Raw genomic sequence first — 72,089 nt, 5'->3', positions numbered from 1 at the left:
CTTGTCCACCGCCCTCATTAGTATCCCAGCACGGCCCTGAGTAGTAGTAATGGAGAAAGAAAGATATGAAAGAAAATTAGATTATATATATATATGACGAAACTTATGAAATCATAGGAGATAAGAAGATACAAGATGAGATACAAAAGGAAATGATGAAAGAAGGAAATAGACAAGGATTTAAGAAGTGGATGAAACAAGAAGGCAGGATTCCAAAGATAAAAGGTTTCTCGAAGATACATAAAGAAAACATTGAATTAAGGCTAGTATTGGATTGCAGGGGAAACTATCTAGAACTATTAGAAGAAGAATTAAGTAAAAAAGCGGAAGAGATAAGAATGGGCCAAAAGAGACCAGTGAGAACAACGCTATATACAAACATGTAAAAGATTATATAGATTGGGAAGGATTCCAAGGTCTAGAAAAAGATAATAAAACAACAGTAAGAAAATGGAACGAAGCGCGAAGGATTAAGAGAGAAAGAAGTGAAATATTAATGAACTAGACAAATGAACTTCAAATACATGAATTATGAAATAGATTGATAGAAGAAATGGAAGGATAATAATCACGGATATAAATAATTATTAAGAGAAGCAATAAAAATAAAATTATATAAAAGAACATTGAATTGAGAGGAAACTTCAAAATTAACTGATATTTGGAATAATTTGATAAAACAATAATAATAATAATAATAATAATAATAATAATAATAATAATAATAATAATAATAATAATAATAATAATAATAATAATAATAATAATAATAAAAGAAAAAAGTGGAAATAATAATGATTAAAACGAAACAATTAAAATTGAAGACTTTGGGGCAAAAACCCGTTCAAAAAAAATTCTCTCGGTTCGATTTTCTTCAAACTCAGCACATATATACTAGAAAGAAAATGAATGACACTTATTTTTTTGTTTCTTTCGGAAAATAGGTTAAGGGGGCAAAGGGCCCTTTTCAAAAAAGGGTCCCATTGACTAAAAGGGTCACATTAAAGAAACGAAACTCTCCCGATACAAAGATGACTTCAAAGTAGGAAATACGGGTTTTGTCGTTTTTGCGAGAAAAGAGTTTCAGGGGGCAATGGCTCCCTTCGAAATTACAAAGAACCCCGCACAATCCTTACGGGAATTAGATTTCGGTGGAATTGCTTGAAATCGTGATATGTTGTAGATATTGTGTTCCTGAGAAAAAGTCTCAATGGACACAACCAAAAATCACTGACCGTTTGGCCACTACAGGGCCACTTTTTTGAAAACAACCGAAGATTACGAAATCCTGGATTTCAGTAAAAATGACTGAAACCGTGATATGTTATAGATATTTTGATCCTGAAAAAATTCTTAACGTACATAATCACTAATCACTGACCGTTTGGCCACTACAGGGCCACTTTTTTGAAAGCAGCCGAAGATAGTGATATTCTAGATTTCAATTAAAATTACTGAAACTGTGACATGTTGTAGATATTGTGATCCTAAGAATAGCCACAGCCACCAATCACTGACCGTTTGGCCATTACAGGGCCACATTTTTTAAAACAGAGAAGTTAACGGTATTCTGGATTTTGGTAAAAATGAATGAAACCGTGATGTGTTGTAGATATTGTAATCTGAAAAAGTCTCAATTTGAACAACCATCCATCACTGACCATTTGGCCACTGCAGAGCTTTTTATTTTAAGAAAAGAAGAAGAAGAAGAAGAAGAAGAAGAGCAGAAGGTAACGGTATTCTGAATTTCGGTGGAATTGCTTGAAGCTGCGATATGTTGAAGATATTGTGATCCTGAGAAAACGTCTTAATGAACAAAACCACCAATTACTGACCGTTTGGTCAGTACGAGGCCACTTTTTTGAAAGCAGCCGAGCCGAAGATAGTGATATGCTGGATTTCGGTCAAAATGACGGAAATCGTTATATGTTGTAGATATTGACACCCTGAGAAAAAGTCTTAATGGACACAACCACAAGTCACTAATCGTTTGGTCATCACAGGGTTACTTTCTTGAAAACAGCCAAGTACAACGAGGTACCGGATTTCTGTAAGAATGAGTAATTTGTGATATGTTGTAGATCTTCTCATCGTGAGAGAAAGTCTTAATGGACACAACCACCAATTGTTGACCGTATGGCCACTACAGGTCTGGCAGCGAAAGGGTAGGAGGAGAAATTGGATGTACAAGTTTCCCCTCCCCGTCAGCATTTGGGGGAGGGACACTCTCCCTCCAAAGGTGCTAGAAGCATAAAGGTGGTATCAATAAAAATAAATAAACATCCTAACTAATGATACCATGTGTATGGCAATTTTTGCGCACGACAAAACAGTGTTGCCAACTTCAGGAAAATGTATTTTTATTACAATTTTTTCTAAATTTCTTTTTCAACTTCTTTCACGGGTTGGGCACGAGGGGCACAAAAGTTACCTCGTTGAAATCTGTGTCTCACAAGCTTTCAAATGAGGTATGGCTTATATCTCTGTGCCAATTAGGGACGTCAGGGTAGACCAAAATATTTCGAAAAATATGAACAGGGTGATTCTCGTAGGAAACATTCAGAATTTTTTCTCACTTGGTATTGAACTTTCGCCCTTTACTTTTTTATATGATTGTACGTAATGTCTTGCGTACACGTGAAAATATTTTTCCTGCGTACGACAAGTAACAGTGTTGCAGCTTTAGACAAATTTCTCAAAACAAAAAATCTCATTTTCTTCAATATTTTCGTCTTCTTCTTCATCTACAAGTTTGGCACGAAAGGCACAAAAGTTAGCTCGTTGAAATCTGCGTACCATAACCTTTAAAACGAGGTATAGTTCATGTCCCTGTGATAATTAGAAGGGGTACTAGGCCGTCAAAGTAAAGGTCTACGATTTTCTTGAAATTCATACCTGTCCTGTAAACAAGTGGCCCTATAGTGGCCAAATGGTCAGTGATGGATGGTTGTACAAATTGAGACGTTTTCTCAGGATCATAATATCTACAACATATCACAGTTTCAGTCATTTTAATCAAAATCCAGGATATCACTATCTTCGGCTGCTTTCAAAAAAGTGGCCCTGTAGTGGCCAAACGGTCAGTGATTATGGTTATGTGAAAATTCATGAAAATGGGATAAGAAAATGAAAAAGACAAATCAAGTGAACTCGCTGTTCTTATTGAAGATATTAAGTTCCTTATAGTATTTCAGAATTTTGTTTGACCTTTCATTAGAGATGAGGAAATAGTCAATTAAAAAGAGAGAGAGAGTGAGTAAGGAGGATAGAGAGAAGTTAAAGAGGATAAAACTTGTTTTAGTGATTCACTACGAAGTAATATGAGAGTAGTAGGGGCCCCGTTATGCGCGAATGACTCATCCTCACTCTCTTTTATGACCGGGATGAAAGGTCAATGACCTGGCCTAGGGTCAATGACCTAGGGGTACCTAGGACCACCCCCTCTAAATTTTGACAGGGGTACCTTGGTCCACCCCCTAAATTTTGGCAGGGGTACATAGGACCACCCCCCTTAAATTTTGGAAATTGCCAAATCTAAAAATTTGGTATGGTAGCCTAGGACCATAGTATGTACCCCTATCAGTATTGGGTGTCTATGTCGTTCCCTTTTATGGGTAAAAAATTGCCAAAAATTCAAATTTCGGAGGTTTTTGACCTAATTTATCCCCTTTGATGAGGTGTTATTACCTTATATGGTTATATGAGCGTATACAGGGGTCCATTCCCTTTCATAACATATGGGTATATTAATGCACCCCTTGAAAAATTTGGGAGGGGTACCTTGGCCCACCACCTAAATTTTTGGAATTGACCAATTTAAACATTGGGTATTATAGTACAGGACCCTAATATGTATTATGATAAATTTGGGTGGTCCACCTCGTTCCCTTCTAGGGGTACACAATTGCCAAAATATAAACGTAAGTAATACGTTGTACCACGTGTTTGGTTTCGACCTAAGTTATCCCCTTTGATGAGGTGTTATTACCCTATATGGTTATATGAGCGTATACAGGGGTCCATTACCTTTCATAAGACATGGGTATATTAATGCACCCCTTTAAAAATTTGGGAGGGGTACCTTGGCCCACCCCTTCATTTTTAGAAATTGCCCAATTTAAACATTTGGTATAATAGTATAGAACCCTAGTATGTATCACTATAAATTTGGGTGGTCCACCTTGTTCCCTTTCATGGGTACAAAATTACCAAATTTTAGTACAACCACGTGTTTGGTCTTTTCACCTAATTTATCGCGTTTGATGAGGTGTTATTATCCTATATGTTTATATGGGCGTATACAGGGGTTCATTACCTTTCATAAGACATGTGTATATTGGTGCACCCCTTGAAAAATTTGGGAGGGGTACCTTGGCCCACCCCTTAAATTTTGGAAATTGCCCAATTTAAACATTTGGTATAATAGTATAGAACCCTATTATGTATCACTATAAATTTGGGTGGTCCACCTCGTTCCCTTTCATGGGTACACAATTGCCAAATTTAGTACAACCACGTGTTTGGTCTTTTGACCTAATTTATCACCTTTGATGAGGCGTTATTACCCTATATGGTTATATGGGCGTATACAGGGGTTCATTACCTTTCATAAGACATGGATATATTAATGCACCCCGGGAGGGGCACCTTGGCCCACCCCTTAAATTTTGGAAATTGCCCAATTTAAACATTTGGTATAATAGTATAGAACCCTATTATGTATCACTATAAATTTGGGTGGTCCACCTCGTTCCCTTTCATGGGTACACAATTGCCAAATTTAGTACAACCACGTGTTTGGTCTTTTGACCTAATTTATCACCTTTGATGAGGCGTTATTACCCTATATGGTTATATGGGCGTATACAGGGGTTCATTACCTTTCATAAGACATGGATATATTAATGCACCCCGGGAGGGGCACCTTGGCCCACCCCTTAAATTTTGGAAATTGACCAATTTAAACATTTGGTATTATAGTACTGCACCCTAACATGTATTATGATAAATTTGGGTGGTCCACCTTGTTCCCTTCTAGGGGTACAAATTTGCCAAAATTTTAGTACAACCACGTGTTTGGTATTTTGGCCCAATTTATTTCCTTGGATGAAGTCCTATTACCTTATATGGTTATGTATAGGGGTCTATTCCCTATCATAAGACATAGGTACATTTGTGCACTCCCGGGAGGGGTACCTTGGCCCACCCCTTAAAATTTGGAAATTGATCATTTTATATATTTGGTATTATAGTACTGGACCCTAACATGTATTATGATAAATTTGGGTGGTCCACCTCGTTTCCTTCTAGGGGTACAAAATTGCCAAAATATAAACGTAAGCAATACGTTATACCGTGTGTTTGGTTTTTGGTCGATTTTATCCCCTTTGATGAGGTGTTATTATCCTATTTAGTTATATGGTCATGTATAGGGGTCCATTACCTTTCATAAGATATGGGTATATTTGTGCACCCCGGGAGGGGTACATTGGCCCACCCCTTAAATTTTGGAAATTGCCCAATTTAAACATTTGGTATTATAGTACAAGACCCTAATATTATTATGATAAATTTGGGTGGTCCACCTCGTTCCCTTTTAGGGGTACAAAATTGACAAAATATAAACGTAAGCATTACGTTGTACCACGTGTTTGGTTTTTGACCTAATTTATTCCTTTGGATGAGGTCCTATTACCTTATATGGTAATGTATAGGTCTTCATTCCCTATCATAAGACATAGGTACATTGATGCACCCCGGGAGGGGATTCGGTATCATAGTACATGACTCAACATGTATCATGATAAATTTGGGTGGTCCACATCGTTCTCTTTTAGGGGTACAAAATTGCTAAAATATAAACATAAGCAATATGTTGTACCATGTGTTTGGTTTTTGGCCCAATTTCTCCCCTTTGATGAGGTTTTATTACCTTATATGGTTATATGGTCATGTATATAGGTTCATTTCCTATCATAAGATATGGGTACATTGATGCATCCTTTAAAAATTTGGGAGGGGTATTTTGGCTTATCCACTCGGTTTTAAAAATTGTTTAATATAAGCATTTGGTATCATAGTACAGGTCTCCAATATGTACCACTATAAATTTGGATGGTCCACATCGTTCCCTTTTCATAGGTAAAGAACTACCAAAAATCAAATTTCGGAGGTTATTGACCCCTATTTAGCACGTTATATGGGTATGTACAGAGGTTTATTATATATTTATATATTTATATATTTATGTTCCCTTTTAAATTTGGGAATTATCAAATAACAAAATTCGGTAAACGTTTTCTAGGACCCATTGGTATTCCTCTTATGACCAAATATTCAAAATTTAAATGTTATTGACCGGCTTTATTATTGAATAAGTCCAGGATTCATTACTTTTTCATAAGACACAGGTGTATTTGTGTACCAATCTTAAATTTTGGGAGGGGTACATTTCTTATTGTCATATCAATAATTGGTAATTGTTCTTAAAATTGGATAGTATCTCATTCATTGGGTAAATCATTATGATCACGTGATCAGTTATTGACCTATGATGGGATTAGGAGTCCAGAACATTGGTACATTGAAACTTTGTAGGATAATTTGAGAATTGTCATTGGTTTTGATTATTCCCTCCAAATATAAACGTAAGCAAGACGTTGTACCACGTGATTGTCCTTGATGAGGTAGTGTACAGGGATTCATTTCCTTTGTTGTGGTACTTCTTAAGTTTGAGTACACACACTTTTAGAAAACAGTTGGTTCTACTCAGGTAAACAATTGACGGACATTATTGACCTTATTGAACATATAATGATATGATTAACTCTAAGACTTAGGTATATCAAGAGAAGTATTCTTTAAATTTGGGAATGGTGATAAACAGAATTTTAACATAAGGCGCGAAATTTGAAACAATACATTGAACTTTAGTCACAGCTCATAGTCTAAGATCATTGGTGGTGATTGATTTGAAATCTGATAGCTAACCTTATTGAATCTTATGACTCATAGACGAAAGGCAATACATGCTACAACAGTTTAAAATTTAATCATAAGGTGATGTAATCTGACACTAGCAAAGTTATTGTTAATGCAATTTGATTGGATGATCACTATCTTTCCTGCAATCTGATTGGTTGATCACTATCTTTCGTGCAATCTGATTGGTTGATGATTTTCAAATCTTTGCTGTATTCAGTTTTAAGTTTTGTTTAACATTTAAAAATCTTGGTTTCGTTCAACATTTTGCACTCACTGATAAATATGATCAAAACCGTTTATTTGTTAATCGAATAGTTAAAAACCGGATAAAGTTTGACGGTTAACCGTGAAACGTAAAATTTTTTGAAACTTTTTGTTTGAAAATTCTTGCTTTCAAATTTTTGTTTGAATTTTTTGTTTCAGAATTTTATTTGAAATTTTTTCTGATAACTTTTGTTTCAAAATTTTTTGTTTAAAAATTTTTCGTTTGAAATTTTTTAAAATTTTTTCGTTTCAAAATTTTGTTTAAAATTTTTGTTTGAAATTTTTCGTTTCCAAATTTTTTGTTTGAAATTTTTTGTTTCAAAATTTTGTTTAAAATTTTTTTCGCTTCAAAATTTTGTTTGAATTTTTTTCGTTTGAAATTTTTTCGTTTCAAAATTTTGTTTCAAAGTTTGGTTTGACATTTTTAAAAGTTTGTGCACTCATTAGTAAAGAACCGGAACTGTTTGGAGCAAAAACCTCTGGCAACATTGTGGTGCAATAGTACACGTCAGAACATGATAATGCAACGTCATCAGTTTTTCATCATCGTTCGAGTTAGTATTCATGATAACATCATCATGGCTACTTGTCTGCAGTTTCTAAACACACGTGATGTGATGAAATCATTTACCAAGATTACTGATTTACAACAGAATGTACCTTATAGAATCTTAGCTAGCCAAATGATCCCTACAAAGTTTGGATTAAGAATCGTAGTGAAGCTTGAAAATGATAAGAATATAATTTTACCAGCAAGATATTTACCCATGGAAGCATCAAAACAAGAAGAACTGCTGCGTTTCTTAAATACTGGATCTGTATCTTTATGTTACAAAGGATTCTTGGGTCGAAGTCATCAATTTGAATTTAGTACACAGCCAGATTCGTCAGCAATTGTGATGAAATCATGAATTCAAACGTCAGCCGTAGTTGTATGAATTTGGTTGGTCAGCATGACGTCAGCAACTGTGATGAAACAATGAATTCAAACGTCAGCACATTCCTTACCAATGACGTCAGCAATAACTATAACCCAGCAAATACAGTGTCATCCCACGAAATCATTTGAGCAAGTGCTTTTCAGGAGGAAAGATGTGTACTTCTAACGATAAAGAGTTCATCTTCGCAAGCTATTATCCAATAAATATATTTCAAACAAAACATGTGATGATTGGTATCAGTGCTAGTACATTTGAACCAGTGATTCGATTGGGCAAAGCAGAACAATTTGGTGTACAACTGACCTGTGAAGAATGGCACGAATCGACCAAATGAACGATTATTTTCATGATGAGCTAAATGTGACCATAGTCAAATCATTAGGCTCAAATCATGAAGTGGTGATGCGTACAGTTCTCGAAGAGAAGATGGTGCTGTTACGTAAAAAGAGTACATTGCATGTCCCTCGCAACATGGTGTATCTAACGGAAACAGAATGGAACAAATTTATCAGCGTATTTCAGTGTGTGAAACATGCAGTGGAAGTGTGCAACAAAACAAGTATATTCCTGAAAAAGTACTATTTTGAAAAATGTGTCTTGCATATTGTACAACATGTATCTAGATGCTGTGATGGTTGTCAACATCGTTCGTGGGTGCATACCTGTATTGGTAAACAGTTTATTTGTGATCAAATGGACATTGAGTTTCCACCAATTGATATTGCAATAGACCTTAAAAGACTTCAATTGGAATTAAAATTATATGCTAAAGACAAACTAGTGCAAGAAGTTCAAAATACATTGTATCGACAATATCCAGAACCACTATTTGGTATGGATGTATGTGGAGTGTAATAAAATGATCCATTTCAGTGATTTGTGTTTTTCCATTTCAAGTACAGCCCCATATTCTGACGTGTACTATTGCACCACAATGTTGTCAAAGATTTTTGTTCTAAACAGTTCCGGTTCTTTACTAATGAGTGCACAAACTTAAAAAATGTCAAACCAAAATTTGAAACAAAAATTTCAAACAAAAATTTCGAACAAAAATCTTTGAAACAAAAGTTTGAAAAAAAATTTTGAAACGAAAAAACTTGGAAACGAAAAAAATTCAAACAAAAAAATTTCAAACGAAAAAATTCAAACAAAATTTTGAAACGAAAAAAATTTCAAACAAAAAATTTGGAAACGAAAAAATTTCAAACAAAAAATTTTAAACAAAATTTTGAAAACGAAAATTTTTTTTAAAAATTTCAAACGAAAAATTTTTAAAACAAAAAATTTTGAAACAAAAGTTGTCAGAAAAAATTTCAAATAAAATTCTGAAACAAAAAATTCAAACAAAAATTTGAAGGCAAGAATTTTCAAACAAAAAGTTTCAAAAAATTTTACGTTTCACGGTTAACCGTCAAACTTTATCCGGTTTTTAACTATTCGATTAACAAATAAACGGTTTTGATCATATTTATCAGTGAGTGCAAAATGTTGAACGAAACCAAGATTTTTAAATGTTAAACAAAACTTAAAACTGAATACAGCAAAGATTTGAAAATCATCAACCAATCAGATTGCAGGAAAGATAGTGATCAACCAATCAGATTGCAGGAAAGATAGTGATCAGCCAATCAAATTGCATTAACAATAACTTTGCCAGTGTTGTAGCATGTATTGCCTTTCGTCTATGAGTCATAAGATTCAATAAGGTTAGCTATCAGATTTCAAATCAATCACCACCAATGATCTTAGACTATGAGCTGTGACTAAAGTTCAATGTATTGTTTCAAATTTCGCGCCTTATGTTAAAATTCTGTTTATCACCATTCCCAAATTTAAAGAATACTTCTCTTGATATACCTAAGTCTTAGAGTTAATCATATCATTATATGTTCAATAAGGTCAATAATGTCCGTCAATTGTTTACCTGAGTAGAACCAACTGTTTTCTAAAAGTGTGTGTACTCAAACTTAAGAAGTACCACAACAAAGGAAATGAATCCCTGTACACTACCTCATCAAGGACAATCACGTGGTACAACGTCTTGCTTACGTTTATATTTGGAGGGAATAATCAAAACCAATGACAATTCTCAAATTATCCTACAAAGTTTCAATGTACCAATGTTCTGGACTCCTAATCCCATCATAGGTCAATAACTGATCACGTGATCATAATGATTTACCCAATGAATGAGATACTATCCAATTTTAAGAACAATTACCAATTATTGATATGACAATAAGAAATGTACCCCTCCCAAAATTTAAGATTGGTACACAAATACACCTGTGTCTTATGAAAAAGTAATGAATCCTGGACTTATTCAATAATAAAGCCGGTCAATAACATTTAAATTTTGAATATTTGGTCATAAGAGGAATACCAATGGGTCCTAGAAAACGTTTACCGAATTTTGTTATTTGATAATTCCCAAATTTAAAAGGGAACATAAATATATAAATATATAAATATATAATAAACCTCTGTACATACCCATATAACGTGCTAAATAGGGGTCAATAACCTCCGAAATTTGATTTTTGGTAGTTCTTTACCTATGAAAAGGGAACGATGTGGACCATCCAAATTTATAGTGGTACATATTGGAGACCTGTACTATGATACCAAATGCTTATATTAAACAATTTTTAAAACCGAGTGGATGAGCCAAAATACCCCTCCCAAATTTTTAAAGGATGCATCAATGTACCCATATCTTATGATAGGAAATGAACCTATATACATGACCATATAACCATATAAGGTAATAAAACCTCATCAAAGGGGAGAAATTGGGCCAAAAACCAAACACATGGTACAACATATTGCTTATGTTTATATTTTAGCAATTTTGTACCCCTAAAAGAGAACGATGTGGACCACCCAAATTTATCATGATACATGTTGAGTCATGTACTATGATACCGAATCCCCTCCCGGGGTGCATCAATGTACCTATGTCTTATGATAGGGAATGAAGACCTATACATTACCATATAAGGTAATAGGACCTCATCCAAAGGAATAAATTAGGTCAAAAACCAAACACGTGGTACAACGTAATGCTTACGTTTATATTTTGTCAATTTTGTACCCCTAAAAGGGAACGAGGTGGACCACCCAAATTTATCATAATAATATTAGGGTCTTGTACTATAATACCAAATGTTTAAATTGGGCAATTTCCAAAATTTAAGGGGTGGGCCAATGTACCCCTCCCGGGGTGCACAAATATACCCATATCTTATGAAAGGTAATGGACCCCTATACATGACCATATAACTAAATAGGATAATAACACCTCATCAAAGGGGATAAAATCGACCAAAAACCAAACACACGGTATAACGTATTGCTTACGTTTATATTTTGGCAATTTTGTACCCCTAGAAGGAAACGAGGTGGACCACCCAAATTTATCATAATACATGTTAGGGTCCAGTACTATAATACCAAATATATAAAATGATCAATTTCCAAATTTTAAGGGGTGGGCCAAGGTACCCCTCCCGGGAGTGCACAAATGTACCTATGTCTTATGATAGGGAATAGACCCCTATACATAACCATATAAGGTAATAGGACTTCATCCAAGGAAATAAATTGGGCCAAAATACCAAACACGTGGTTGTACTAAAATTTTGGCAAATTTGTACCCCTAGAAGGGAACAAGGTGGACCACCCAAATTTATCATAATACATGTTAGGGTGCAGTACTATAATACCAAATGTTTAAATTGGTCAATTTCCAAAATTTAAGGGGTGGGCCAAGGTGCCCCTCCCGGGGTGCATTAATATATCCATGTCTTATGAAAGGTAATGAACCCCTGTATACGCCCATATAACCATATAGGGTAATAACGCCTCATCAAAGGTGATAAATTAGGTCAAAAGACCAAACACGTGGTTGTACTAAATTTGGCAATTGTGTACCCATGAAAGGGAACGAGGTGGACCACCCAAATTTATAGTGATACATAATAGGGTTCTATACTATTATACCAAATGTTTAAATTGGGCAATTTCCAAAATTTAAGGGGTGGGCCAAGGTGCCCCTCCCGGGGTGCATTAATATATCCATGTCTTATGAAAGGTAATGAACCCCTGTATACGCCCATATAACCATATAGGGTAATAACGCCTCATCAAAGGTGATAAATTAGGTCAAAAGACCAAACACGTGGTTGTACTAAATTTGGCAATTGTGTACCCATGAAAGGGAACGAGGTGGACCACCCAAATTTATAGTGATACATAATAGGGTTCTATACTATTATACCAAATGTTTAAATTGGGCAATTTCCAAAATTTAAGGGGTGGGCCAAGGTACCCCTCCCAAATTTTTCAAGGGGTGCACCAATATACACATGTCTTATGAAAGGTAATGAACCCCTGTATACGCCCATATAAACATATAGGATAATAACACCTCATCAAACGCGATAAATTAGGTGAAAAGACCAAACACGTGGTTGTACTAAAATTTGGTAATTTTGTACCCATGAAAGGGAACAAGGTGGACCACCCAAATTTATAGTGATACATACTAGGGTTCTATACTATTATACCAAATGTTTAAATTGGGCAATTTCTAAAAATGAAGGGGTGGGCCAAGGTACCCCTCCCAAATTTTTAAAGGGGTGCATTAATATACCCATGTCTTATGAAAGGTAATGGACCCCTGTATACGCTCATATAACCATATAGGGTAATAACACCTCATCAAAGGGGATAACTTAGGTCGAAACCAAACACGTGGTACAACGTATTACTTACGTTTATATTTTGGCAATTGTGTACCCCTAGAAGGGAACGAGGTGGACCACCCAAATTTATCATAATACATATTAGGGTCCTGTACTATAATACCCAATGTTTAAATTGGTCAATTCCAAAAATTTAGGTGGTGGGCCAAGGTACCCCTCCCAAATTTTTCAAGGGGTGCATTAATATACCCATATGTTATGAAAGGGAATGGACCCCTGTATACGCTCATATAACCATATAAGGTAATAACACCTCATCAAAGGGGATAAATTAGGTCAAAAACCTCCGAAATTTGAATTTTTGGCAATTTTTTACCCATAAAAGGGAACGACATAGACACCCAATACTGATAGGGGTACATACTATGGTCCTAGGCTACCATACCAAATTTTTAGATTTGGCAATTTCCAAAATTTAAGGGGGGTGGTCCTATGTACCCCTGCCAAAATTTAGGAGGTGGACCAAGGTACCCCTGTCAAAATTTAGAGGGGGTGGTCCTAGGTACCCCTAGGTCATTGACCCTAGGCCAGGTCATTGACCTTTCACCCCGGTCATAAAAGAGAGTGAGGATGAGTCATTCGCGCATAACGGGGACCCTACTACTATGAGGCTAATTTTTTTCAGTTATAATTTGTATATCTCCTTTTTAAAATGCGATCAGAATAAATGACCATTTAAAAGATGCAAAAATCGAATATTCGGTGCCAGAAATGAAATAATGTACAAAGGAATCTTCAACATTTAAGAATTTTTATAATATTGGATAGGAATGTTCATAACTTTTGAATCTTATTTTTTTTTTTTTTTTCTGGCTGCAGTGAAATTAAGAGGAGGTACTATGTGCATGTTAAATAATGTGTCTTTATTCCTATGAGGAATCTAAAAAGTTTCTTGGAATTTGTTGAATAAGATGTCGATAGAGTCTTCATACTCTCATGACTGATATTAGTTTATGGCAGAACTTTTCTGTTATATATCAAATAAAGGATAAGTCACGAGCAAGGGCGACCATATTGTGGTTTCCAAGGGGAGGCAAGTATAAACAACGTTTCAAATATAGTTTCAAATTTTGCTGTAACTAATGTAAAAATTCTATTAGGTTTTCGATATTCTCAAGTACAATTTCCTCTTGGGGGGGGGGGGGGCGAGCGCCCCACCTTGCCCCTCCTGATAGGCGCCCTTGGTCACGAGGATTCAAAATATATTTTATAGGTATTTTATTACAGATAACAAAGAAAATAAAATAATAAATTCTCTATTCAATAAATAAGTAAACTCAGTAGTTTTCAAGTTCTTGCAGAATGAACAATTGCTTGTTCCAAACACTCGCTCGCCTATAATGGAAACGTACAAGGAGCTCAATTTTGAAAGGATATGAAATGCAATTTTTCGAGTTTTACGTCCCACGATTATGCAGGCTAGGCTAAAGGAGACGGTGATGATGAAAATATGAATGAAATGTTGGAATGAAGAAAGTGGGAGGAACCTGAAGGACCCAGAGGAAACCCACGCACACGGTGTTTGTCTACCACAAGGTTCACTTGGCGCGAACTGGGATCGAACCAGGAACCCCATGTGCCAGAGGTGAACGCTCTACCACTGAGCCACCATGGGCCCCCAAGAGCTCAATTTTGAATAGAAGTCGTGAATACAACTGCACATATTTCTAGATCTGATAATTAACTCATTTGTGCTATATGATCAGCGTATTCGTCATCGGGCGGGAGATCCGCGTTCGATTTCCGGAGGAAATTCATGTAGTTCGGATCACTCGTTCGGCTGTAGGTCCAAATCTTATAGAACCTTGTTGTTGAAGGGGACTATAAACTTTAATCAATCCATCGAACCATAGATTTGCTAGTAGGAACACTAAGTCATCATCTAATAGTGGCTCTGAATCCTAACATTTTAGGTAGATTCTCAGTTAGAGGAAACGTTAGGAGTGGGGATAGTAAGTTTTAGTTGTAATTTACACTGGTAGAAGAAATTCAACGTTGTGCCCTTCTTCCTCCTGATGCGTGTATGCGTTTATATAGTAGTTCAAAGATTCAGGAGACCAGTGCGTACGCCACTGCAAAGGAGAGAAAATGGTTCCTGATTCTCTTATCACAAGCCCATGCCATTTTATTTTTAATCTCATTGTTTTTCCCCCTTCAGTTTGTTTATTCATTTCTTAGTACAAAATTGCATGTAACATTTTTTGTTTAATTAGTTGGCAACGTTTGTGCACTGCAATCTGCATTGTTTACAAGGGGTGCAAAGCTTCGTGAAAATCAGAGTAAGCATATACTCTAGTCAGAAAAGTATTAAGTTAATTGTTCCAGAGTGAAGATGGATGACGAAAACATTCCATTTTTTTTTTTTTTTCCAGTTTTTGAAGCCTTCCATTCCGATGTAATTATTTGTATATTTCAATTGTCAATATTTTTTCTTTCTTTGCTGCTCAACTCTTGTAAATTTGTAGTATTTGTATTTTCGTTTTCTCCAAATTACCGTTGCAACTGATGTACAATTCGTGTCCAGCTTACCGCTACAAAATCAGTATGTGATATTGTATCGAGTATTGCAATGCGTTGAAGCAAACCGATGCGAATGAGTCTTATTAAGGCCATAATTCAATTTAGTCTTATCAAAAATGGTCACGTAACCCTTGACAACATTTACTATTATAGTAGCTGACAAGTCTGTTGTAGAACATACTTCACGCTGTTGAACTAATTCCAGAGACCAATTCGTAATAGGTCTCGCCATAATCATCGATTAATTTACCTTTCTAAGAAACTAGTAGAAAATGAAATGAAATATTCGAGTTTTACATCCCACGCTTATGCTGGATAGGCTAAAGGAGACGGTGATGATAAGAAATGAGTGAAATGGTGGAATGAAGAAAGTAGGAGGAAACAGAAGAACCCCGAGAAAACCCACGAGCACGGTGTTTGTCCATCACAAAGTCCACACGGCGCGAGCTGGGATCGAACCAGGGATCCCAAGCACCTTAAGTGCGCTCTACCACTGAGCCACAATAAACTAATAGAGGGAAGGACTTTTAGTATTATGTAGTATAGTAGAATATGATTATTTTTAGTTTAACGTCCAACGGTTATACATTATTTAATAGAAGGTTACTTATGGTGTATATATAGGGTATTAACGAACTATACTCACAAAGTGTGAGATGATTTCTTACATCACAATGAGAAAAAACTTTGTGTAGACCTGGGATAGCACCCAAAATCTTACTCTATTTCAGTATATTCAGTTCAGACAGAACTCTTCTCCTATTAGTTTCCACTCTACACTTCTGTATTTCCCTCCATTACAGCAGTATATAAATCTTGGTTAATTAATAAGACAGTGGTTTTGAAACACTGTCATATTATCCTCTTCTTCATGTTTACCTAACATTGCATTAATCTGCGAACTCATATAGTCCAGAATTTAACTTCGTTTTTCTCCCTAATTAATCACTCTACACTGACGACCGTTACTGTCACTTTTGTTACTCTCATGCTGCCATTTCGTCTGATTCTCTTCATTTTCGGTAAATTTTGTATTTTGGTTCCGCAATCTGCGGCAGTTAACCTAGTTTTTGTATAAAATCAGACGTGATTCTTAAGTAGTTCGTAATAGAGGGTGAACCAGCCTTATCTTAAATCAATGTTTATTTTACGGACTATAAGACGCATTTTTTTTTTTTTTTTCGAAAAATTGCCTCCAAAATTCAGGCATGTCTTGTACTAGAAATTAATATAAAACCGTCCTGTGTTTGACTTAAAATTCCCGCCAGTCTTAAAAATGGCAATATATTCGTTGCTGCGGGAAACCTATCTCTATCTTGCAACATTGGATTCAACTGGCAGCAGCTGTGCACCGATGCGACGAACATGAGTTGCGGGAGTTCACAAGCTTGCTAACACTATCACCCTCCCGCCCCGCCATCACAATCCCAGAACCACAGACTAGAGTATACAAAGACCGTAAACTCTGCAAAAAACTGGAAACAAGGCAAACCGTAGCGCCTCAAAATGCGACGAAGGAAATAACCAGTCGATGTTAGTCGACAACCCATGATATTACACGAAAACCGATGCCAGCGCCAACCCATTTACGACGAAACATCGTTTCCCCCGAAAAGTGCAATCTAATAATAAAAATGGTAAAAATGTTACGGTATTTTTTTTTAATTGCTTAAAATTAAGGTGCATCTTAGAGTCCGTGAAATACGGTAAGGGGTGGATCAGAAAAGAACTTTCTCCATAACTGCGAAATCCCCTTTGGGGGTATATTTCCGATCATGCTCAAGAGGGAACGGTAACTCAGTGGTAGAGCCCTTACCTTTGGGATCAGTGGGATCCCTGGCCAAGTGAGTTTGTGACGGACAACATCGTGTCAATGTGTTTTCTCGGGTACTCTCGTTCCCTCCCACATTTACATTCTACAGTCCGCGGCAAAAAACCTGCAACATGAGCATGTAAGTTTACTGTGAAGCGACGAAGTCTTTAGTTCCAAAATAAATGTTCAGGGGAGGACGCCGAGGTTTCTCCTGGCGTGATTCGTGCCAGTTAAGACTTTATGTTGATTCCCTGCGCTGTTGGGCGTAGTTTCACAATAAACTTACATGCTCATGTTGCAGGTTTTTTTTTTTTTCTGCAGACTGTGCCATCATTCAGTTGCTTTATTCATCCGTTTCCCTTAGACTAAAAGGTATGCGTGGGACGTTAAACAAATATTACATTTTATTTTGGTGTTTCGGTTGCAGCTACAATCTCTGCTTGTAGTAGACGTGGCAACCATACCACGAATGGTCATCTGCATAAATTACTACTATGTCCGATTTCCAACGTCAGTCTTTTTGCATCCTCCAAAGTAAGCACGACTATACAGCGTTCTAGAATATCTTTTCGCTCGCTGGCAAACAATGTATTTCTCAATAGTACCTGCTAAGTATCGAAAATACTTTTTTCATTCTGACAGTATCTAATGTGGTTGGATTTTCCAGTGACCGTGAGAGAAAACCAACGCTATATGCTATTATCAGGTCTTGTATCTACCATACATCAGAGCATCTACTGCTTGACGGTAATGGAAGTAAGACCACTTTCCCACACTTTGAACTGACTTTAATATTTCAGGTGTATTGAGCATTGCTGTTGACACTGGCTTACAGTCTTCAAAGTTAAATCACTAGTATTTTTCTTGCATATGCTATTAACTTACTTTGATAGTATTTCTGGGATAAATTTTTAGTTTCAAAGAGTATGTCACAGCTTTGACAGTAATTTTGAACTCAGATTTCAAGTTTTATACATCTTTCGGACTCCAACTTCTTTATTGCTATTACCAATCCGTCATCAATATACAGGGTGTTTCAAAACAACACCGACAACGTTTGGGAGGTGATTCCTGACACCAAGACAAGACAAAAAGTATAGACCATCCTGGGTGCACAAATGCTTCCTTTCGGAGTTATAGCCTGCCGAAAACATGAAAAAATGAACTTTAAAGGTCCATAAGTCCAAAACAATGGGACCTACCATAGTCGGGTCAAGACTTCACTTAAGAACTAAGTGTGTCCTATCCAAAAATACATGTTTCAGAATCCTGAGGTACTCACGCAACAATTTTTATAGAGGGAGTTTGATTAAGGGCATATACTTTGAAGTACTCACCAACTCCCAATAGGAGGACTAATCCGTTCGTAAATCAAAAACTAGCCAATGAGGGTGAAATAGCATGGCTGTTTCAGTTCTACATGGAACTAATGAGCTTAGTCTTAATAGCAGTTGTAAGATCCGTATTTCAGCACTTGCTAACACTCAATTACTCAATCCCCTCTTCATATTTGATGTGTTTTAAGACAAAATTATTTTATTTTCTGTGCAAAGATTAACGTTACAAGAACAATGAAACACTAAAAATATACTAATTCAACAAGGCCATATCCAACAAACAAACAAACAAAAAAAAAAAAAAAACTTTTATACTAGAGATCACCTTGTTGCCACAAAAATATGGCATTTTCTGCTTCCAACATCCTTTTTCCCTAAAACAACACTCAGCCAAATGAACTGTTACTAACAATATATGTTGATGCCTACATCAAAACGTGAATAATACCTCATATAACCTCACTAACAAACCCAATCAAATTCCAAATATTACACTTCTAGCAATTTCAAAACTCCAAAGCTGTGTGTGTTAGATCTTCCTTCTTTTACACCCCCTTTAATTCGATCTCTTTCAACTCGATCGGTACGTTCTTCACCTGAAAGAGAAGTTCTGTTGTCCCTTGCTCTTAACTCTTCACGTACAAAAGCATATACTTGTATACTCTCCGACATCTTTTATTCTAGAAAATGTTTTCTTTCTCTGATATCCAACGTATTAAATACTAGTCTCTAACCCTTCAAGTGAATTTTGTGGGTTTTACTTCCTTCCCATAAGGGTATTTCCCTTCACTTCTACAAGAATCAGCTCCAGATTCTTTTTCATTATAAGCATCTGATTCCAATGTGGATACCATACACCATTTGTGATTACTATCCTTCCCAGATCCATGGCATTTCATTAATAAGAAGTCCGACTTATGTGCAGAACTAGTCGTGCCTTCTGAAAATCCTGCTATTTTTGTCATTTATACCTGATTCGGTTGTTGCGTTCTCAGTAAGCTAGCTTTACTCGACGATTCGTGTGAAGTCTATGCTATCGACTTACACTTGTTGGTTAGTACTTATGGCTGACGGTAAGTTGAACATATTTAAGGTGACATTGAGAACATCAATATTTCTGCGCCACACTTGATTGTAGTTACTAAATCTAGCACATTTTCTACGACAATTATTGTAGTAGATAATTGCTCCGTTTGCCTTATCAATAGCAACTCGCTGAAAATCTTCCACAAGATTATCCTTATAGAGTTCAAGACAAGCTTCCGCAAAACTGTCATTTCCTAAACATCTAAAATTGCTTATTTTTTTGCGGCAACTTCGTTCGGACTTAACTAGCTTTTTGTGGGAATCACTGGATTTTGAAGAAAAAAAATCCTGGGAGGATATAGTTTTTCAGACTTCCAAACTATGCTATGAGTTAAATGTCAAAAGTTTTATTGAACTGCTTGGTCCATCCCTCGTCAGGTACTAGAGCGAAAACTAAGATATATCGAAATGAGTTTTTTTTTTTTTTTTTTTTCCCAAATTGTTTCAGTATCCCAAGGATAGGTTCCATTTCATCCATTAATACACTTTTGAAACTCGAGCTGGTTCAAATTAATTATTCCCAGTTTCAACATTTATCGCCATAGAAAGAAAACTAGCAGATAGCGACAAGAGTTTTTTGCAAACTATTTAGCATCTGAAGGCAGCGTACTATGACTATCCTGAAAACACTACCGAAATCGGAACGGGTTAACGAAATTGGAACTGGTTCAAATTTAATATTACTTCCGATTTCAATACTGATTTCCACAGAGCAAAATAGATATCGAGATTTGGTTTTCTGCAATCGATCCATTGTCCCAAGAATAGGTTCCATTTTCTTTGTAACCTTCCATTTAAATAAGTGCTGGTTCAAATTACCCATTTCCAGGTTTCAACACTTATTGCCATAGGACAAAAATGGTAGTAGATAGCGGAAAGCTGTTTCCTGCAATCAATTCAGTGTCTCAAGAGAGCATATTGTCACAGCCCGCAACTCAACCAAAACCAGAATAGTCCAAATTTAATATAACTTCCGGCTTCAATATTGATTTCCAGAGCAAAAACTGTAAAAGGATAGATTTTTTTTTCAATTGATTCAGTACCAGGAATAGGTTCTGGTACTGAATCTACTCCTTTAACCCTCTATTCAAACTGGAAGTGATTCAAGTTAACGATTTCCGATTTTAACATTTATCGCCATAGAACATAAATCGTAATATATAGTGACAAGCGGTTATCTGTACCCGATTCAAGAGAACATATCTTGTTTGTTGATTCTGTCCAACTTTCAGATTTAACCTTTGATCGATATTTAATGCACCGAACTTTTGTGATCTTAGAGCTCTGAAATTGCTTGTTGTACTATCCTACCACACCTGAGATTCTCAGGTGTTGATTGTTTTGTTCTGTTGCGATTATACCGTAAACTAATCCAGTTCATGTTAGGATATGGTTGCACTGCTTACTAGTCTCCTCATTCCAATCTGTTGCAACAGCTCGATACTATTCATTACCTAGACAGTGTTCAGTGTGTTCTGGTGCTTTCTGTACTAATATTATTGCTAGCCTTTGTGTAGAAACAAATGAACCAGTATTAGTCTATCGTCGAGAGAAATTATACATTCCATGTGTGTTGTATTTCTAGATCAGAAGACTGCACAAATATTGTCGAATGTATGGTTGAGATCTATCAATTTTCATTAAAATTGCAAAATATGCGGCAACAGGAAATGGAGGACTGAAATCAGTTTTGAGGGAACTAAGCAAAACCATTTTTTATGTTCATGAAGTGGTACTGCTAGTAGTTGTGCAACAACTGCACACAAAGCTTTGAAAACTAAAACCAATTCAACATGCGTACAAAGATAAAACGCTCCAAAGTACACCAAGGAACATCAACAGTAGGTTCAAAAATAGTGCCATTCATTAAATTGACGTTTTCACGGCAAAACTGTCGTCCTGGATGACTAAGCTTATCTTACTGAAAACAAGTGCAATCGTAAACATTTATATACATCAAATACGACTCCTTTCGAGGTAAAATACGTTTCTGTTTCAGTTCTGAAAGGACTTCCATATCAATATATCTGATACAATAACATAGTTAATGCTGATGTCAACTTTAATGAATTCTTTCAAAACAGAAGAGCAGATGTTCTTGCAAGTGAGACACGGATGACAACTAAATATTTTGACAAAGAAAGTTCCCACTACAACAAAAAACCTCCTTGCAAACTCACCGTACATCGAATCTGATTATGCCCAAATAGATGAAAAACCAGCCAACAAAAGATTTCTAGGTAAATTTAACCCAAAACGTCAACAAAAGTTTTGTGGCTGCTTAAGGAATATGGACAAAGAGCTGCTAAGCGCAGTTTCAAAAGCACGAAAAACTGGGAGAAAAGCAGATCAAGTGATAAGACTTCAAGCTATTGTCCAAAAATCCCGTTGCTTGGGTAAGAGTACGTGTATGATAATGTAAGTACAGTCTGTAATAAATATTTTTGCATCTTTCGTAAGTTGATTCATTTCAGCAACCGTTCTGCCGTGAAACTATGAGTAGTTACTAATTAATTATTCTGAATCACGGGAGGAAAACTAGCCATTCTATTCTTGCTCTACAGTAGCCAATTATGTTAGGCAAAGAGGTTAGAACTTACCTTCGGGCAGAATACTCAGAAAATGGTTCTTTAAAGCTATGTCCTATATTTTCATCCCACAAGGAAGGAAAAAAAAAAAATAATTTCACTAGTTAGGCGCGAGTGATGGTTATTAGCCTTAACTGTTGTAAAAATAAACAATATTCTTTAACTATACAGATGTACTGTGCTGGTTGTTTTCTAGAATTCTAAGTAAGTTAAAATTTCAGCGTGTAGGTTATAATAAGTAAATAAAGTTGCTTGAAATAATTTTATTGATAAAAATAGAGCTGGTGCTCGCTCTTCACATAATTTATATACCATATCACTTTTCTTACCAGAAGACTTGAAAAAAGTGACATGTGAAAAACATTCAGGACAAAGGTAAGTAGTCTCAATTGATAGTCACGAACATCTGACTAGGAAATATGCTTTTACAGTCTGATTGAAAATAACTTTGCAAATATTACAAATGCGAACAAACACTTGAATATATAATATCCAGTTTTTCTTTCCTGACAGAAAAGATTCATAGCTTCTCTTGTTTCGTAGTTTCCTTCATATGAATGAACATATGAATTCAATGTATTTGTCAAAATTCTGATTCGTATGTTTAATTTCCGTCAATCCAATTGCGGCTACCGATCATATTCAGTAAGCCATGTCAATATATCCGGTGGGGGAGATGAATTCTTTCCTTTGTGTTGGTCCTTCATTACATTCAGTAGCGATAGTGGTCGGGTTTATAAGGTCCATCCTGAGGAACACCAATGTAAGTGGCTTGATCCTGTGTCAATTTAGTTAACTTCACTCCCAAATGCTCCAAGTGAAGTGCAGCAACCTCTTCGTCCAACTGTAAGGAAAGGCATTTTATTTTTATTTATGAAACGTTTCAATATTAGGTAATGAACGCATAAACAATTTACAACTTTATACCTGTTTGCTTATGAATTTTCGTAACTACGTTTCTTCACTCAATCTTCGTATTAAACGAGATTCTTCAGTGTGTTTTGGGAATTAAGTTAGGTTAAAAAAATAAGTGTTGGAAGGAAGAACATCTTCACAGGTGGTACAAAGATACTATGCTCAAAACATTAGAGGTGATAATACTACCAGAGCATCGCTATTTAGTTACCAGATTACTAGTTTTTTTTTTTTTTTTTTTAACTCTACTATTGTACGTCGAAATTAATATTGTTCTTTTTACTTTCAAGCGACGAAAGAAGAGAAGAAAGTATGGTGATAGTGAAAAAAAAAATCGATTTCGAGATTTCAACGTATTTACAAGTTTCATGGCCCAAAGCTACCGAAAAAGTTATCTTCGATATTTGCTCATCCTTACACTTGCCTAGTGGCCATACCATTCAAGCTACTAAGACTAGATTTTAAACTTAAGGTTTTTATTTGATTCTTTAAAGAGGTTTTTCGACTTTTCTTTCTACAATTAAAAATAAGAACAGTTTACTGAAGGGTGAAAATAAAGAATTGCAATTCTCGAAAACGGTTCTAACAATTTTTGTTTGTGCTTCTGAAATCAATTTTTCAATAACAACTCCACACTACGATAGGCCTATGTCATTTCACTGGGCAAAATCGAGTAGTAGCACATTCTTGGAGGTGTTTTTCCGGACGATTTTCTCAAAAGCGATTCTATTTATATTTCATTAAGTACCTGACAATATAGCATATCAATTTGTCTTGAAAGAAATGTACAACGGGTAGTTTATTCTTGGATATTTTTTGGACGATTTTCTCAAAAACTATTCATGCAATTTTCTTCAAATTTTATAAATAAATATTTCATTATTAACCTGTCAATATGGCATAACTGATTTGTCCTCAAAGAATGTATGAGGAGCAGTTTATTCTTAAGGATGAGTTTTCTAGACTACTTTCTCAAAAGCCAAGTGAACTTTGTGGTGGACAAACACCGTGTGCGTGGGTTTTCTCGGGGTTCTCCCGTTTCCTCCCACTTTCTTCATTCCACCATTTCATTCATTACTCATCATCACCGTCTCCTTTAGCCTAACCGGCATAACCGTGGAACGTAAAACTCAAAGATTTCATGTCATTTTTTACTTTCTCAAAAAAAGACACAGGCGATTTCTGTTCCTATTTCTTAAATATTTCATTATTATTCGTATAATGATGCATAAATCACTTTTATGGGAATATTCATAAGGGTTAGTTCACTCTTGAGGGTCAGTTTTTTCAGTTTTGTGAAATACGAATTTCACACACACATATATATATTGTGCTATTTTATACGAAAATAGTTCAATAATAACCCTGGCGTATGACAAAGTAATTTCTTACGGAAAAATCTAAAAAGGGATAATTTAGTTTGAAGGTGATTTTCTTTGGGCGAAGTTTCTCGAAAACGTTTCGGAATTTGGATCGTAATTTTAAAGAAAATGATTGATTATTAACTACAGGATAACATGATTTAGTTGAAGGACTTGGAGTGAAAAGATCTAATGTGGTGGTCTATAGGATGTTATTTTTTATTAAAACTGCAACCGAAGCCATTCCTAAAACACACCAACAAAGAAGCTCGCTTATTCCAAATAATGAAGCTTCATATTTCATTCATATATATATATATATATATATATATATATATATATATATATATATAATACGAAAAATAGTTCGAAACTAAATACACAAAGAAATATTTTGTCTGCTAGAAGGGAAAAAAAATAACATTTAGCATTTAGATCTCTGAGCTTTCGACATCTATGGTCATTTAGCCCGTCACGTATGAGGGATGACGTTCCTCGACGAGCACACAATCCGGGGAAAGGGAAGGAAGGAAGGATTGGGAAGGAAAGGAAGCAGCCTCGGACTTATACGTTAGGTACCATCCCGGCATTTGCCTGGTGTGAATGAGGAAAACCCAGGAAAACTTCATTCAGGATGGCTAGCCTGAAAAAGTTTTTTTTACACTTTTTCGACTGAGTGCCCCGCCGAGAATCGAACCCGGGACCACTCACACCGAAGGCGAGAGCATGTCTAAAAATATTCATATATTTTTTTTCTGGTAGTTTTATACTAAATGCAACGTGTTAAAATATTAATCGCAACAATACAAGATTTTTTTTAAAGTACTCTATGAGAAAAATAGTTACAATCATCATATTTTTTAATTGTCTACTACAGTCTGTAAGTGACCTAATAACAGAAATTATTCTTCCAAATCTTCTAATCTTGTAACTTATTTGATTCAGGTTATTTTATTTAGACTCAAACGGCAGTTTTGAACGTGATTGAACCAGTAATAATATCTCAAGGTTTAGTAAGTACACATAACTGTGTTACGATTCAAGGTTTAATAGGTAATCATTAACACCTGAATTATCATTCACTTATATTTAGTTACTACAAATGTTGATTACTCTCAACAAATTTAGATCATTTTCTATTTTAAAAGCTAACTTTCACAACACCAATTTAAACTGACAATTTATTCGGACTATAGCTTTCCCAAGCGGAACTATATAAAACACACATATGTTCTTAAAATATTTATTGATTTTTGGCCTTATATTTAGAAGTGAATAATCATTTGTTGATATTTCTTACATTTGTAGTGCAGACTACAAAACTATTAATACCTTTGTATGTAAATCTATTTAATCGTTCTCAAACTCACACCGGAAAACAGGAAAAACGGACAAAAATGTACCCTATCATCAGCCGTATAGTTTCACGTGCGATCTTCAATCAATTTCCATCATAGATTAAATGTGGAAATGTGAAAGCCAAATCTTCATACCTAGGTAGAATGACCGGTGTCGTGAATAATTATGGCTTCAGTGATAAAGGAAATAAAAAAATAAATGTTTTTTAAAATATTCGGTGACTTACCTTCTTGGGAAGCATGTGAACACCTACTTCGTACTGGCCTGGTTTTGTCCACAATTCAATCTGAGCCAATACCTGATTGGTAAATGAATTACTCATCACAAATGATGGATGTCCCATGGCACAGCCTAAATTTACAAGTCGACCTTCGGCAAGAAGAATTATATGGTTGCCATTGGAAAGCTTGTATCTATCTACCTAAAAATAAGAAGTTAATGTGTAAGACGAACTAAATAAATGTACACTTCAAAATCGGTCATCGTAAGTTAATATTAAATGGAAATACAGTAAATATCAGAGCTAATTGATTCATTGTCAACAAAAAGTAACTTTCCGACTTAACTGAGAAATAAGGCCTAATTCCTAACATTCGATACAGTATTTAGTATTGTACGTACCATGGAAAGTTTATTGTATTATGAAAAAATTCACATTAAGTCAAAAATATGAAATAATCAATTTGAAGAGATTCTGCAATGTTTTTAAAATCCTATCACTACTTTAAAGCAAAACAACTTGCAAGAATTCATGTGTGAAAAAAAATTATCGTTAGACTGCCAGAACATAACTTTAGTCTGTTACTTCCAGATCGGATATTCTAGCACTGAATTATCACTGAGAGTAGGGTGGTTTAGCCTTACGTTATTTTGGATTAATAATTTATTTGTTGATTTCCTAAAACTTCCTACTTGTGCACACAGTCAACAAAAACTTTTCTTTAAGAAAAAAACTAGCTACCAAAGAAACCTAATAACAGATTTCTTTTATTTTATTAGGTTTTACAATCTAAAAAATCAAAAATAAAAAAAAATCTAAATCTAAAGAAATTACTGTTATGTTTGCATGTTTTACAACTTGATTTATGGATCAAGTCACGATATAGCTACTGCTTTTACGAAAGAAAGTCGGAAAATATTTTCCCCTCCTTTTTATCTTTCCTCCGAGAAGTGTAAAGCAATGAGACAAACAAGGCATCAGTTTAATGCAAATCATCCATACATCACACGTTATTTGCTGTCGCAGATAAAGACTAGTGCTAGCAGGAAGTCTAATGAGTGGCCCATTCTGTGCCCGTAAGTATGGAGGTTGGAACAATCAGTGGCCAACGGTGTTTTCAGGCAGTGAGAAGACTAAAGCGTGCTAATCACAAGAAACGGCTTGCCCTTTCGACATCTAGAGTTCTCTTTTTAAATAACAATGCCAGATCACACTCAGCGGCGGCAACGCAAAACTATCTTGCTTCCTTCGGTTGGAATGCGCTGTCCATCCACCGTACAGTCCCGATCTCGCACCCAACAACCTTTTTCCGGTATTATAGAAAGCTGTCAGCGAAAGGAACTTTGGAACCAATGATGAAGTGAATACAGTCATGAAGTTCTTTCCAATACATGACAAGCATTTTTTCAAAGCCTTGTAAAGCGATGTGACAAATGCATGAACGTCCTTGATTTTTATAAAGAAGTAACCTTTGTTCTTAACATTCGCAGCATATCATTGGTCTTGCATAAAACACCTCTGTCCATAGCCATCACGGGGAAAAACTTTTCGACTTACCTTCGTACGCTGAAACATTAACTTAGAACTTGAAGAATGCTTTGCAATAATAAATGACAATTTACATCTCCAGAATCGATAAGCAACTTGAAAGCAAACTAATTACCTGAGGTTTGATATTAACTTTCTCCACAGCATTCTTCTCCAACCATGAAACTTGGATTTCACAATCAAAATGCCCTATGTTGCATACAATGGAATCGTTTCTCATATTCATGAAATGTTCTCCCCGAATTATATCCTTACATCCTGTTGTTGTTACGTAGATTTGACCTTCCTTCGATGCTTCCTCCATTGTAGTTACCTGGAACAGTTTTCTTTTCTTAGCAAGAAATCTTTAAACACAATCAATGCAGTGCTAAATATTGAATAGTTTGCTAATAACAAATCTGATTAATTTGACCAGTTCTTACATTTCTTCTTTCTAATTACCTTTATCGGAAATTAATAAAACCGTATTTAATGTCCAAGGTTATGCTTTATAGGCTAGAAGAGGCGAAATGCATAAAAGAATAATTTTGTACGCAAAAACTCGAAATTTTTCATAGTGTGCGATATTTAATATAAATTTATATATTGCCCAAATATGAAAAAAATATATACATAAAGCTTGAAATTATTCCTATCAGTATTCGAATATTATAAACTACTCCAAATTTACATGTATGTCACCAACGTTCCACTCGGAAGTAAACCATAAAATTCCTAATTTGCACCATCTTAAATACACACTTCAATCAGGAAATTTGGACCTACCTCATAGCCTTCCATTGATGCTTGAAGAGCGTTGATGGGATCTATTTCTGTGATGATTACCCTCGCACCGAAAGCTCGAAGTGACTGAGCACAGCCCTTTCCAACATCTCCATAGCCGGCGACAACACACACTTTTCCCGCCAACATAATATCAGTAGCACGTTTGATTCCATCAATCAATGATTCACGGCAACCATACAAATTATCAAATTTGCTCTGAAATGAAGCAACATATACTATTTTACATAATCTTGGATAAAATATACCATTTCACACACATAAATATTATATTATATTATATATATATATATATATATATATATATATATATATATATATATATATTCAGAATTAAGCTTCTGAAACTTGTCACTATACCAAAGAGAGAATACTCCATACTACCACTTGGTGTTAACAGAGTCAATCTAACCATCACTATCAGATATTGAATACAAGTACTAAAAAACTAGACGAAACTGCTTTACCTTTAAAACTATCATACTAGAAGATAAGACTGGACGATAAATTAATCAAATTTCAGACTGCTGTAACGCATGGTATTAGGTCAAGATGTTATGTATATGTAAAGATACATAGGTTCGCTAGTGGCCTACTATTGCCACGCTTAATTGCATGCATGGGGAGCATGCCCGCGACCGTTCGGTCTATTTGATGGACGGGTACCGCTCAAATGTATCGCACCTCGCTCGTAGTTCCTCTATACGCTATTGTATACTCGTGCACGTGGTGCACCGTCAGAATGCTAATTCTGACTCGCCTAAGCGATGTAACCTCCATTCCCTGAGGGAGTGGGATACGCCCACTGCGTGGCCGGACCAAGTCCTGAGTGCCTACCAGTTAACCTACTGGTTGAGGCAGACTGCTAGCGAGTCAGTCCTACCATGCTCTGCAGGCTTGGCGCCCGAGCGTTATATAAGGCAAGCTCACCTCCCGCTCGTGTTCACCGTTACCCAGATTCCTGGGATTGGCTCCCACAAGCTACCGAATCCCACGGTATGACCACAGCCCGGCAGAGTCCAAGCCAAATCCGGGGCCCCAGGCGATGCCTGAGGGGGCTTGTTCAATCCCGGCCCTGCCTACCTCTATCGTTCAACTGGCAACCACCTTGTCGTGTAGAGGTACCACGCACACGTCGAGATACTCCCGCAACTTATCCCGGACCCAATTGGTACGTGTTAAGTCACCATTTGAGTTTGGTGCCGGCCCATATCCTACAGAATTTCCTCCCTTTAGCGTGTAAAGATACAGTTGGTTAGTGATATTTAAAAGAAAAATACTATTAAAAATTATCATGATGATTGACTACAAGACTTGAGCTAACCATTCACTTACGCCGACCTGGCTCTAAAGAGATACAAGTTCATTTGATGTGTTCTTTATTATAAGAATAACTGAAATCTGTTAAGTAGGCCATCTGCTTAACTTGCCATAGAACCGTGCAGTTATATTCCTGTACTGTTCAGTCGTACGCAAAATTATTTGTATAAACTGAATACTTTCTACGGGGCCAGGAATCCACCTTAGGCAATTTTTACATAAGTGGTCGTTTGACAATGTTATCTATGAAAAATTAAACATGAAAGTAAACTAAAGTGTCCAATTTTAAATACAAATGCGATACAAAAGGTGATAACAGTTTCAAAAAGACACGTTTCACAAAGCTGAAAGAACTTTGTATACACCTGACTCCATATCGTACAACGGTATATTTGTAACAAATAAGTAGTATGCAGATTCATGCTTTTCAAAGAATAATTTTTCAGAAGTTCTTAGTATACATCTAAAGAAAGGTCATATCAAATAGCAGTCTACTCTTCGTATGTGCTCAAAACCTTTCCAAGTTCAATATAAAAAGTAGTATTCTCGTACTAAAACAAAATACGATTTTGCTCTCAGAAGGATATATGAAATAAACATTAACAACAATAATTATTAATTTTACTATATAAACATATTTTACTAGAGCATTTTAAAATAAGTGCAACCTTCTTTTTAATAAAAACTGAACGATCTGTGATATTTAAAATTAAGTATGCACGTAATACAGAAATGGATGTTCATTCATAATTTTCTATCAAATAAATAATTTTTTATTTATTTATTTATTTACTTCATTTTTTTTTTTTTTTTTTTTTTTTTTTTTTACAAATCTACTCAAATAAATACAATCTTAATAAAATCTATGTAAAGTTTTCTTGCAATGATTATTATTTTTAACTTCTGAAGTCTTTAAATTTAATCCATTTAATTACGTGATGCAGGATTACAAACAAAACTAATTTTGAAATGGTTATTTCAAAGCATAAATAATTTGAGAAACGTATCTATAACAGGATTCATCGAGAAATCGCTGGAGAAATAACATGCATTCTCATAATATATCACTCACAGGATGTCACCGATTTTAATTTACATAGCTTTTTTATAACTCTGAGTTTAATGTACTTTTCAGCAGCGAGACTATATGAAACGTGGACCTACAACTTAACGTAGGATTCAAATCACCCTACAGAACCTCTTAATTTACATCGTGTTGCCAGTTTTAACGTCCCCTTCTCGTCAAATACCTTACATTTTCTTAGCTTACTTTTACATCTACATATTCCATTAGGTGACTTCTCGGCTATTCTGTACATAATTTTAGAATTATTGAAATTATGAACTCACCTTAGTTACAGAATCGTTAACATTGAACGCTGGAACCTTGAGTAATCCGTTCTTCATCATTTTATATAAATTGTGAACGCCAGTCGTTGTTTCTTCTGAAATACCTCGGATTCCTTCCAAATATTGAGGATATTTAGTGTGAACTAAATTTGTCAAATCACCTCCATCATCAAGAATCATATTAAGCGGCTAAAAAAAAATAATTAAGAAAAAATTTCATAAAGATCATTACGACATCCTAAATGCATTTACAACAACAGTTTCTCAAACTGTGGTTCTGGAGGTCTGCCTTTCTGGTACTTTCAGATTTAACATTAGTTCAAAACAAGGCAGAAAAATAAAATTCAAGTGAATTGTGTATCATACAATATAGTTGTGAATTCTAATAGTTTATATAGATGCATTATAATCTATTCTTGATAGCCTTCAATTATTTAAAATAACTTACATGCATTTTCCTCTATTAAAACAAATTAAAAGGTGGCGTGAGACAATTTTGAGGTCTATAATCTCAATTCAGTGAAATATGTGTTACTTAGCATAGCACCTACACAAGATAAGCATTTATTTTTAATGGTTTTAGTAGCTGTTATAAGCAATAAGAAAAATTACTTACACCTGACGCATGGGTATTTCATAACACACTGCCTAGCGTTAATTTTTAAGCAAATGATTTAAAAATAAGTTTTGAGTAATATAAGTGTTTTTACCATGTTCCCAAGTACTACAAAAAAATAAACATTAATTATTACAATAAAGATCCAGGGATGCTAAGTTGCTATGCTGACAGCATTCTCTTTTACCAAGGACACAAAATTTGACGAAAATGTATCAAAACTATGCTTGTTGGAACTCTAAGGTCTGCTGAATTTGGAGGTTTTTGTAAACAACCGTGACAGATACCTACATTACAGCTGTAGAACTTTCTAGGTGATGTAGTGAAGTGGATTTTTTCACCCTTCCCTAAAAGGACATAATGAACTATTTACGGCGAAAGACAATAAATGGTAGGGAAAATGTACAAATGGGTTTCCAGGTATATAGATGAACTTTTGCCAATAGATGTGGACTCAGATTTCAATTGAGGAGTCATAGTTGCGTTGTGCTTTTAGCAAGTCTCTTAATGTAGCTGACAACTTGGTATATTGGTGAGTCTTCCCAGTTAAATTGATTTCATTTGTTTCTATATAATGATAAAACAAATTAACAGTAGTTTTTAATGTCTGGCGATTTTATTCATAATTTCCTTGTAAGTAGAGACAAAAACACATTAATTATATGCCATTTTAAAACACGGCGGCCACCACTATAGTGGACGACAACCTTAACCACGTCATGTTTCCTCCTCCCACTAATATTGATCCTTATTGACTTCGGATCGACTGCATTTACAGTTTCACAAATATAGATAGATAGATAGATAGATATAGATATATAACAGAAAGGGAGATTCTAACTTTATATATACACAACAGATTGTGACGGCACGGACAGTAAGGGCAGGAAAAGGTCTATGATGAATCACGACTAGAAGGAATTCGATCATCCACTATACAGTCCAGATCTTAAGCCTAGCGACTACCACCTCTTCCGCTATCTAAAGACCTTCCTGAGCAGAAAGAATTCTGCAGTGACGAACCTGGCTATCACAAACGGCAAGGAGGATATCCAAAAAGACTTAGTTCGCTATGAGAAACGTTTAAATCGGCAAAAAAATTACAGAAAGAAATAAAGGATTAAACGTAAATTTAGAATTTTTTTTTAAAGCGATGTTTACTAGTTTCACCTTTATTACAAAATAGACTTTAAAAATCGCAGAATTACAGTTATTTCATCAATATTCTCAGAAAAATTCTTTTTACAACTCTCAGTCAGTTTCAGGTCAGAAATGTACGTTTTTATAAGCTTTCACTTCACTGCACTGGCGAAGTCGCTACAACCGAGTTTGTCGACGTGAGAGGTCAAACGTCAATTCGGCTGCCGCGTACTATAAATCAACTGAAACAAAAGAAATAACTACTAACACCAATAACTGAATATGAGGTTTCCCGGTTACACAACAAGTACAATATTTAGTTCAATGCTAATTCAATGACTCTGCTTTTCTTCTGTTTCTTCGCTCTCATGAACAAAAATAATAAGTCTTCAGTTGACCTCTCAACTTTCAATTACCATAAACATGATGTGACACAACGAAAGATGTTTTGTGTAATTCTTTTATTTATGTCCTTTTCTTTCTACTGCTGATAACGCGTCAACAATGTTATCAATGTTGAACTTCACTCTCATCTGTGACGTAAGAACGAAAGAAATAAAGATAAGCACACACACACAATAGGCTGTTAAAAAAATTTAATGATACGTCACAAAAAAAAAGAAAAAAAAAGAACCATAAGCCATCTTTTACACCATAAAGAAAAAAAACTGGTAGTGTTAAGAGGGAGAAAAAACAAAAAAAAAAAACAAACAAACAAAAAAAAGCAATCATTTGCTTAGTACTTCTTGATAAGGCAATATATAACATCTCATAATCCTTTTAATTCTACTCCAAAATATAATCGCATTCTTGCTTACCAAGACAACGAAAGCTCTACTTGTGCTGTTTTACACTATACAGTTTCTGCATTTTCTTCGATCTAGATAGAACAAATACATTTCAAATAACAGGGTCGAAAATTTTAATGCTTTGTTCCGATTGAATGAACTAAATTCCAAAACTAATAAGTATGTTTTATTTATTCGCGTTTCCGGGCTTTCTTGAACATGTGTTTGTCATATCGCTAACTTCAACTGCTTGCCTCTTGGACGTACGATCAAGTACTCGATTCCAAACCACAACACATAATCAATACAATAATTAGCTCAGCACAATGAAAGAAATCAAAGTTTTACGTCTCATGATTATGCCAGCTAAGCTAAAGGAAACTGCGATGATTAGAAATGAAGGAAATGGGAGAACCCCGAGAAAATCTATGCGATGTGCTGGGTGGTATTTTTTTACCACAAAGTTCACTTTGCGCGAGCTGGGATCGGACCGAGGATCCCATGCACGAGAGGTGAACGCTCTACCACTGAGCCACCGCGGCCCAAGTAGCTCAGCAATTACCTATTTTACCCTTACGGGAATCCAAACAGCGCCTGATACGCTAAACGCAATCGAATAGTACATTATATGCTAATTTATGAGAACATTAAAACAAAAATTTAATTTGCTCATACGATATGCGCTCTTTGAATAAGCAACCCTGGGATGGTTAAAGTATCATCCCAACATTTTTTATATCACACCAAGATGAAGCTGAAGTCAGCACCACTGATATGCATCGTAACTACTAAAATCAACATAGTACTCCTTATTCTGCCACTTATTTTTTAATTTTTAATTACAGCTCTCGATTTGACAAGCTAGATTAGTGATAGCATTGTAATTTACATTATACGCCGTCATTATGCTCTTAACCGAAAGCAAAATCGCAAAACACTTTCAAAACAAGAATTATTAAAGTTATCCTTCAACTTGTTTCTCGAAATAACTCTTAGTGCAAAAAAATCAGTTATTTCAAAACCTTTTAACATATGTATGTGTCATGTGTGCTTGGCAACTGATATTTATCTCAAGTTACACGCTGTTTGTGAACTTGCTACGATTTCCTCACTATCACACTCCTCTTCATGTAGTGACGCTTACTACTTTTTGTTAGAAGTAACGAAATCCTGATAAAGTGCTACGTCATAAAATTATCTTACACTTCCTTGTTTATCGATGACACAAATGCACTCTACCAGATTATTTCATAATTGCACAACTTTTTAAAACTACATTAACGCGTATTCCATGAACTTGAGAAATCATTGCCATACTTACATTTACTTTGGACATCTTGACATAAGACGGATATAAACTACTGATAAATAAGATCACTAACTTCGCACGAGTAAACTAACAATATATGGAATACAGTTCATTTTTCCTCTCAATATAACTACTTCTTGAACTACTGTCAACAGCAACCAGTTCAGTGAATAATTAATTAGCGTTATCAAAAATGAACCTTAAGAAATTACCTTGTCATCCTTAAAAACTAAAGTCTGCTCAATACACCAGATGTACTCCTCGTCAGTTTCTCCCTTCCATGCATAAACTGGCACGCCTCGTGCTGCAATTGCTGCGGCAGCATGATCCTGAGTACTGAATATATTACAACTGGACCACTGTACCTAAAAAGATGAACACATACAAGATGATTTAGAATACAATAAAAAGAAAGAAAAAAGGAAAACCATGGGTAAAACAAAGAAAACTTGGAAATAATTAAGGAGCAAACTCTGAAGTGAGTCCATTAGTACGTATATGTACATACACAGGGTTCCCACTTATTTGGCAAGCAGGAATTCCCTGACTTTTCCTTGATTATATACAATGTCTCCGCGTTCACCTCTGGTGAATGGAATCCTTGGTTCAACCCCAGCTCGTAGCAAGTGAACATTGTGGTGCAAAAACATTATGTGCGTGGGTTTTCTCCAGGTTCTCTCACTTGCTTCATTCCACCATTTCATTCATTTCTCATCATCACCGTCTCCTTTATCGTAGCCGGCATAAACGTAGGACATAAAACTTAAAGATTTCATCTCTTTTTACACAATGTCTTATCTATCTCTAAGTAAGTATGCCTTCCAAAAACTGAAAGTAAATAATTTTATGGACATTGTCAGTGGATATTGCTCTGCTCTGAAGCTTTAAATAATAATAATAATAATAATAATAATAATAATAATAAATAAAAAATAAAAAAATCAGAATCTCTTCTAGGTACTTCTTACTGTATACGAAATGCCTGCTATAGCAAAATAATGGTTTCAAACAATGGGTCCTGGAAAGTAAAAAATCCATAAAAATTTACCTGGAAGAATACCTGTAAATCTCCTGACTTTTCCAGTATTTTAACGCGTAAGCTGAATTCCTTGAATTTTCCAAGTTTTCCTGGTCAATGGGAACCTTGATATACAAACAGTGTGAATTCCTGTTAGCTGATTTAAAATGTATCTTCCCCTTCATGTTAAAGGGAGAATTCTATTTTTATTCATTTCCCTCCTCTTCCTTTCTTAATATGAAGTTTATCACAGTAGGCGAATAGATACAGTTGGTTGGAGAGGAGTTTAGCGTCCCTTTCAAACTGAGACTATATGAAACGTAACCTACACCTTAACCTGGGATCCAAATCACAAGTGCTCCCACCAGAAATCGAACCAGGATCTCTCACCCCGTACAATAACCAGATAACCATATAGTCATGAAGAAGCTCCACTAAATTTCATGGAAATCATTTGAGCCGTAAACAAAATAAAACTTACGCACTCTAGAACAGAGTTTCTGCACGTTCACTAAATGAGTTACGAAAACCCAAGATTAGAAAAAATCACCCTCTTAGCAAAAAAGGCTTTTCTACAAATTTCATGATAGTTTTTAGAATTATTCCGAAGTTAAACCTACAATCCAGGAAAGAATTGCTACGCTGACAGAGTACAATGAAAAGACCTACTTTCAAAGTGCAAAGCGTTGAACTGGAAAGCAAATAAATCCTTATTTCTCTGTGTAATAACTTCCAGGCATTCATGGAGTGTATTTCGTATACAATTTACGACTGATTACAATGATGCAGTAACATGTGTAGCAGAAACTACTAGTCTTGCCATACGAACAACGACTGGTATCTCAACTTTATTGCAAGCTGTAGCATCTTATTTTTCGAATCTGAAATATGGTTGTTTTATGGCACCAAGGAATCCTTCACATACCCTCAAATTTTCAACTTAAATTGAAATTATTCGCCTGGGCGAGAGAGGATCGAACTCTCGTCTCCGCCTTATATTCCCATTGCATGAACCACATATTAGTCAGTCTTTCTCAGACTGGCTACAAAGGACTCTGCAAAATCCTTATGGAAATTGGATTTCGGTGGAATTGATTGAAACCGTAATATGTTGTTAATATTGTGATCCTGAGCAAAAGTCTCAATAGACACAACCACCCATCTCTGATCGTCTGGCCACTACAGGACCACATTTTTGAGAACAGTAGAAGGTAACAGTATTCTCGATTTCGGTGGAATTGCTTGAAACTGTGATATGGCGTAGATATTGTGATTCTGAGAAAATCTCAATGGGCACAACGACCAATCACTGACCATTTGGTCACTACAAGGCCATACTTTTTAAAACAGCACAATATATTCTGGGATTTTGGTGGACTTGTATGAAACCCTGAAAAGGTTATCTTATCATCTTATTCTACAACCCGGAAAAGGGATGGAGAGAGTAGCATCAAACACCATGTAAGCATAGATAACTTCCCGATGTTCATCTTCCGGAACAAAGAAGAGCCCTGGAAAATACCTGACAGGATGCCCGGCCTAGGCCGAACCTGTCAAATGAGAACAAATCCTCTACCAACTGATCTATCGTTGCTCGGTAGCCACAAATTAACACTTTCTCGCGGGATCATAACAAGTACAACATATCACAGTTTCATTCATTTTCACCGAAATCCAAAATATCGTTATACCCGGCTGTTTTCAAAAATCTGGACCTGTAGTGGCCAAACGGTAAGTGATTGGTGATTGTGCCCATTGAGACTTTCTCTGAGAAACACAATATCTACAACATATCACGGTTTCACGCAATTCCACCGAAATCCAATTTCCATAAGGATTGTGCGGGGCCTTTTCCACAGGTATGTAAATTGAAAGATATGATCTGGGGAAAGACTAGGTAGTATGATAGTTAATGCACCATTACAGCACAATGTGGCTCAGCCGCAGATTCTTACTATGCTTTTCATGTATCTTTACATATAGAGAATTCGGGGTTAAAACTTATTGTTTGCTGACCGTTTTTCTCTACAACGTCTTATGTTGTAATCATTTCTAGTGTCAACCCTATTGCACCGTGAGAAAAAGAACAATTTATCTGGAACACTACCGTTCGTCAGGAAAATCGTTTCCATCGGATTCCACAATACTCTGCTACTTATCAACCAGCTGTTGAATTCCCCGCTTAAAATTTAAAAAACTGGTTTTGGAGGCAAAGAAATGGATCACCGTTTGTCGCACACAATCATCTTTTCCTAAAAAGATTGTTTTACAGGCTGCGAACAAGACTATCTGTTGGTGCAAGATCTGGTGAAAACGCCGGGTAGATGTTCTCCCAGCCACATTCCTCAATCTTAACACAGATCCTTCTTGTGTCTCAGTGCGCGTTATCATCGTGGATGAGTACACCCTTGCAATGGGACAGAGCAGGACGTTTCACGAATGCAGTCCGTAGGCGTTCAAGCTCTTGACAGTATACATCGTCATTGATTATGTGGTTACGTGGAAAGAGCTCAAAATAGATCATCCCGCGAATATTCCTCCAAACACCCAATATCACTTTGCAGGAAGTGAAGTCCTGTTTTGGCACAGTTCCTCCGGTCCCCCTTTAGGTACCTATTGACGTTTGCATGTAATGTTATGGTTGAGGACCCACGTTTCATCTCCTATCACCATTATGTTCAAATATGGTTCACGCCTATGACAGGTGAGCAGGGAACTACAGATGTAAACTCGCCGCTACATCTGATGAGGCGTTAACACATGGGATACCTATTTACTATGTTTCGACAAGAACCGAAGGTCCTACAGATGGCGGTGAACAGTCGAATCGATAATACCGGGTTGGAGATTTTTTTCCCCCAACCTAAATAGGGTTGGAGATTTTTTTTCGATAATATGGAGTTCGCTGACCAGTTCTATAACAGTTTCTATTGGATCTGACTTCACCACAGGGATCGTTGTAAAGCTGTACAGGTCTTCTTTCTCGCGGCTTATTGGGAGTGAGGCTGGTGCCCCAAGACTAAAAATTCTGAAACCACCTCTGGCACTTCCGCACATCCACAGCACTGATGATGTGTGCCGCTCTGCTGGTTGAACGTCCCTGAGGAAGTTCATACAGCATGACATGCCGTATGTGGTCTTTGGACACTGACATGATCAAACAAGCCACAATTCCATTCTTCTACACATTTCTGCACAATGAAGTGTCATATATGGCAGAGCTATGGCACGTATTTTTTCCTTCACCATTTGCTCGTCAGGCATGGTCATGGAGGAAACGACATTACTTATGGGATGAGCTGGTAAGTACCCCAATTTGGTTGCTAAACCCAAACACAGTAGAAGTGTTCTAAGAATAATGCTTTCTAATTGTCTGCTGTAGTATTTTCTTGACTTGAAGAAGCATGTTCATATGCAAAACAAGAGGTTGGTTTCAGGTTACGTTTGATAATTTCTTGTCCTGATATATCATGAAGTTCAAAAAGCTTCTTAAGGAATCATTATGCTTTCTGAACAGTCACATTTGCGTTCCGATGTTTCGGATTATCGAAATTTAACCTTTTACGTACAATGTTTAGTTCTCAATCACTTTTGAAAACGTCATCGACACACCAACAACAAGTATCAATAATACATCACATGAATTTTTATGGGCATCGACTTTTAGCAACGTTCGATTTACTTATATTGCATTACACATAATACAGTGCACGAAGTCATTTCACACAATATTAACGATTTATCTTAGCACATTAAGACAGTACATCTGAAAATAAAACAATACATAATAAACTGAAGATTATAATTACGAACAAAAACTATTCTTAGTTTATACCTAGTTTCAAAGTGATATAATAATACCTAATAATACCTTAGTTTATACCTAATAGTCAACTACAAAATCGAATACGCAGTTACTATTATAAATTTCCAGGTTACTTAAGAAGAAAGAATGATACAAGGAAAGGTAATAGTAAAAAAACTAGTGATGTCAACCGGCTCGGCTCGGTGGTGACTGAGCTGTGAGCCGAGGCGCTCGAGCCGTTGACAACACTATTTGTCTATTGAATATGATCTAATCACGGCCAGTAAAGAGTTCAATCTTTCTTTATAGGAGTTACAATAAGAACTCCTGGATGTTACTAATACCTTTATAAATAGACGAAAAATACACCGGTTTTGCCTTAAATTCATCATTTTTTAAACTATGTTGTCTGTTTAAGTTATGCGAATAGACGGGGGGTTAGGACAGCGTTTCCCAACCAGTGTGCCGCGGCAGACTGGTGTGCCGCGAATAGGTCGCTGGTGTGCCGCGACGAAATCGAAACAAAATTGTTAATTCTATAGGAATCAAATTGCAAGACCTAGGGAAAAATGTATATTTGAATTTCACATTACTATGAACCTCTACTATGAATTTACAAAAGTTTCACACTGTGTTACTTTTCTGTACATTTTTAATGTTGAGAAAAGTATTGGTTATCATTGTCATGACCATTATTGCTTCATTGTTGTTGCAGTTTATTTCGTAACTCAGGGGTGTAGCCAGCAGGTTTGTGTAGGGGGGGCCCGTCGTTTTTGAGGGGGGGCCAGCTACAATGTACAAAGCCAAAAAAAATTGTTGCTGCTAGTGTTTTTGAGGCCTGAAAGAAAGGAAAATTATTATTATTATCTTTATTATTATTATTATTCACCATAAATTATATTCAAGATAGTTTTTATTATGCTTAATCAAGAACTACTGCCCGGGACCAAACGCTATACTTTTGTGCATAACTATGAAGGTAACCAAGAAAGTTCTGTCCCTTTTCGTGGAGGTCTGTGTTCAATTGAACCTCACACCGTGAGTTGAATGCGAGTGGAGATAAGGCGAACATCAGTTGTTGGTGTGGGTATATCTAACGTACTACCCGGTTGTGGCAATTCAGATACACCGTGAACTTGCGTAAAGACAGAGGGAACATGGGACATCCACAGAGCGTCATAAGAGCATGTATGCTGAACGAGTTCAAATGGAGGTCAAACGCGGCTGTAGCGGAACAGAAGATATTCCAGGCCTTTGGTGAGGGTGTCGTGACGACGCGGACATTGCAGCGATGGTTTAACAAGTTTAAGGACGATGACGAAACACCCGAAAAAATCACGTGTCGGAAGACCAACACATGTACAAAGAGGAACTGGGACTACAATTCAGTGTGTGGAGAAACCATTCGGTAGCACATCCATCAACTTGTTAAGCACTACAAGTTGGGTCAATGGGTCTCACATATTTTGACTCCGGGCCAGAAGGAAACGCGGCAGTTGCCTGTGTTTATTTACTGTTTTGGAGCCATTTCTGAACAGAAGGTTGACATGTGATAAAAAGTGTGTCCTATACGAAGCTCCACAGCGCCGTCATCATTGGTTAGCATCCCATGAACCGATTTCAAAACAGCCGAAACCAGCACTGTACCAGAATAAGGTCCTTCTGTGTGTTTGGTGCATCGTGCATCGGGAACTGCTACCAGCTGGTCAGAGTATCAATGCAACTGTGTACTGTCAGCAGTTGAGCTGTGCTCAACAAAAACTCAAAACTCTGGAGCCATTGCTTCTGAATTGAAAATGGGTCCTCGTTTACGGGACAACGCTAAGTCCCACGTGGTTAAGATGACTCAGGACACCATTTTTCGCCTTGGATCGGAAACAATATTGCAACCACTATATTCCCCGGGTATTGCACCGTCCGATTATCACCCGTTCCATTCTTTGAACAATCACCTTAGAGGACGCCAGTTCAAATCCCTAGTAAAAGTCCAAAATGCACCTGATACTTTCTTCGTTTCACGGCCCACCAAGTTCTACCGCGATGGATTCCATGGCCTTCCAGAACGTTTTCAGAAGGTCGTCGATGCTGATGGGGATTATTTTTGATCTTCCAGGTTAGGTGACATATCAATGTTCGAAGGTGGTGGGTGAAAAAAGCAACAAAACTTTTCTTGGTTACCTTTAAATTTAAGACCTTGTATACAGAACCTATCTACACAAGATTGATTTTCTTTTAAATTTCACTTAATTTCTTTACGGTTTCCTGACAAAAATATTGATTATTCGTGACTTAAAAAAAAAAAAATATTTTATTACACTAAGTAGAAATAAAAGACAGAGCGAATGAAATCCAAATTGAATAAAAGCATTGTTTCTCAGCAAATTTTCCATCCTCTATGTCTTTTAAACCACTTGTTAAAGCATATAAATCGCAGTAAATTGTGTAATCTGCTGTCACAAAAAAGTATCCTATTTTTCGATCGGTATAAGGAAGAGATACTATACTATTTTTCGATCGGTATAAAAAAACAATATTTCTCCTTACTATTTTACCATAAATTATTAATTGTCAATAAAATTTGTTACTTTTAAAAGAATGAAGCGAGATAATTTTACTATGATGTTTTAAAAGCTGGTCATTTGGGGGGGCCAGGAAACCATTTGGGGGGGGGGGCCGGCCCCGATGGGCCCCCCCTTGGCTACACCCCTGTCGTAACTTGAAATTATAAAATATCATTCAATTCTTTTGACAAAGCAAACATGCGTAAAAATTACCTACATTTGTGTTTTAAAAGTACAAGAGATTTGTTTATTCGTTCGCTATTTAGTGATTTTCCTTTTTAGTGAAAGGTTGGATACAGTTTTCGAAAGAGAAAGTGGATTTTTAAAAAACCCGAGTCCTATATTTCACCGCAATTGTTTACTATTTTTAAATTAAAATGAACAATAAGCATAATGATTTACCACAGAGGAAAACCAGTCATCGAGCTTTCTTCTCTATGGGAAGACCAGTAGGGCTAATTACAGAAAAAAATATCACGGTATTTCATATATACAAATAATAATAATATCTATATATATGAATGTGCCGCGAGCATTCAAGTTACACATGTAGTGTGCCGCAAGTTGAAAAAGGTTGGGAAACACTGGGTTAGGAGAATGCATGTTCTTCTTAAACAAGAAGTGATAATCGCAATCTTTTGAAATAACCCAACTGAGGAAAGAATGATGGCTTTCGTATTGCATTCCCTATAATTGTTACGGTCGTGAAACAACATCTATGTAATTTTCTAAAGGCATACTTTGTAATTATCTAGAGACTTGTTTAGTTTTATAACTTCCATCTATTTGTCAATAACTGAAAAAATATTTCTAAGCGAACTTTTTTTTTTTTTTTTAATCAGGACAATGTGGCGCCCAACCGGCTCGGCTCGGTTCACACGTCATCCGCTCGAGCCGGCTTGGCTCAGGTGAGCTATCGGCTCGAGCCGGTTCGGTTGTGATGAGCCATCGGCTAGGTTCGGCCCAACTGAGCCGGGGGCCCGAGCCGGCTCGATTGGGTGAGCTGTTGGCTCGGCTCCGCTCGGTGGTGACTGATCCGTTGACAACACTATAAAGAACTTCTAAAGTTGTTCTGTTTCTTATCCTTCCCTGCAAAATGTGCCATAAATTCATATCAAAATTCGTTATCTTCTTCAAACTACGAACATTATTGTAGTAACTGACTATTGTTCACTGGATTCCTATTTCAAACACACAACGACGCATACTACAAGAAACAATATCTTTTTTAACCGCAATTTTTTCCATTTTACTACACAAAAAACAACACCAGACATTCCCGGGAGGGAATAAATGTGGTTATTCCAATACTGTTCACTGACTACTCCTAGCATTATAATGATTAAAACTGCATCAAATACTGGTGGTTTTTAACTTTAATAAACGTCAACATATTTATTCAATTGACGAAATTTTCAATGAACTTCGACCACGATCATCACCAGCAGACTGCTCTATTAATCGCATTTCGTGGCATTAAGTATAATTTGCGATCTGTGCCGGTATAAACAAAAAAAAAAAAAAAAAAAAATAGAGCTGTTTCAATATATGGTTTGTAACCAATTTCATTTTCATGTGGTTTCATCTGGTTCGTAATAAATGCATGTATGTTATTAAATTTCTTTCATTCTAGTATGATTAGCCTTAATACTAGAATGTTTTTAAGTTTTCAAAGCTAGAGCTGGTAGCATAGTCCTCCAATTGAAGGCGAGACAGTATGATAAGTAAGACCTATCCTATGAGGCTTGATCACCAGATTCAAGCCCCCGTACTTGTTCGGAGAACACGTTCATAGTAGGTCCTGTCCTTTAGAACCTCCGTGTTACATAAGGATGATAAATACAAAAACCAGAACTCAGGTCTTCGAGTGAATACCAAACAGAATTTCCCCTTTGTTTCTTAAACGTAATCATATTTTGAAACATGAATTTATCAATGAGAAGCCATAAAAGGAAATGTTAATGGATTTTGAATAAGAAACCACAATAGTAATGAAACTAACCTCGGCTCCCAATTCCAATAACGTCTCTATAAGTACAGCTGTTTGGACAGTCATATGTAAGCAACCAGCAATTCTTGCTCCCTTCAGTGGTTTGCACGGTCCATATTTCTTACGCAACGACATCAAACCAGGCATTTCATTTTCCGCTAACATAATCTCCTTCCTGCCGAAATCAGCCAATTTAATATCAGCTGAAAAACAAAGAAAGAAAAAAAAAACTTTTAAGTATTTTAAACTATCCACTCACAAGCAGAGTTTAATAACTATAACTTTTGGAGATTATAATACTCTATACTCTTTTCTCTCGTCAAAAACGTTACTTTACACTCTTTTTCTGTATTACATCAAAATAATTGACAAAAAGCATTCAAAACTCAAACGTTATTATTAATGACTCTTAGGGATACCAATAAATCAATCCTCCTAACAGAAACTGTAGGTTAACATTAATCAATTTCAGTACATGTACACTAATGTCCAAAATGAATGTCGTATATCTATAACTGTCTTTTATGAATATAATTTGATAATGATTTTGCAGGATACTTTTAATATTGATACTACGTGCATAGTCGGGAAATGTATATTTGTGGTAAATTTCATAGGAAAAGAATTATAAATACGAAAATTAGGGTGAGTAAAACAAAATGTTCCTAAATGGACAAGGAAATTTTATTTTCCTTTTATTGTTCTTATTTACTGCTCTTTTGACGAAAGTTGTCACATACATGTCTTTGCCGATTATACACATACGAACATTATAATACCGGAAGAATTAGTTATCAAATTATATTCTTACAACAACATATTTATAGACATGCGACAATAATTTTGGACATAGAGTGTACATAAAATTAAGCATCTTTTACACTAAGCTTTCCTCTGAGAAATTTTACCAGCTATACTCAAACAAATAAGTAATGAACATACGATGCGTAGCATCTGAATGTATTGAGAAACATTTTAGTGGATGAGAAAGAAGAGAGTCACTCTTGGGTAAATGGAGAACAGTGTAGAAAGAATCTAACTGGAAAGTGATTGAGCTACTCATTTAATTTATTTTCACTTCACCCGGAACAAATGGGGAGTGTGAGAGACTTTTCAGTGTCATTAAAAACTTCTAATGTCAGATGTTAGTGTCGACACCGAAACAAATTATGAAAGTAGAGTTCAATGTGAAAATGACCTGTGAAGAGTTTAAAGTTGTCACAAAGGACGAACTTCAGCTGTTCAGGAAGGCAGATCATCAATCATTTAAGCATAAATGATGGTGAAAACTATTTTGCTATTACTATTTCAAGTTTTTATATCTGTTTTAATAGGTTCTCAAGTTATGAAGATATTTTAGGTTGATCATTTTTCTGTTGATTTACGTCAATATAGTCTTTTTTTTTTTTAATCAAAATACTTCTGATCACCCTAATATTTACAAGCACATTGAGCAAAGCGTGGAGCTAAATTAACCATAAAGGAATCTATTTCCAGAGTACCCAGATTCTATATATGTGTAATAACGTTATTGTGTACTAAACTGTAATGACATATATATATCAACATCCAATGATTATGCTCCGAGGCGAAGTGAGATTGTGATGATAATAAAGGAAAGGAAAAGAAACTAGGTAACTCTGAGAGAACCCATACAGACGGCATTTGTCCACCACAAAGCCCTTGGCGCGAAAAGGGATCGAACCAAGGGTTCCCTGCCACTTAAGTGGCTCGAGATGAGAAAGCTCGAGTTCGTAGATTTACGAATAGAAATACCAAAGCAACAAAGATCAAATTGGTCATAATATTTACATTCATTCCACATCTCCACATTATGTTTTCAAGTTGTTACTGAATACCTTACAGAAGCTGCATCATCTATATCGTAGTTATAAGTAATTTAATTTTTCTCAAGTTAGGCTTGTCAATAAACGGGATAATAAATGACAAGAATGGTGTCTACAATGAAGAGATCACTACATTGTTGCATGTCAGTCTCTTCATTATATATGTTATATTTATAAATTAATTTCAAACAGTTCAGTTGATGAGAGAGAATGTTAATGTTATTTGAATACATTAATAATGAGGGGAAAAAAATTACAAAAATTGCCAAACCCTCCTCTGTCCCTCTCACCTAAGAAAAGCAGAATTTTTCCAAGTACTGCAACACGTTTCAAGTTATTTTTAATGTTGATCTTATACATGTTTCATGTTCTTAACCTGAGAGGATCCTGAAACCCTCTAATTTTGGCATAAATTTTTCCTTAAAATACGCATTTTAATCTATCTATCTATATACGGTAGACCTATACTGGCGAGATACCCCTGAGCTTATAAAAACAAGAACTTGCTCTATCTCATTACTTTTAATATGCTCTATAAGGTAAAAGAGATTAACGATAAACAGAGATGACTGATGATAAAAGAAATGATGAAGTGAGAGAAAAACAAGAATCCATTTACTCTGTATTCAACGCAAACTACTTGGGAACTAAAGATCCTTCGCACAACAAGTAAGAGCTATTAATTCATGAAATACTGCCTTCTGTTACCAGAAAATATACTCTTACTGCCTTAGGAAGTGTTTCTTAAGTGAAAACTTGCATTAATGAGCGCAGATTAACTGTAGGAGAGGTTAGTAGAAATACAGTGGGTGGACACATGGCATAACAAACAGTGCGTAAACAAGAACAAACTTAAAAACATAACTCAACTTATGCTAGGGTTACTAAAAAGCACGAATACTATGCAAGTGTAGCAGGAAGCCCAAGCGGTGGAGTTAACAGAAAGCAGGCGCGTCAGCGACGGTGGCATACGCATAAACATTAGCAAACACTTTACATGAAGATACATGCATTGAGTATGGCACAACTTTGCAGGATTTCTATGATCACTTTCTACATTACCTCCACATAGCAATTCACCTCATCAGGGCTTCCTTAAGGAGTAGTATTCGGAAAAGATCACTCATTGGATTTCGCATTTCTACCTTAGTATACAAGTAAAAGGTAAAATCCCGATACTTTCTTATTACTCATAATTAATCGTATTGTAAAAAACAAAGTAACATATTTCCTTCGGAGATTTTAGAAACCCATGCCCCCTTAAAATTGAGTAGCAGCGTTATATTAACCCTTGCACTATTTTAAAAGTATAGTAATAATGTCGCAACGAGCTTGCTATCTGTTGGCTTTTTTAGACAAGCTAAGCACATTGTTACTTATAAGAACAATTACTTCTCCGTAAACTTTGTTTTCTATTGTAATATATAATACAACCGCTCTTAACATTCTAAACCCATTATAATACATACCAACTTTGTATGAAGGTTTCTGCGGCATATTGAATTCTTTCTTGATGCTTGTTCCCAACGTGTTACTCGAATGCCGGTCACTTACAAAGAGATAAAAGACCCCATGTCTTTCGCATATATATATACAGCGCAGCAAATCGCATTGGCGCTACTCGCTACAGATAACACATCGAGAGAGATTTAAATTTCTTCTTCTTTTATTCTAAGATTCTACATTGTAATGGTGCAATTATATTTCCTGCTCCTCAGAATATATTTACAAAATCGCCGTAGACGAAAAGCAAGCGTAATGACCTTCCAATGTACGAATAAATGTAAAGAAAGAGAGATAAATGTATAGTGTATATGTGAAGCAAGTCCTATTTGACCCCCTTCCTCCACACAGCACCGGAATACGATCAACATATTTCTCAACAAAAAACATTTTAAACATGCGTTAGTGAAACCAAAGTGAATATAATCAAATCATTTAGAGATATTTTCGATTGTGATTAACGTCGTTCTAAGGGTTTGATTAGAATTAGGAGGCTTTGTGCAGAGTGTTTTGAGTGTGATTAGAGTCCTTCTAAAAACCTGACTACTGCAGGAAACATGTTATTCGAACTCTTTAGTAGGGCACTAATCACATGTCATAACGACGCTGCAAATGGCCCAGGACTTCTGAGCTTTCGTCATACTACGAGGAAAGACATCCCTCTGTTATCACATTGGGAAATTGGGAAAGAGAGGAAGCGGCTTGGAACCATTATGTTGGGTACCATCCCGGCATCTGCCTGATGTCAATGAGGAAAACCTCAATCAGGAAGGACATTGAGTCCCTGGTACGATCCCAGCTCCCGCCAAGTGAACATTCATTTCTCATCATCACCGTCTCCTTTAGCCTAGCCGGCATAATCGTGAGACGTAAAGCTTTAAGATTTCACTTCATTTCAAATCAGGAAGGAATGCTCCTTCATGGCTAAGCGGTTGGCGCACACGCTTTTGGCATGAGAGACCCGGGTTCGATTTCCAGCGGGAGCTCATGTGGTTTGAATTCCACTTTAATCAGTGGGTCCCATCTCACATATTCTCGCTGCTGAAAGGGGCGTTAAATTCAAAATTAATTCAACTCAATCAACGTAATCAGGAAGGCTGGCTTGAAAAAGCTGTTACATCTTTCAACCAAGTGTCTCCACCGGGAATCGAATTCGGGATCGCTCGCATCAATTGCGAAAGTAACGCTACGTGGAGCCACGTTCTAAATGTTCGACTAACACGTTATGGTATCTTTGGCATTCAGAAACACATTGGTCATGTTATTCACGATTTACATTGAAAACGACCAGCCACAACTATTCCACAAGATTGTCTAAACACATTAGGAAATATCAAGGTAAGAGAAGGAAGTTCTCTCGTACTTTAGTTTCCCCTAATGTGTTTCGATTACGCTGTTGAAAAGTTATATCTAGCCTTTTCCGATATAAATCGTGGATAACATGTGGTTGTGAACTAGCATCAAGCGAAAAACAAATTTTTAGTAAGATGCTAATAAGATATGAGAACATCTCTGAATAGGGCTCACTAACTATATTTTTCGTATACAATTTCTTCAATCAAATCATCTTTGTTTCAATACACGTATTTCTGTTCCTTCTTTGGTGTAATTTTTATTATATTTCCCATATTTCATATTGTATCAGTTTTAATTTCCTCTTGTATATTAGGTAGTTTCATACCCTTAGTATGACTCTAATCACACATGAACATCTCGGAATAAGTCTCGCTAACTCTTTTCCTCATATACAACTTGATCAAGCCATGCATCTCTGTTACTTCTTAAGTGGAATTTTTATTTCATTTCTCAGATGTATTCGGTTTTTATTTCCCACTGTAAATTATTTTTCTATCCAGACAATTTGATAGAAGCTACATGGTTACTGTATTTCATGCTCTTCGATTTGCCGTTGAAAGTAAATTTGTAGAAACTTCAGAATAAAAACTAAACACAGATTATTTTAGCACTTACGTGAAGAAATAGTCATATGATCTTGCTATTGGGTCACTGTCGAAGCAGCTGAGGCAGTAGTTTCATTGTGAAAATTGGTTTTGAATTCTAGTCGAGGCATTAAAAATGATGGGATGTATGTTTAATATTGATGCTGGCTATTTAGAAGGCCTCTGTAGAGGATTCAAGTGTGGTATTTTAAGTCAGACAGATTATTTGAATCTTGTACAGTGTGAAACATTGGAAGGTATGTTACAGTATGTTCTGTCCTTGTAATTTAATAATATGGTACATATCGAGAATTTGAGTGAAAATATTTTGACCATTTGCAAATGAAATTATTCACAAAGAGCTAGTTTTATTTTAAGAGGTACATACCTGTAAGCAAACTAGTAAAGGGAAATTAATCCTGCGTAAGAGCAACATTGCACATTTTAATAAGCTACTTGCGTTCGGTTATTTACAGTGCCTTAACTATAACCGAAAAAACTTGCTACGGTGCATTTCTTATGTTAATCATTTGTTCTATCGATCTCCCTTTACCTTCTTAGGATCCCAAACTACTAAAAAATATTGCAAGACAGCCCCTCTTGCAAATATACTAGTTGAAAATGGAGTGCAAGTAGAGAACCTCGGTGTAAAAGTGGAAGTTTTACGAATAGTATCTATTATGTGCAGATTTACGATCCAGAACTATACATAAATCAATGGTATATTTACTCCTTCACGAAACCGACTCTTATTACTTACGCCTACTTGTAAATTTAGCAGGCAAGTGTAGGCACATCAATCGAAATAATTGTTGAAAGCTTATAATTTACTAATTTCCTTCGTATTGCCCTCCAAAAAATGTGCCTGTAAATACAGCGTGCGGACATATATCTAAAACTGCAGTGCAAAAAACACCTGCGCTAGGTAGGCACTAGAAAGCACAAACGGTGTCTAACCGAGTCGGGGCAGGGCGAAGCTCTTGTGTCTGCGCGGGGGTGCATCAGAAAAAAGCAGAAGCGTGAATAATAGTGGATACGCACATAAACAAAGATAGTAAAAATTGTGAGTTTTCGCAATATTAGAAGTTTCTATAGCACTTGTACCCTTACTACGTATACTTGTAAACATGAGGTACACTTGTAAACATGAGATACAGCTTTGGTACACCGTGCAGAAATACTCCGCAAGCGGAAAATAGTATCTAATGTATTCATGTTCCATATGCACTCACTCATTTTATCCGTCTTAATACATTTATAATTTAGACTAGTAATCCTACATCTATAAAGATGAAAATGCAGCTGTAATACTTACTATTTAATTGTGCCGTCTGCATATTTTTCTTCCTTATAAAACAGTTTCGTCACTATGTACTTCTCTCGATATTGATTAGAACTAGTTCGTCATAAAAATGATAATTTTATAATTCGAGTGAGTGAATGTATGAAGGAGGATTGTGTAAAACGTTAAGTTCACCTTGTAGGAAACGAGTACTTCGTGCTTACAAGTCTGCAACCATTACAAAGGGTATACTGTTGTTAAAATAAATGATTACATATCAAAACTGAGTATGTAACATACTAATTTTCGCCAGTGTAGTATGTGTGCACGATGTAGGAAATCTCTATATTACGTTCACAAGTGTGAAACCATTACAAATCCTCTAACTTTTGTGATTTTATGCGCTATCCTCGTTCATGACCGTACCCTTCGTCGCTGATGCACCTGCTCCCCTAGAGACATTCCCACGCTACCGCGCGGGCCCCCTGCTACTTTGAGTTGATTTTAGTTTAGCGTCCCGTTCAGCAGCGAGGCTATATGAGACGTGGACCTACTGATTAACGTGGAATCCGAACCACATGAGCTCCCGCCGGGAATCGAACCCGGGTCTCCCACGCCAAAGGCGCGTACGCTAACCGCTTAGCCAAGAAGGAGCTCCCCCTGCTACTTTCCTGCCGTGACTTGGTTACATAGCATTGTCGCTTCTAGTGGCCGTAGGACAAGTTGCGTAGTGTGTTTTGGACTATCCTCGTTTATGGACATGCCCTGCGTCGCTGAAACGCCTGTCACGAATAGACGCGCTACGACACAGATCACCTGGTGCACCTTCTACCCTGACTGTTATCGTTCTCAATTTTAGTGGCATGTTTTTTTTTTGCACAACCGTTTTTGGGGCGCGGTGGCTTAGTGGTAGAGCGTTCATGTCCGGTGGTTGTGGTCCCTGGTTCGATCCCAGCTCGCGCCGTGTGGACTTTGTAGTGGACAAACACCGTGCTCGTGGGTCTTGTCGGGATTTTCCCGTTTCCTCCCACTTTCTTCATTTCATTCATTTCTCATCATCACCGTCTCCTTTAGCCTAGCCGGCATAACTGTGGGATGTGAAACTTAAAGATTTCATGTTATTTTACAGTAATATATTTACCGCAACTACAGACATGCAGTTATGTTAGGTATTCTAGGCACAGCTATTTCAAATGATATCCTAGACCTGCCCCTCCACTACCTTCTCTCCCTCACTTGCCTACCTTCTCTCCCTTAGGTCCCTGTACTCTCTTCTGGCTTACAAAACAAATAAGAAATGAAATATTTTTATTTTATTTGTGACGTTCCACTTTTGTTTTTAGGTAAAGAAGTCGATTGATTAATGAAATCGAGTGATTATGGAAGAAGGTGGAATGATAATTGGGAGGAAACGAGACACTTACAAAATCCATGAACACAGTGCTGCTTACCAAAAAGTCCTGTTGCCTGTAATCTAATTTCCATCGTTACCTCAGCTGATAAGAAATAAATCTCGTGAAGCAAGCTAGCCAAATGATAACCGGTTAACTAGAAGTCTATTTATAGTATTGCAAGATGACTTGTGCTAAGAAGCATTAGTTTAAACTATAATGTGTAACGAAAAAAAAAAGTCTTCATGTGGCTCGATAATAGTTATTTTTCGGTAATTTCAACTATAGTACGACCAGAATAATAATTGAAACTAACCTGATTTTTTTAAAGCCTATATTTCAAGTGCTTCCCGTGGCACTTTTCATCAGAGCTTTTAAAATTAAAAGTTTCTTCTATGCAGGTCTTCACATAGTTTTTGATAACAGGGATGTGCGTGTGCATTTACAAAACTTTTTCAGTATAGTATAATTAGGTTAGTGTACTAATACCTAAATCAAATCTCTTTTTTATGTATATTAGGAATCTTAACTTGTAATTTTCTACATTGCACTCACTGTTATTATTTTAAACTTGAGCCTCGTTATCTCAATATTATGCATGACTGATTTTGTGTTCAACCATCTTTTATAGTTGTTTATTGAGGGTATTATAATAATTGAAACTAACCTGAATAGTGTTCCTTTCATTTTTTATATAGCGAGTGAAATAGCTACTATATTTCGTATACTTGACTATTTACGTTGGTATGGAGAATTATTCGTATGGATTATTTCATGAAACTATTCATGTTTTTTCTTGTATGCGTTGAAAAATAATTTCAACACTTAAAAGTATAATAGGTTTGTAAGCTTTCCTTAATACAGTATCCACTTTTGAAGTTAGATGACTAAATTGAAAAACAGCTCAGTTGTGGTGGATGGATAGGCTCTCAAATATTTGCTCTTTCTGCACAGCTAGGTATCATGTATACATGGTAACAGCTAGATATGTTTATAAAACTTCTATGTATTCAAACACTATTATTAAGATTAATCCATTAATAGTCCACTAAATGAACTATATTTGTCTTATACGCTTCAATTTTATGCTTTATAAAATTTCTAAATTTCTTGTACTTATATTTTTTCTAAAAATAGATTTGAAACTACATCTACAAGGAACTGACTATGGTAATTTTCTCGCAAATGAACCCAGTCCGTTATCAGTGTCGGTTATAGATGACAAACTCAGGGAAAAGTTGGTGATCGAGTTTCAACATTTAAGGAATCATGCTGTTGAACCATTATCTACATTTTTAGATTACATAACGTAAGTATAATAGATTCAAAATATTTTTGTTTGTATTAGTTCCAGTTTCCGTACATTTGACATCGTGCCTTATCGCAAAATGAGAAACTGCCTTCCAGAGACTTAAGTCCGAAACATTGAACCTAGATCTTGACGTACCTCGAATCTCCTTTCAATGGAAGACTTGTTTTCTCCCCATTCTGTTACAGGAAACTGTGCATATTCTCTAATAGAAATAGACCATCTCGATATTATCTCCGACTAAATATTCAGATGGGATGTAGAATACAATCATAAAATACGACGAAAAAGAAGGTAAAAGTAAAAGCTGACACTACATGGTACGACATTAAAGCTTGTGGAAAGTATATCGTCAACAGAACAACAGAAACAATTGGAAGGAGTCATGCGCTCTTGAACTAGTGGAAAACTTAATGGATTCGCGTGCTGATGTTTGTTTTTAACATGGGTTCGAATCATGGTTAGGCTTTTTTAAAGAATTGCATTTTACTGACAGCATTCATGTTTGAATGAAAGAAACGTACAAATATGTATCACAGCTATGTAATGTAGTACATTAGAATATATATATATATATATATAAAACTAGGGATGCAAATAACCACTCGCCCGAGTCGAGTTCTTAACATCACTATTAAAATACCGAAGGTAAATAAATGATTTCTATTGTGAGATGTGGGCTAGTAGCTTTTTTTCTTGGGCTAGTAAAATTTTGTTCCTTATTTGCATTCCTGTATTAAACAAAATCAGAACTCGTTTTCCTCTTGTCTTTAACGTTTAGTACTGCGTGGGAGATTCATATTCGATTCTTTGCGGGAGCTCATGTGGTTCGGATTCCACGTTAAACAGTATATCCAGATCTTACTTAACCTCGATGTTGCAAGGAACGCTAAACCCCAATATAGCACAGTCTAATGTTTACTCTTAAAAGAAAGCAATATGGAAAGAAGTTCATCCTAGAAACGTTCTTTAGTAGTTCGGTAAGTAGGGGCATCGTTTCTGGAGGGCAGACGGGCAATTTGCCCCCGACCCCTTGAGTTTCAAATGTTTATACATTTTAGTCAATAATATACTAATGAAAAACGCGAAACCGTGTATATCGGAGTCTCTCTCCTCCTAAGCAAAATTTGAAATGACTACTACTGGCAAGGGGAATCATTGTGTAAGAAAATAAATGGTCGCTAAATTTTATCAATACTAACAAAAAGGTCCTTTCTGCGTACAGAAAGATGTAACAAATATAAAACCGGAAATTTGAATATCGTAGGTATTGTCCTTTTTCCCCTTCAAATATAGATTTTTAAAATGCTGAGTCACGTATTTTTAATGAATAGAGTGTGTACCACAGAACACACCTCCAACTTAAGCAAATCCCAATATTGAGCACTTTTGGAATAAACAGAGAAATTTGAATATTTTATAAATTTCCCTTTTTCTTAAAGCTACGGAAAAGTATTCTCTTACTTTCAATTAAGAGTTTATATACCGAATTTTACACCTCCAACTTGAGAACGCTTAGATTTGCCATTTTCTAAATAAAAGAGTGGTAATTTAGATATTATAGAAATAAGTTATTTTCTATCTTTAAAAGCAGAATATCTAGAAACATTGAAACACATATTTCCGTATTTTTAATTTAAAAATTATTTCTCACTTCCATGTTAAACGAATTCTTATGTTCGGCACTTCCGAAATAATAGTAAATTTGTGTATAGAAATGATAACCTTAGGAGCGGGATTTTTTAAAAACGCTGAAACGTATTTCATTACTTTAAATTCAAAGCACTTATGCTAAATTCCACACATTCAACTTAAGCGTAATAAGGATCTATGGTCATTCTTTCTAACGTAGTCTCAGAAAGGCAGGTCCCACTTTTTGTGAACAGAACTGTACAAGTAATCCTGTAAGAGAAAGACATTAGTGGCCATACTTCTTCACTAGTAAGTTGATCTCTGCTGGAGTGTAGTTATCATATCAAAACCTTTCTTGACAGCTTCAAATATTATTTTTCAATTTTAAAAATTGCACAATAGCAATACCAGGTATTGTGGAAATTAAACTGTTTAACATTTAAGGTAGTGTTAATAATTCTTTCCAGGACTGTTCATACATAGCAGAAATTTTAAGATGTTTGGGGTATAAGAAAAGACTCAGAATCATCATCATCATAGGTATTCTGCCTTTATTGGCAGGTCACTTGCCACAGCTGAGAAGCTTCCATGCTCCACGGTCCTCCGCTAACCTCTTCGTCTTTGCGTATGATCTTTCTGTTTTAATATCATCCATTAATTGTAGTCTCCTTCGCCCCCTCCCTCTCTTTCCCGCCACCATACCTTCTAGGACGTCCCTCATGATACAATCTCTTCTTAGGCAATGTCCCAACCAGTTTCTTTTCCTCTTCCTAATACTATCTAAAAGTGTTCTTTTCTCACCCACCATTTCTAACACTTTCTCATTCGTTTTCCGCTCGACCCAACTAATTCTTTCCATTCTTCTCCTCACCCACATTTCGAAGGCTTCCAGTCTATTTTCGTCACCTTTACGTAATGTCCACGTTTCCGCCCCATACAGTACAACACTCCACACGAAGCATTTTATGAGTCTTTTCCTCAACTCTTTATTCAAGGTCCCACAAAACAGACTTTTCTTCCTCCTAAAGGCTTCTTTCGCCATTCCTATCCTTGCTTTTATTTCATGTTCGCACTTCATGTCATTACTAAGAATATTACCCAAGTATCGAAAACTATTCACTTGTTCTATTTTCTCCCCTCCTACTTTTATATTTGATATAGACCCCTTCGTTCCAATCACCATGGCTTTTGTCTTTCTAACATTTTATTGATTTTCTTTTCAGATTCTGAAAGAAGTGCCATATCGTCTGCAAATCTTATGCATTTAATCATGCTACCTCCTACCGAAATACCATCATCATCATGTAGGCTCTTTTTCACTACCTCTTCTAGATAGATAGACTCAGAATTGCTTATTAAAAATGAGCGTTATATAAAGATATAATGTGCATTGTACTGGTTGCGCACTTAATTTGGGCAGCTTATGCTATTAGCGATGTATCGACTTTTGCCCTGTAATGCGATAAATTTGCTGTTGATGTTTCAAGAAAGAGCCGCTTTCGGCAATTATCATATGATAGCTGACGCATACTAAGATTAGTTTATTAAATTTCTAAAGAATAAAAGATAGGCCAGCACACTAAATTTCCTCGCCCCCCATTATCTTAAATCATATAGTGCTTTAGTTAAAACTGAAACATTTATGGATGAAGTATGGACGTTTACGGAAAACTCATTCTATCAGTAGAATTCCCTTTCTGGGTTCTGCAGAAAACCGTGGATTATACAATATTGTATGGTTTATTTGTAAAGATAAGCTTCCGGTGATGAATTAATTAAAATGATTCTCAAGACTTTCCCAGAGAGGAAAGAAATATTCAGTTAAAGCAACAAATACGGTGGTATATGGTAAGTCACTTTTCTCCCAGAAATTTTATAGACATTGTGGATGATCGTGTGGTTTATTAATAAAGTATCTGTGAAGTGTAATAATTAGAACTCTTGTTTTTGATTTTCAGTAAAATTACCTTTCAATTGGTGTAGGAGAAAAATTCAAAGGATCTGAGTAAAACCGTATATTAATATTCGGTCTCAACTCTTGATACACTAAACGATGTGGCTTTTAGTCCTTCGGACAAAGAAACGTACAGAATCTAAAGATTTTATTTTTATTTCTGTATTTATTTTTAAAGAGAGAAATTTGTAAAGTCGTCGAAGTCTCAAGTTCATTTATTTTTTCGCGTCTTTAACAATTGAGATATTTATGTATGAAATATAAGCATAATAGCATGAACCTTTTTGAAAAAATGTCCGAAAAAGAAATGGCCCAAAGAGACCCCTTCTAGACTTTTTTTTTCCCCCTCAGGGAAGACTTACGCCATATTGTAGGAATGTTAACAAGATAATGGTGTATGAAATGTAAACAAAATCATTAAAGCAGTTTTTGAGAAAATCGGAATTTTCGATTTTCGCCTGCTTTTCAGTGTAGGAAGAATAATTAAGGGAACAAAAGAAAAAGCGAAGAATCGTGAAAGAACATTGTGCGTTTAAAATTTGGTGCTGCTTTGCATGTGTACATACATCAGGATAGACATCCAAAACCACTTTCTCGGCATGAAGTGGCCGTGGAACACGCAAATCCATTCAAAAAATCTTATTTGTATTATTTATTTATTCATGGTTATAGGACTGAATGCTGTCGTCACTCGAAAGTAAAATTGGAACACATGAATCTGCGTTATTACATATAATTTTACAAACATGTAACTTTAGACTGCTTCTGTATTATGGTACATTACTCATAAGTATTATTTCCATTTCAGATATAGCTATATGATCGATAACATAATTCTCCTTATCACCGGTACACTTCACCAGAGACCAATTTCCGAATTGATCCCCAAATGTCACCCTTTGGGAAGTTTTGAACAGATGGAGGCAATCCATGTCGCTGCTACACCAGCTGAGTTGTACAATGCTGTTCTTGTCGATACTCCTCTAGGTATGTTCCATCTTCTTAAGTTTATTTCCTTGCATAATATGAATTTCAGCATCGTATGGTTATAGCTTATAGTAGTGAATTGTACGGAAATAATTGATGGAAGAATGAAGTATGATAGTTCAAAGAGTATGATAATTCATATTTACCGTAAACAGAGTGCATACTACAGCTGTACCACTAAGCGATTGTTGGCACATCATTTAAAATCCTGCTGTCTTTAATTCTGTGGGTAGGCACAGCGAAAACTGATTCTCGTCAAATTTATTTAGAGATTTTAATAATTTGCAATTAAACTAAATAATCCAGATGAATGGATTAACATTAACGCTCTAAAGTTGGAATCCTTGGATTCGAATCTTTCGAAAGGTCATGCTGACTTTTTTTTTTTTTTTTTTTTTTTTCCAATATGAGAGTACTGCTATAATACAGCTTTTAGTATGTAGGCTGTGATGTACTTAAGATTTTTTTCTTTCATATAATAGTTAATGCTTTCATTGTAAAAGTGGCATTTGCAGTTAGAGATCTGGGGCTATGTTCATAAACAGATCAATTTTCTTCGCAGTTCTGTAGCTGTGTAATCAGTGTAAGGAACTAAGATCATTTCAAAGTATTAATATATAAATAAACATTCTAACAAGTTTTCTTGAAAGTAGCTCGTGTGTTGAGTTTCAGTGGTACATGAATTAATATTTATTTTATTGTTTGCTATTAAACTGTAGCAGAATGTGATAACAGATATTCGTAACTCTTATGATGTGTTGATATCGAGCTTTTTCTTTCTTTAATAGCTCCTTTCTTCGTTGATTGCATAAGTGAACAGGATTTGGATGAAATGAACATCGAAATAATTAGAAACACTTTGTACAAAGCATATCTCGAAGCTTTCTATGATTTTTGTAAGAAACTAGGTGGTACTACAGCAGACACCATGTGCGAAATATTAGCAGTAAGTACTTACATTTTTTTATTTACATCTTGATCATTGAGATTTTAATGCTGCAGTTCATGTATGAGATGTAACTAATATCTGGGAGATATGTTTCCCTCATAAAGAGGGTGATTCAGTTATATTGAGCCAATTTGAATGTACTTCTGACCTAGTAAATACAGTTGTTTCCACCGCCGGTTGTGTTCGGTCTGCAGACCACTTCTGCTGACTCTTGCTCGGCATTAAAGTTTCTATTGCAGCTGGACCATGGGAATTGCATGCCATTCATCCGTATAGGCTTTCCACAGGCCAGAGACGGTGCGGACTCGACGATCAGACAGAAGCCGCCGCTTGAGGAGTCCGAAAGCACAATATTCCATTGGGCTGGCATCTGGACTCTTGACCAGGACGTCAAAGAAGGAAATTGCCGCAATTCAGTTTCCTGTTTCATACGACGATAGAATTCTAGCAATGTTTTCACCGTATGGCTGAATACCTTGTCTTCATGTAGTTCAATCTGGTTCACACCTTGTCGGTACGGTGCTGGGATTTCATGCTGGTACATTTCAGTCAGAACATAAGTCTAGTAGTACGCAGCATTGATTTTGACGTTTAACTCCACCTTTCGAAGAAGCAGTTTTTCCCTGTACGAGAAACCGGCCACAATCACGAACTATTTTGGAAACTCTCTCTCTCTCTCTGTGTAATGGCACGAATTTACCACAGTTTGTGAGATAAATCCATGCCTTATCAAGGGTAACAAATAACTCCCACCGATCACCCGGGAAATGACATTCATACAGCCTCCTGCAGTTCCTTTTTCGCTCGGTAGCGGTCAAGTATATACATGTGGTAAACATTATTGTGTGTCACTAAATTAGTGGACCTAAAACATGAAACACTAGTTTCATATTTTTCTTAATTTGAGTGTATTGAATTAAACCGCTTTATGAGCAAGCCATGATTTTCTAACCGACGATAGTATGAAACATGAAATAGATATATCCAAAGTTCGGAATGTAGATATATTGTATTTCTCAATATAATTTCCGTCTAACTTCTTACACTTTCCCCAGCTCTACAGCACGTTTCCCATTTATGTTCTAAATAAAATTGGAGAAAAATGATAAGATGAATGAATAATTCCCAGCAATCATTCAAAAACTTCTTCTTTCGGTTAGAACTATGTGGTCTTACATTATCATATTGAGGCAGTAAATAGTTATGAGTTTCTTAGGTCAGTGCTTCTTAAATTGTTAATGTAGTGGACACGATGAAAGACCAAAAATAATAATCAGCATTAATTGTGGTTCGAGATAATCCTCCAGGATTGTTCCACCACAATCCGAGAATATCGTAAATATTGCGTCATCAATAGAGTTTAATTGGGAAATCAGCAGTGAGTCTATACCTCATCAACAGAAGGAACAAAACAGTTTTGAGGAGGGTCCGCCACTTTTGACTTCTGATTTCGGGTTAAAATATTGGATTTGTTTCATTAGTTATTAATACTTACTGTCAAAATAAACTCTTTAGTGACCTTACACGTCATGAACTTGATAGCAAGTGTAAAATCTGTAGTTCCTGCTCCAATTTTAATAGCCGGATTGCGCAGCAAGCTGAGATTTGCTAACTCCCATATGATCGGGAAAAAATTTCGTGTATCAGTGCGTATGTCGTAAGTAGTTCGTTTGTTTTCAGCAAGAAATTTCTCACAGAAGTGATTAAGGTTGTTTTAATCTATTTAGGTTCCACTATAGGGATCTTTTCCTGGTTATCTCTGTAACTTTAAATTGACCAACTGGGTGATGGACGAGTGTGGAAAATCCACAAATTTAGTCTAATACTCTTTATAGTTGCTGATCGTAATATATATATATATAAAATATAGTGCAGTGGATCACTGAAGTTGGGAAGGCAGTCACAGAAACCTAGGACCTTAATCTAGTAATTGGGAGCATCAGTGGCAACGAGGACGACAGCAACAGCCTGTGTAGCTCTTTTTCTTGATCCCCTGTGACTGTTACTAACGAACAACATGGAAAGTGATTATGGAGGACACCGCTGGACTTCGTGGTTTTTGTGAAAAGAGGGCTGGCTGCTGCTGAAATCTCTATGCGATTTGTAGGAGTATGTGAACATGCATCGTCGCGGAAAACTGTACAACTGGGTAGAAGGTTGAACAGTGGGTAGCAACTCGACGAAGAGAAGAATCAGTTCTTGAAGGATACTGACAATAACAACACCAGCCATCGTCGCCGTGGTAGAGAGAGAACAAATCATCATATTCTCTGAAAAGGAGGCTGCCAGAGGGCTAACCAGAAACACCCTACAGCGCATAGTGCGCACCACTTACGATTGGGGAAAGTCAGTGCAAGATAGGTTCCAAAACTCTTCTCTGCAGAGCAAAAGCAATGTCGTATGGACATGTGCAGGTAACTTTTCAACGCTATGATGATGATGCTGAAGATTTTATGTCTAGATTTGTGACTTAGGATGAAACATGGCTCTATTACAATGATCCGACGACGAACTGGCATCAGTGCAGTGTTCGAACTCCTTCCAAAGGTATTTCGAACAACTTCAGCTGGGAAGCGTATAGCTACAGTATTCTGGAACACGAAAGGCATTATCCTGATCGACTGGCTGGAAGGTAGAGCTACAATTAACAGTGTAATGTATGTGGAGATCCTCAGACGCTTACGTCGTGCCATTCAGAGAAAGCGGCCAGGAAAATGGGCGAAAGTTCTTCTGCAATATCATAATGGACGTCCTCACACCAGCCGCGAAACCACTGCTCCCATTGATCAACTACAACACTGCCACACCCTCCCTACTCTCCGGACTTAGCTCTCAGCGATTACCATCTGTTCGGGGCAATAAATAAATAAATAAAACACTGCATGTACTGTTTACAATACTCATGAAGAAGCTGTCCAAAGGTTGGTGCGTGAAACTCCAAACATTTGAGGATCTTCTGAAGCTGACATACCGCTGGCAAAAGTGCATAAAGGTAAAGGGAGACTGTTGAGAAGGTGGAGACATCAGTTGCTGTGTAACCTGTGTGAATATGTATGAAAAAATAAAAATGTAGAGTATTATAGTAGGCCTCTCGTAATAGTGTTTAAAACTCGGTATTAGTGCAGTATTCCTAACTTAGCATTTTTTCTATTTATTTTATACTTTTTAGTCACTATACTATGAAAGCGAGATACGAACAGCTATTCGAGTATAAAATCCGTTACAAAGTATTTGAATATTAAAAAATGAACTACTACGATAATAATAATAATAATAATAATAATAATAATAATAGTAATAATAACACTGATTCTCTTCAGTAAATTTTGTGATTTTGATCGGTAAACAGACTGTTACATTTGTTTCTGTTAGGTAATGTATGGTGATCCATGAACAAATTTCTTAATATTTCAAAAACTGAACACAGGGTTCTAAACATGATTATAAATCTCACTAGAAAATCTGTGATCCGGAAATTTTATTTCAAAACCTTTCATCTGCTTGTATTTAACTGCTGCTAAAATGAATAAAGTATACAAGTAGGTATCAGAGAGATCAAGGTAAGACTTTACACAATAGGCTCCCACGGAACCGAATCAAACAGATATGTTCAAAAATATAGCAATCCGAGATATTTTTATTTTCCATGCGTTGATTTTCACCTCTTTCCAAATGTTCGCGTAAAAGCATTTTAAAAGATAAACGAAGATTGCAGTTTTGGATTAAATTTAGATTCATTTAACTTAAAAAGCTTGAGTGGTCCAGTAAGTAAAATCGCTCCAGCTCAGTGGAGAAGCTGTCTCAGATTGCCCATCACACTAAATGCAGCTAGATTAGGCCAAAAGATTGTTTGTTTTTACCGGAATTTTGACTTTAATAACTTTATGAGACTTGTAATAACTTGCAATTCAGTTAACAACAGATGAATTATAATTAATAAATTCTCTTTTTGTTTCAGTTTGAAGCTGATCGCAGGGCTATTATCATTACCATTAATTCCTTTGGAACAGAATTGACTAAGGATGATAGAGCAAAACTTTACCCACGCTGCGGAAAACTGCATCCAGATGGATTAGCTGCTTTGGCTCGTGCTGATGATTATGAACAAGTGAAAGCTGTGGCAGAATATTATGCAGTAAGTTTGCATTTGGCAGTGTATGTTGTGAACAGGTATAAATAATTTATAATTGCACACATGCTGTATCTCAGTTCACCGAAGATTTATTTGATCATCATCATTTGTTTCCCATATTTGAATCAAATTGGAATATTAATTGAAGTTTTAATAATGAAAGGGAAATACTATAATGAGCATTATTTCCCAAGTAAAAATGATTGTATCAACAAATAAAATACACTAAATGGATAGAAAACAAGGGGTTGCCGTAAGCTATGAAAATTGATTCTACGTAAAATATTATTATATCAGTACAGTATGTAGCAAGAACTTCTTTTTAACAGAAGAATATAGAGGGTCATATTCGGAAATACAACACAGATGGATCAAAATTGTCGGTCAATACGACGAAAACAATCATAACATTCTAATCGTACTTCCAACAAGATGATATTCAGTTTGCAAATAATCTAGCCGTATACAGGATGCTTCAGTGTTTTCTGAAGGCTGTTGACTTCTTACATATTTCGTTTATTGTTGTTCTTATTATTGGATCAAAATTTTTCAGTAGTTTGTGTATCTGTACATGAGTAGAGGAATAATAGCTTACTAAAATATGAAAATGCTAAAGAAAGCCTCTCATAATGCAATAAAACATGAAATCGTAGAGGAGTATTAGTAAGTTATGAAGATCAGGCTTACATAAACTATTTTATTAATTATTTTATTTTCTAATTATTATATAGAGCTTATAAAAGAAAGGGTTAGTAGGTAACAAAAGCAAACCTAGATAGAATAATATACTTAAGATGAATTTAAAGGAACATTAATTACTAGTAGATGGCAGCATGGTTCTCCAATTTTTCTAACATCTTTTGATAGGTTAGGGCAATATTCGCAACAACTCAGTCAAAATCAAGAGAGGCTTTTCGAAATTTTGCCCAAAACCAAACTGAATCAGTAAGCTTAAATTTTGCCCAAAAACAAACTGAATCAGTAATCTTAGAATAATTCTTGCTGCTGTTTATATATATATTGAAAGAATTTTATTATTGAGAGTATATCTGAATAGTAAAATCTCTCCGCAACGAATAAAATAAATTAAGAATTGCACACGTTATCCTCTGAATGTGTATTCAATTTGCCTTTGCAAAGTTTGAGTATTCATGTCTGTAGTTTGAATTATCGTGAATACTGTCACTCCGTACAAAATACATTGGAAAGGTGGAGCAAGCTTGCTGTCACCTATTGGCGATAGTCGAGCCCTTGCTCTTACCTTAAGAGAAATGTAGAAATAGCAAACTTACTGTATTTCGGATTCATCTGACAGTACAAGATGCATCAGGAGTTACTGAAGGACGATACTCGAGGAGGATAAAAGTGTATTATATCTATATAGTATTATATGTAGAGAAATAAGACGTAATATATGAAAAGATTGGAGTACCAAGTGTTACATGGGTTTTGAAAAGTTTTAAGAACGTAGATATTAGGTACTGTGGTTACGTTGTAATTTCGCTTCTTTTGTTTTTTCGGTTAGCGAGATATATGTACTGTACCAGCGTGTACGTTAAAATATAAGGCTACATGCCAGTAACAGTAGTATATTGAACTATAGTAGAATAAACCCGTACAGAATCATTTTAAAGCAATTTTCCATCGTAGCCCTACATTTGAATGTGTGGTATTGTTCCTAGAGATAGGAAGGACTACTAGAGCAGAAATATAGTGGCAGTCCTTTCCCCAGTGGTGTAAGAATATATGAAATATCGGAAATCAAGGAGTGAGGGAATAGATTGATAGTTATGATTAGTATTGAGTAATAATATCTGCATAACTGACTCACACACACGTTCAGTGTTCATGCGATACAAGTATTAGGGACATCTTGTAGTCAAAAAGCCAGATTCTCGCTCTATAAATAAAATTAAAATATTCTTGAAATTTCTTTTACGCGGAATTAATTTCCATAGCGTATTGCAGCCGTTTCTTTAAACCATCCATGCTGTTTACCAACTTGCAAGAGAGGAGAAACACATATTGTATTTGTATATTCGAATATTGTTTAGTAAACTATTGTTAATCATATGTCTTATAATTTGAACAATTAATATTCCAGTAATGGCAATAATAAAGCAAATCCGTAGTAACTTAACAAGACTGTGTCAGTCGATAACACACTAAAAAGTGCTCTAAGTTCGATGCATTATATTGAAGACTACAATATTTTTGGTGTGTTATTGATTGCTACAATATTGTACCCACGGCATACACTTTCGATATTTAAGAATGCCTGTGGAAATTTTCGGCAAAGAGACGTTATATATTAATGTACATTTTTAATATGTTATACAAGAAAACTTTATTAACCAATGTGCAGTCTGAATTTTTGACCTATCAAGAAACTCATAGTCTATGTAAGTACGTGAATCTTTCTAATTGATATTGGGTTAGTACGATTGAAATGTCTGACTGACTTAGCCACTTTCGAAGGGGAGAAAAAACTAAACCGAAGCGTGGTTAGTTAAAGTAGTCTCCGCTGCAGCCATCGCTCAACCAATGATTGGATTCCATGACCAAAGAATCTGGAGTCTGAAATGCGAAAAATTTTCAACCCTACGTTGCAGTGCCCATTCTTCAGGCAAGTACATCTCTCTCAAAAATTGACAAGATGCTCGATGAGATGGTACTCTGTGGGAGAAACATCCGGAGAATACAGTAAATATTGTATTTCATACTGCTAATCGTGGAGTGTGCACTGTATTTTGAGGGACACGTGGATGTGCATTGTCATGCAGTATGGGAACATCATGTCTGTTGATCATTGCTCGATGTTTGCGAACAAGTTTGCATTGCATTTCATGAAGTTCAGCACTAACGATTCGCAGTGATGGTTTCGCCTTATGGAGAAAGACATGATGGATCACTCCCAACATGGACCACCATACCAGTAACAACACTTTGTGCAGATAGAGATGGCGATGGAAGTTTTGCTCGATGTGAACTCATAGCATTGATGAGTCCAGCTCTTTCACCTTATCGCTTGAACTTAGCCACCGAACGAGAGTTGTACAGTCATCTATAGTTGAATAAACACTTTCGCACGAGGGTTCGCTTTCACGGCGTTCTTGAGGAGCTCATTCAGATGCTGTTCGTGCCCGCGGGCCACATTTTTCATAGTTGTCACCGGCACGAAATTTCTCAAACCAAAGGCGCATAGTAAGTTCATTCATCACTCCTAACTTAAGTGCATAATATCGATGCTTTTAGATATGAAGAGTGTTCGTTTGAACTAGCCAAGAAAAGCCACTAGTATTTGTATTTAACACACTGCCTCCTTGCTCACACGGAGTTTCTGACGTCTTACACGTGACTTCGGTCCATTTATTGGTTGCGATATGGAGGGTAGTTTCCCACCAAGACGTAAAAATGGATATTTCAGTCGCAGCAGCCTAATTGCTCTGAATTGTATATTGACTGTATATGTATTAATGTGGTTCGCAGTGTCATAAAAAGCAAACAAGATTACCATTACATATCCCTTTCACGTTCGGAATACCAGACGAAAATGATTTTGAAGTTTCGAATGATAAGTCTGGAGTTTTTTAATACATATGTGACTTAAATTCGAATAATGCATTCTGTAGTTGACAAATATAAATCTGAACATAACGCTAGAGTTCACAAACTTGGAAATCGAATTTCTCTAGGTTTATATGTACAGTATGTGCACGTTGTTGTAATATTTTTAAGTGCGTGTGGATGTGATATTTTATTTTATGTGGTTTGTTGCCTTGTGCTGTTCTAATATTGCATTTCTTCTGCGCACTTTTTTCAGGAATACAGAGCTTTATTTGAAGGAGCTGGTAACAATCCCGGAGAAAAGACATTGGAGGACAAATTTTTCGAACACGAGGTAAAGATAGATATATATTTTAAGGAAAAATAAGAAAAGGAAACTTATTTCTCTTTCTCCTACCACTCTCTTTTCCTTTACTTTCTTTTAAAGCTCATTCGTGGCTAAGCGGTTAGCGTACGTGCCTTTGGTGTGGGAGACCCGAGTTCGATTCCCGGCGGAAGCTCATGTGGTTCGGAATCCACGGTAATCAATAGGCCCTGTCTCATAGCTTCGCTGCTGAAAGAGACGTGAAACTCAAAATCAACTCAACTCTTTCCTTTTTAATATTTCTTTGAGGGTTCTCAAGTCACCCATATAGAAGGGATTACCTCCTTTACGATTAATTTTGCTGAAATATGCAAACTTTTTATGCAGTTTCTCGTAGAATGTTCCTTAATAGCAAAAAACATTTATATAACGTAAGAATACATAAACTGTCTGTTATAACTAGTCAAGTTAACTCTTTGTTTACTTCGTAAATGATGCTGATCGACAGACTGTCACACTACAAGTGCTGAACATCAAAATTAATTCGTGTAATTAAGTATAACAGTTTGACAGTTCCTAGTAAGGTTGTTAACAGTTTGTGAATAACTATATACTAATCGGCGAAGCAATGGAAATTTCTATGGAAACAGACTTAATGACAGAGTCGTCTACCGTTGAAAGAAATAGCCACTTATTTATGCATTGTAACTGTTACCATTAAAAAGTTTCGCTTGCATGAAGACTGATTCATGAAATAAAATCTTTGTCTTACGTTCCACGTTTATGCCGTCTAGACTAAAGGAGACAGTAATGATGAGAAATGAATACAGTGGTGGAATGAATGAAGTGGGAGGAAACGGGAGAATCCCGAGAAAACGTACATACACGGTTTGTCCATCACAAAGTCCACTTGACGCGAGCTGGGATCGAGCCAGGGACCGACCCTTCGCACCAGAGGTGAACGCTCTACCACTGAGCCACCGCGGCGCAAGACTGATTCATCCAAGTTAGAACTGAGCGCATAGTGAACTGCAGGATTTGTAACTTTCTATTAATTTTGTTTACTCTATATAAAGAATGATTCCGTAAATTAGAATCGGAGTTTTTTTTTTTTTTTTTTTTTTTTTTTCAGTTTCGGACTGTTTTGCGTCTAATTAACTATATTAAATTACATGGTAGCGTCATTATCCAGTTCTTACTGTTGTTATGTATTTTTAACTGCAAGATTTATGAGGGAGAGTATTCTTTAGAGCAGTGGTTCTCAACCTTTTTTGACTGACGACACAATTTACTGAACGTCAGGGACATCGCGCCACACGTGTTTGATATTTTTTATAGATAATAATCTCTCTTTTAATAGTGCAACCAATTAGTTTTTATGACGACTCTATATAGCATTGAGCATTATTGATACCATTGGAGATGTTAACTGATACAGTCTGTCTGATTTTTAACTAACTATTAAATTCTTCATGCTTTGTAAATTCTAAAATTTCGCAAAACACCGTAGCTGATTGCGTGACACACCAGTGTGTAGCGACACATCGGTTGAGAACCATTGCTTTAGAGAATCAACGCTTTTGCTCGTTTGAAAATATTGTTCAAAGAATTAATCGATTTTTTAATATAGAATTAATGAATTTCTATAACACTGGTTCACGTCTCATGTTTGTTTTGTTCTAGACCTTTTGTATAAAGGTAACCAAGAAAGTTCTTTCGCTTTTCCACCCACCACCCTCGAACATCGATATGTCACCTAAGACGCCTGGAAGATCAAAAATAGTCCCCATCAGCATCAACGACTTTCTGCCAACGTTCTGGCAGGGCATGGATTCCATCACGGTAGAACTTGGTGGGCCGTTAAGCGAAGAAGGTATCAAGTGCATTTTGCACTTCTACTAGGCATTTGAACTGGCGTCCTTGAAGGTAATTGTCCAAGAAATGGAACAGGTGATAATCGGACGATGCACTGTCCGGGGAGTATGGCGGATGTAATATTGTTTCCCATCCAAGCCGCAGAATTGTCCTGGGTCATCCTAGCCATGTGGGGCGTAGCGTTGTTCTGTAACAGGAGAACCCCTTTGCGATTCAGAAGTGCTAGCTCTAGAGTTTTAAGTTTTTCTTGAACATACCTCAACTGCTAACAGTACACAGTTGCATTGATGCTCTGATCAGCTGGTAGCAGTTCCCGATGCACGATGGCGCGAGCAATCCACCAAACACATAGGAGGACCTTCTTCTGGTGTAGTGCTGGTTTCGGCTGATTTGGAACTGGTTCATAGGATGCTAACCCATGATGACGGCGCCGTGGAGTTTCGTACAGGACCCACTTCTCATCACATGTCAGCACCCTGTCTAGAAATGGCTCCTTCCTCAGACGAGACAGCAAAGAAACAGACGTCTGCTCGCGTTGCCTTCTGGCCCGGAGTTAAATCATGTGGGACCCATGAACCCAACTTGTAGTGCTTCCCAAGTTGATGGAGGTGCTGCCGAATGGTTTCTCCACTCACACTGAATTGTAGTCCCAGTTCCTCACATGTCTGGCCACTGTTCGCCTCAATTGCTGCTTGAAGATCTTCATTTTGTACATGTGTTGGTCTCCCGGCACGTGGTGCGCCTTCGAGTATTTTGTCACCGTCCTTAAACTTGTTAAACCACTGCTGCACTGTCCGCTTAGTCATGACACCCCACCAAAGACCTGGCGTATCTCCCGCCCCGCTGCAGCAGCATTTGACCCCAGGTTTGAACTCGTTCAGCATACACGCCCTTATGACGCTCTGTGAAGGTCCAATGTTCACTCTGTCCTTATGCAAATTCACGATGTAACTGAACTGCCACAACCAGGTAGTATGTTGAATATACCCACAGCAATAACTGACTTTCGCCTTATCAAATCACGATGTGAGGGTCAATTAAACACAAGACCTCTACAAAAAGCGACAGAACTTACTTAGTTACCTTTATAATATTGAATTAATATTGCAACTTTAACGTGATCTCACTAAGAGATTAATGATTTGAAGCATTTAAAGATTAACCGCATAAAGGTATTTGTTATTTTTACTGGACAGAGATACTATATTTTAGATTTGAGCATTTCATAACAATTAGAAATACCAGTTCTATTTGGATTCAACGATAATTATATTACTATGTTTTACTTGCAGGTAAGGCTCAATGTAAACGCATTCTTGCAGCAGTTCCACTTCGGTGTATTCTATTCCTACTTAAAACTGAAGGAACAGGAGTGTCGTAATATTGTTTGGATCTCGGAGTGTGTGGCACAGAAACACAGAGCCAAAATCGATAATTACATCCCTATATTTTAAAGCTTTGCTGATACTGTTCATACGAAAGTGAAATTACGAAGAAACATTCCACAAAGCAAAAGGACAAACAAAAAATAGGTTGTTACAGAGTCTGCTGTTCCATTAAATGGAATAAGCTGCTAGTGCAAACAGTTCCGTAGTCTAGTTCATTAACTCCTGCTGTATTTTGTAATATATTGAGGAAAGTCAGTATTAAACATAATATCAATTATTTATGTAATTTATTTGGAGGTAAGGGATGTAATTCTAAAAAATTGCCTTTCGACCAAAAGAATTGTTAGATAATGAGTCATTCCGTAATTTTTATTTTGCAACAAATAAATGTTGTTCAAAAATCTGTAATAATAGCTTTTAAGTCAGCTATTTGGACAGTGGCCTGAGCCAAATGATGTTATGTAAGAAAATAATAGATTCGGTTTTGTCTGCAAATAAAATTTTAAAAAATCGAGATGCATGTAAGATATGACATTCCCTTGTGATTTATTATTTGGAAGTTTGTTGTGATTGTATATGGTGTGTAATTACATGTAAATTCTTCCGAATATGGTTTCATCTTAACATAAATTCCATTATGTACATAAAAAAATATTCATGTATGTACAATTTTGAAATTTCTGTAAATAGGTGTAATAAAGTAGTGTTAAAATTGTTTTAGCATTGCATAATTTTACATGATTCTTTAAGTATTTACCATATATAAATATGCTTGAAAATCTTGGAAATTAATTAGGACATGGAATTTTAGATTCATTAAAAACAGGTATAAGAAATACATATGAAAAGGAGATGCATTAAGGTTTCTGGCATTATTGGATACTACGTCATTCGGGTGAAATTTAGACATTTGAGCTGTTTGTTAAGTAACACTTTTGCAGGAAATTTGTGTAACGTCGTTACATCGGAAATCACTACCCTAGATCATGCAGTTTATCGTAGAATCAACGATTCAAATACAGTGTACAAAGTAAGCCTGACAAAAATATATTGAAACTAACTCATACGTCAACTTACTCTGTAGGCTTGCAGTAAAAACTTGATAAAAAAAAAAAAAAAAAAAGTATGCTTTCGTTTGAAGTTCTATGTACGGATGCGACTACATGATTTTCATTATTATTATTGAAGCGTTTGCGACAACGAATTGAGGAAATCCATAGATATTCTTTTCAGGGATGCGAACTGGTCAGTAAAGTAACTAAAAGTCAGTATTTTTGACGAAGTATTTTGTCACTCTTTAGATAAGTCAGTATTTTAGGCTCTTTGGAAGGTTCAACAGAAATTTCAAGCAAGAAAACACTATGTTGGTAGTTGCAAGCATTTTTTCAACAAGTCATCAATAATTTCTAAGTCTCTATTTAAATATTTGGAGTGTTTGAATCCTTAAGAAAGAAAGAGGACAGCTGGAAGAAAATTGTCAAAATAGCTAAAGCTTTGCTTATTCCTTACAAAGACACTTGTAGATGAGTGGAGACTATTAAGAGGTTAGAAGACGATGAGATCACAACTAGTGAAAAAAGAATAGATGTTTATAGGAACCAATTTTCCCAAAAGAGTAACATTTTAGGACAGCATAAATTTCCAACG

General features: G+C 36.1%; 2 protein-coding genes across 2 annotated transcripts; one reads left to right on the top strand and one right to left on the bottom strand.

Moving 5' to 3' along the window:
* Positions 1-22,547: 22,547 nt before the first annotated feature.
* Ahcy (adenosylhomocysteinase) lies at positions 22,548-47,872 on the bottom strand. Its single transcript, XM_081743908.1, has 8 exons — positions 47,699-47,872; positions 44,395-44,585; positions 35,221-35,373; positions 31,156-31,344; positions 28,468-28,683; positions 27,818-28,015; positions 26,161-26,355; positions 22,548-23,143 (listed from the first exon to the last, which is right to left on the bottom strand). Exons 1-8 carry the CDS (start codon positions 47,724-47,726, stop codon positions 23,012-23,014), a joined length of 1,302 nt encoding a protein of 433 aa, XP_081600034.1. The 5' UTR covers positions 47,727-47,872; the 3' UTR covers positions 22,548-23,011.
* Positions 47,873-49,703: 1,831 nt separating this feature from the next.
* VhaAC39-1 (V-type proton ATPase subunit VhaAC39-1) lies at positions 49,704-71,159 on the top strand. The gene is made up of 7 exons (XM_081743904.1): positions 49,704-49,929; positions 53,483-53,654; positions 58,049-58,227; positions 59,016-59,173; positions 63,135-63,311; positions 67,132-67,209; positions 70,347-71,159. Exons 1-7 carry the CDS (start codon positions 49,809-49,811, stop codon positions 70,506-70,508), a joined length of 1,047 nt encoding a protein of 348 aa, XP_081600030.1. The 5' UTR covers positions 49,704-49,808; the 3' UTR covers positions 70,509-71,159.
* The last annotated feature ends 930 nt before the right edge of the window (positions 71,160-72,089 follow it).

Source organism: Thermobia domestica, chromosome 2 (genome assembly GCF_964235325.1).
Source record: "Thermobia domestica chromosome 2, izTheDome1.hap1.1, whole genome shotgun sequence".
In the NCBI taxonomy this organism is placed as follows: Eukaryota; Metazoa; Arthropoda; class Insecta; order Zygentoma; family Lepismatidae; genus Thermobia; species Thermobia domestica.
Note: the sequence above shows the minus strand (reverse complement) of the source record. Positions and strands in the feature narration are given on the sequence as shown.

What these genes read in the sequence shown, in the direction of transcription:
- Ahcy (XM_081743908.1), bottom strand. Translation starts at nt 47,726, where the DNA reads ATGCCGCAGAAACCTTCATACAAAGTTG. An exon ending in TATTGGAATTGGGAGCCGAG is followed by an intron (nt 35,374 to 44,394) that starts GTTAGTTTCATT and finishes TCATCTTTTTAG; the next exon opens with GTACAGTGGTCCAGTTGTAA. An exon ending in AAGTTAATATCAAACCTCAG is followed by an intron (nt 26,356 to 27,817) that starts GTAATTAGTTTG and finishes TCTTATTTTTAG; the next exon opens with GTAGATAGATACAAGCTTTC.
- VhaAC39-1 (XM_081743904.1), top strand. Translation starts at nt 49,809, where the DNA reads ATGATGGGATGTATGTTTAATATTGATGCTGGCTATTTAGAAGGCCTC. An exon ending in ACATTTTTAGATTACATAAC is followed by an intron (nt 53,655 to 58,048) that starts GTAAGTATAATA and finishes TTTCCATTTCAG; the next exon opens with ATATAGCTATATGATCGATA. An exon ending in CCATGTGCGAAATATTAGCA is followed by an intron (nt 59,174 to 63,134) that starts GTAAGTACTTAC and finishes TTTTTGTTTCAG; the next exon opens with TTTGAAGCTGATCGCAGGGC.